This window comes from Phyllobates terribilis, unplaced genomic scaffold, assembly GCF_046119375.1.
Source record: "Phyllobates terribilis strain yellow unplaced genomic scaffold, ASM4611937v1 Scaffold_8__6_contigs__length_399053987, whole genome shotgun sequence".
In the NCBI taxonomy this organism is placed as follows: Eukaryota; Metazoa; Chordata; class Amphibia; order Anura; family Dendrobatidae; genus Phyllobates; species Phyllobates terribilis.
Window position 1 is genome coordinate 12,930,839 of NW_027362768.1, and position 72,089 is coordinate 13,002,927.

Below are 72,089 nucleotides of genomic sequence, written 5' to 3' on the forward strand. Positions count from 1 at the left end.
GAGGTGGCACGGGCAGGAGCGGACTGGCCGTCTCGGCTTCTCACTTTTTGGATTTTAGAAGGGCATGACATGCCTATATCTGTGTCTCCCCCTCCTTTTACTCCTCCACCTCTTTTCTTTTCGCATGACTATATGTACTTGTCACTTTTCCATGTGTTAGTTGTGTCTTCTGAGCAGTTTGTCAGCTTTTGGACACCTTTGAAGGTGTTTTCTATGTGTTTCTATGTGTTTTTGTTTGCCTGCCATTGGTTTTAACGGTGTTCGAAGGTGTTCGACGAACAGTTCGACGAACCGAACCGAACTCGAACACTACGGGGGTGGCTCAACACTAGCCGTGAGTCTCGACCGCATACTCCTCCTCACCCTGATGCTCCTTCCTCCCACCATGCCGAGTGTCGTCAGACAGCAAGTGATCCCACACTTGGACACTCTGAAGAGCTGTTCACTGGTCCATTTCCATATTTGGGCCCCTTGCCTGATACGCTTGAAGTGGTGGAAGAGGAGATCCCATGTTGTGATGCCCAAATATTTGAGCAGCCACGGCCACAGGAAGTCGACTTTGGCAATCTGTCACAAGAGGTGGACGATGACGAGACACAATTGCCAGGAAGTGAGGAGGAGGATCGTGGTGAGCAAGTGGAAGAGGAGGAGGTGGTGGATGATCTAGTAACTGACCCAACGTGGAAGGAGGACATGCAGAGTGAGGCCAGCAGCACACAGGGGGAGGGAGGCAGAGTACCCCAACAGGCAGGAAGAAGCAGTGTGGTGGCCGCAGACAGAAGGCAGGCAACCGTTCCCCGTAACACCAACACGAGGGACGTTGCCAGTACAAGCGGTAGGTCTTCCAGAGTCTTGAATTTTTTAAAGACTCTGCTGATAACCCCAAAAAGGCCATATGTTCCACCTGCCATGCCAGCATCAGCAGGGGTGACAAAACTACCAGCCTGACCACCACCAGCATGATCAGGCACATGGCAGCAAAGCACCCGACTTTGTGGGGCGAAACCCAGGGTCCACGACCAGTGTCAGCGGGTGTCACCACTGCTTCTTCCACTGTTGTGCATGCAATAGAACCCCCTGTTGTTTGTGCAAGGCAATCCCCTGTCCATATTGCATGTAAAGATGCCCCCTCCTCTCAGTCTTCACTTGTTATGGCAGTTTCTAAAGAAACAGCATCAACGTCCACGTCCACGTCCCACCGCAGCGTTCAATTGTCCATATCCCTGACCTTTGAATGAAAGCTGAAATTCGCAGCTAACGCCCCACAGGCCACAGTCCTAAATTCGCACATTTTACGACTGCTTGCATTGGAAATGCTGCCTTTTAGGCTGGTGGAGACGGAATCCTTCCGCAATCTTATGGCGGTGGCCGTCCCTCGGTACTCAGTCCCCAGCCGACACTATTTTGCCCGGTGTGCCATCCCCGCACTACACAAGCACGTGTCCCAAAGCATCTGCCGTACCCTCAACAACGCAGTTACTGGGAGAGTCCACCTGACTACGGACACGTGGACAAGTGCTTGTGGCCAGGGACGGTACATCTCTCTGACGGCACACTGGGTAAACATAGTGGAAGCCGGGACCCAGTCGGACCTTGGGACGGAACACATCCTCCCCACACCGAGGATTGCGGGCCCTATGTCAGTCAGAGTTGCCCCCACAGTGTACAGCTCCTGCGCATCCTCCTCCTCCTCCTCCTCATGTTCAGCCTCCATCTCAGATATCACCACATCAGTTACAAGCTTTAAGCATTGCAGTACTGCCTCCGCCAAGCGGCAACAGGCTGTGCTGAAACTCATAAGCTTAGGTGATAAACCTCACACTGCTTGTGAGTTGTGGACAGCTGTGAAAGAGCAGGCAGATCTGTGGCTGAGACCGCTGAACCTACATCCCGGCATGGTCGTGTGTGACAATGGCCGTAACCTGGTGGCGACTCTGAGGCGAGGTGAGATCACACACGTACCATGCCTGGCTCATGTGCTTAACCTCGTGGTTCAGCGGTTTCTTAAATCGTACCCCGAGTTGCCAGATCTGCTCTTGAAAGTACACCGCCTGTCAGCTCATTTTCGCAAGTCGGCTACAGCTTCCGCCGCTCTTGCTGTGTTGCAGCAGCGTTTGCAGCTTCCGGCACACCGACTGGTGTGTGATGTCCCCACACATTGGAACTCTACCCTCCGCATGTTGCAAAGGATTTGTGAGCAGGAGAGAGTACCAGCTGCAACAAGGCCGTCGATATTCAGGTCAGACTCCACACATAAGACCTCAGGAGTGGACCTGTATGTCTGACATATGTACCATCCTGACAAACTTTGAGAAGGCCACCAAGATGGTGAGTGGCGATGACGCCATCATTAGTGTCAGCATACCACTTGTCTGTCTTTTGCAATGCTCTCTGCAGAGAATTAAAGAGGAGGCATTGCAGCCAGAGTATGATGAGATGGATCAAGAAGCCATAACGGGCGATTACACACAGCCCAGCCTCATCTCATCCCAACGTGCATTGGGGGACAATGAGGGAGAGGAGGAGGAGGAGGAGGAGGAGGAGGAAGAGCAGGAGCTGCTATCATGCGTTGTAGACGGTAGTACCTGTACAAGTGTCATACCGTCGGTTCAGCGTGGGTGGCCTGAGGACAGGGGGGAGGAGGAAGAGGAGGAGGACGAGGAGAGCATGGTCAGTCGTCATCTTGGTGAGGACACGGAAATCTTGCCCGTTACCAGTCTGGCACGCATGGCTGACTTTATGTTACGCTGCCTTAACCGTGACCCTCGCGTTGTCAAAATGTTGGGTGACAGTCATTACTGGTTGGTGACACTTGTAGACCCCCGCTACAAGGAGAACATTCACTCTCTTATTCCTGAGGTGGAGAGGTCTACAGAAATGGGGCAATACCAGAAGGCCCTTGCTGCAGAACTCTTAAAAAAATTCCCATCTGAACACGCTAGCGGCAGAGGTCACAGTTCGTTGCCCAACCAAGGCGTACAGGCGAGAGAGATGCAACTCCAATCCAGCAGAAGAAGGGGAACACTGTCAACATTCTGGGACAGTTTTCTGACACCCGCCCAGCTTACAGGCCCTGAGGCGTGGGGTACTCTCACAAGGAGTGGAAAGTTTCAAAAGATGGTGAGGGAGTACCTTGCCGATCGTACCAGCGTCCTCCGTGATTCCTCTGTGCCTTTTAATTATTGGGTATCCAAGCTGGACACTTGGAATGAACTCGCTCTGTACGCCTTGGAGGTCCTGGCCTGCCCTGCCGCTAGCGTGTTATCGGAGCGTGTTTTTAGTGCCGCTGGGGGAATTATAGCTGATAAGCGCACTCGCCTGTCAACTGACAATGCTGACAAGCTGACCCTTATCAAAATGAACAAGGGCTGGATTGGGCCAGACTTCTCATCACCACCAAATGACAGCAGAGTAACAAAAAGTCAAATCCACTGTGTTATTTCGGGAGGTGTATTCACATGCACCGCTTCACACCCACACATGGGTATACGCTTCCTCGTTTCGGCTGTTTAATCTTCTTCTCCTTATTCTCAGCCTCCACCACCACTATACCACCAGGGTGCCAGCATTGCAAGTTCCTCCGTCCTAATTTTTGGCAGCTTTTGCTGGGAAAGCATAAGCAAATACCATGGGACACCCACTTCCCAATAATGGGACTTATATTTGTAATATGCTGTACTGCATGGCTCTTGTAAGGGGCATTGCAAGTTGCTCCGTCCTAATTTTTGGCAGCTTTCGCTGGGAAAGCTTAAGCAAATACTATGGGAGACCTACTCCCCAATAATGGGACTTATGTTTGTAATATGCTGTACTGCATGGCTCTTGTAAGGGGCATTGCAAGTTGCTCCGTCCTAATTTTTGGCAGCTTTTGCTGGGAATGCATAAGCAAATACTATGGGAGACCCACTCCCCAATAAGGGAACTTATGTTTGTAATATGCTGTACTGCATGGCTCTTGTAAGCGGCATTGCAAGTTGCTCCATCCTAATTTTTGGCAGCTTTTGCTGGGAAAGCATAAGCAAATACTATGGGAGACCCACTCCCCAATAATGGGACTTATGTTTGTAATATGCTGTACTGCATGGCTCTTGTAAGGGGCATTGCAAGTTGCTCCGTCCTAATTTTTGGCAGCTTTTGCTTGCAATGCATAAGCAAATACTATTGGACACCCACTCCCCAATAATGGGACTTATGTTTGTAATATGCTGTTCTGCATGCGACGCGCCTGCTGGGCCGTGTGTACACGTGTGTGGGATACCCGGTGCCGGGTCTCTGGGGTCTGTAGTCTCCGTGGCGGCGACCCTGTCCCGTGGCTCAGGCTGGTCAAACCAGTGGCAATCTTTCTTAGGTTTTGAGGTTAATTGTCCGACTGCGCCACCCGTGGATTGCGGTCAGGGAGTACCACCGCTGCGAGGCAGACCGCTGAGGCTGGTGTTGTTTGCGCAGCATAAAATGGGATAACTCCCCTCGGGAGGAGTATAGCCTCAGGGCAGTGAGTGTGGATGATGGGGGTGAAGGTGCACAAGCGCAGCAGGAATGACTCAGAGTCTTTGCAGTGCAGTTCAGGGTCTTTATTGATGATTATAAGGTAGACCCCACCCTAGCATAAGAGGCCTGGTCAGTCTGTGAGCAAACAGGAGTTCCCCTGGCCAGGTGGAGTTGTAGGCCTCCCCGTCTGTTTGCACTCTTCCTGGCTACCTTGCTGTAAGCGGGTAGAAGTAGCCCACGTCCCTGAGTGTACCGTGTAGTGCTCACCCGTATGGCTGGTGAGTTGGGGTCTTCTGTTAGCCTCCGCTACATGACGGCGGTTCTGGTCCCTTGCTTGTGACTGAGCCTCCGGGCTTCTATGGCCAGAGGACCTGAAATCCCCTGCCGGCTGGTTTCTGCTGCTGGATATATAAGTCCTCACAGCTTCGGACTCCTGAGTCCGTTTCCTATTGTCTTCTGCCAGGGCGAGCTCTGCTCAGCTTCCAGCCACTCATCTTTAGCTCCTAGCTCCTACAGAGCTCCTTGATGTTACTTTACCTTGCTCTCACTCTGACTCTGACTGTTCTCTGTTCTCTGACTCACTCAACGCCACCCCAGATCCAGTTTATAAGGGCAGAATTCTCCCCTCCCAGGACTGGGGCAGGAGGATGTTGCATGTTTAAGGGTTCCTGACCAGGAAACCTCCCACTTGCTCTCCGACGTAATCTCTATTACTGTGGTGACCAGACCCCTGGGGTGCCACACATGGCTCTTGTAAGGGGCATTGCAGTACCTCATAATTTTTGGAAAGCATTCCATTCACTGCTTAGGCCAACAGTGCACAGGAGACCCAGTTGCTATAAATGGAAAAAAAGGTTTAATTAACGCCCTCTGACCTCCATGTCATTTCCAAGGGGGGAGTGCCTCGAAATTTTTGGTAGGCATTGCACTCACTGTATGCCCTATAACTGTGTAGCCGAACCGCTCCTTTTGTTACAGAAACATATCCTACAAGACATATCTGGTTGACTGGCCTGATATTGATGTGAATGGTCCCTGTTCCTCCTGCTCTTTCTCCTTTGCCACTACCTCATCCATCATTTATCACCTGAAGCTTTGTTTTAACGGGAGTCATAGAACTTGGATAGTAGCAGGAAAACATCCAGCAATCCTCGGAGGAGGTAGGATATGCGCCAAAACGCTGACCTCCTCAGGCCTAGCTGCTACTACATACATGCGCTTGCATTACAACAAAACAAAGCAGATGCTAACTTCTATCATCCTCATCATGCTCCTCACCTTGGCACGCTCAACTCCCCTGATGGAGAAGCCAGGGCCCACCGGAGGAGTCTGATAGTCCGGTGGGCTCGGCCAATGCTGCCCTAAAGCAGGCCAGGCTAAGGAAAGTGTGGGAAAGGTTACCGGTACAAATAGGGGTGGCTGGGGACCAAGTATGGACACCCGGCCACCCCCTGGAGGCTGGGGAGCAAGCGAGGACACCCGGCACCAGGCGGCTGGGGACTGAGTATGGATACCAGGCCGCCGACACAGCCATGGCGTGGTGGCCAGATTCCGCCTCCACATGCCTAAAAGGCCCAATTTAAAGTGCAAGCAAGCAAGCAGTATGGTATTGCAGCCTGGGGGTGGGTGGGTGGCAGGCTGCATACTTGCGCTTGCATTGCAAGGAATGGGAGAGGTACAATTGAACACTGCCCTGGGACAAGGACTTGAATGGGGATAGTTGCAAGTCTGCAACGACAGGTGCAAGGTGGGAGGCATCTTCGCATGGACCATGAACAGGGGTTTGGCATGCACACACTACAGCGGAATAGGCTCTCCTTCCCACTAAATGCACTGGGGAGGGCACAGCTAATGTTTTGGTATACGCGCTTAATCTTATGTATAAGGCACACTAGGCAAATAGGGGCGGCTGGGGACTGAGTATGGGTACCTCGCTGCCGAAGCAGCCATGAGGTAGTGGCCAGCTTCGGCCTCCTCTAAACTAAAAGGCCCCATTTCAAGTGCAAGCTAGCAGTATGAATTGCAGTCTGGTGGTGGGTGGGTGGCAGGCTGCACACTTACACTTGCATTAAAAGAAAACATAGCAGATGCTAACTTCTGTCATCATCATCATGCTCCTCACCTTGGCACTCTCAACTCCACCGATGGAGAAGTCAGGGCCCACCGGAGGAGTCTGGTTCTCTGGTGGGCTCGTCCAATGCTGCCTAAAGCAGGGCGGGCTAAGAAAAGTGTGTGGGGGGATGTTCCAAGGAGAAATGGGGGCGGCTGGGGACCGTTTATGGACACCCGACAGCCCCCAGGTGGCTGGGGACCGTGTGGACACTCGGCCGCGGGGCGGCTGGGGACTGAGTATGGACACCCGGCCGCCGGGCTGCTGGGGACTGAGTATGGATTCCAGGCCGCCAACACAGCCATGACGTGGTGGCCAGATTCCGCCTCCTCATGCCTAAAAGGCCCAATTTCAAGTTCAAGCAAGCAAGGTATTGCAGCCTGGGGGTGGGTGGGTGGCAGGCTGCATACTTGCGCTTTTATTGCAAGGAATGGGGGAGGTACAATTGAACACTGCCCTGGGACTAGAACTTGCATGGGGATAGTTGCAAGTTTGCATCTTCTGATGCGGCAAGGATCACTTATGATGGGCACACTTTTAGACAGTGACCTGGGAGTCAGAGATGCTTCCAGGGGTCTTCCCCATGCTGTTCCCATGTCTTTTCAGCACTTTATGCATGTGTCACACAGCACATGGCCAGATAAGGTTGTAAAATGTTAAAATGACATTTCCCGGTGAATGCATTTGTCATAGTTGAAAGCAATACAAAAGTGCAAAAACGCATAAAAAATGCTACTTGTGAACATAGCCGAAGGTGTGGAGGAGTATTTTTGTTTTTGGTCATTTATTTTAACTTATACACAAGTCTTTTCCCTGGAAAGGATGTTCCTTAACATATTTCACAGGAAAAAAGTTTCACTTTCGTTTTATTGTGAGCCTGTAAAAGTGGCTTAATACCTCTGACCACGTTGTTGACAGCAGTGACCTGGGGGTCAGAAATGCTTCCTGGGGCGATCCCCATGCTGTCCCCATGTCATTTGAGCACGGTCACTATCGTTTTGGGCACTTGTTAGGCTTTTAAAAGACTGCCGGGGGTGCCACCGCAAAAATGCTTGAGTCTCCCATAGACTAACATTGGGCTCGTTGCTCGGGTCGAGCACCCGAGTATCACGGTGAGCTCGGCCCGAGCTTTGAGCACCCGAGCATTTTAGTGCTCGCTCAACACTAGTTTGTATCTATCTAATCTATGTGTGATGCTCTATTCTTTCTGTTCTAAATTTCGGGTACTGATGCTGAATTGCCGGCCGGCTTTTTTAAAGAGACGGGTGCATGAAAACACTATTATTTTTTTTTAATAAATCCTTTAACACTAAATGACAAGTACAGTAACCAACACAGTCACTGTACTTCTTATATATGTAACTGACATGTTTCTATCTATCTAATCTATGTGTGATGCTCTATTCTTTCTAAATTGTCGTGTACCGATGTATGCCGCTGCTGAATTGCCGGCTTTTCATGTTTCACTGTGAGCACTGTTCCCATCGATTTGGGCAACCACTGTAATGCCACAACCACCATGGCTGTGGCATTACAGTGAGTGGCAGACAATCCCTGCATGATGTGAAAAAATCCAGTTACGCTTTTGGTGCACAAACAGTTATCGAATATAACCTCAAACAGCCGAATTTTTTGCAAATCGTTCGCGTTCGTCGAACGACTCGAACACCGCCCAAAACAGCTCGAATTTGAGATTGGCGAACAGTTCTAGTCGAACACCGCTCATCTCTAATCAATAGTAAAAAAAAAAATGTTGAAAAAAAAACACATTATACTCACCTTCCGATGGCCCCCGGTCTCCTTCTCCGGTGCGTCCGGTGTCTTTGGCGGCTCGTGGTGCTCTAAAAAAGACCTTCCATGACGTCATTTAGTCATGTGACAGGTCACGCGACCGCTGACGTCAGCGGTCTCGTGACCTGTCACATGACTAAATGACGTCATGGAAGGTTCTTTTACCACCTCGAGCAGCTGAAGAGCTAGCAGCACCGCTAGGAGCAGACAGAGTAGCCATCAGAAGGTAAGTATATGTTTTGTTTTATTTTAATTTTTTTTTAAGTACAGGTACTAGGGTACCCGGGTCTGGAGGAGTCTCCTCTTCTCCAGACCCGGGTACCATCCGCACATTGAATCGCATAATATTCGCATGTGTACGTGTAGTCATGCAGATGTTAGGGGGTCCAATGCAAGTCAATGGAGGCAATTTCGCAAAATTAATGGTCATGCTGTGGATTTTTCCGCAATGTTAATCCGCAGTGGAAATTTCCACAGCATGTGCACAGCACATGCGGATTATCATTGGGAAACATGGCAGACAACTTAACATGCATTTTTAATGCATTTTTGCGGTGGAAATGCATCCACTGAAACGCAATTAATCCACATCGTGGGCACGCAGCCTTACAGTACAGCGGTCGGGCATCTTTCTTATGTTGTTAGCCTTCAGATTAACCCCATATCTCCAGATTGGTAAGTGTTATCTGACGCGGCAGGTTCCGTTTAAGAATAAATGATGTAGATTAAAACAAGTTCACTAGTATTCTGATAGTATATTACACTTCACTTCCTAGATAGTATTAGACATTATTTCTTTAGTAGTAGGATTTAAACTGATCTTTACTTTTCAATCTTGAGGGTTTTCCCATTTGTATCCATATCTGATAGACAGACTATATTCACATTTCTGTGCTCGAGGTTTTTCAGACATAGCTAGAGTAGAACAATGAAGTCCCAAATGATGACCATAACAATAAATCCATGCCAACTCTTTATCTACTCAGTAACAAAAACCGATGAGATCACATCCATGTCAGAAATCATGGAGTACAAAAAGCGAAGAGGTGAGAGTTCTGTATATAAGATTTATAAGGAACACTCATGGCACATGGAAAGAACTCTGCATTTTAAGTAACAACATTTTTGAATTGTTTCAAATTTGAAAGATACATTTTATATCCTTGCAATGATTAACAGACCCCTAAGATTAAAAAAATCATCTAATCTGAAACATGTAATATATTATGTTTTTTTGTGATCTCAGTTATTTGATTAATTTGCTTTAAAAACTATATAGCTGTTCTAGTAGTGATTTAGCGTTTATTGTTGGTGAATCGTTAGTCATTCACTTATGTTGAATACATTTTCTTCTATTGGACTATGTACCTTCTTAAATATCTTGTGAATTACTGATATCAAATACTAAAATGTAAAATATCTAAAGCAGTAGATATTTTTAATGGGAATGGATATAATGATGCATTTGAGCTTAGACATTTTTAAGTGCGTGACTTTTAAGGACATGATTTTATTCCTCTGATTAATTACTAGTTTAGAATACTGTTTAACACATGGCCTAATCTCACAGTAGGGTAACAGCCCACATGTTCTACAATTATTATTTTTTTTTTACCTCATCTCTTTCAGATCTTGCAAGGAAGTAAGTACTAATTGACTAAATGCATTCAGTTAATGAACTTGTTTTTAATACTCCACAGATTTTTTTTTTTCCTCTAAATCAATCATTACTTGATCCCTGAATGGACTGAGATACAATTTTCAACAAAGAGAGGGCTATATGACATGTTAATAATTTTATATTTAACTTGATGATGACGTCATATCGTATATTTATGACATCGATCTATGGGTCCACACACGATCAAGTTTGAGTCAAATTTCCTGAAATTCAGTTTCACACTATTTCAAATACTTTTAGATTCAATTTGCTGTTTGCCTAAAATAAAAAAAATACTCACACTACTGAAGCATCAGAGAGTGGGCCAACGTCTTTTTCATGGTCATATGGACTTCCTCATAATGCTCTGCAGCTATGACATCTTACGGATTATCATACCTTGTACAGTGGTGGTCAGTATCTGTGTCATCACAGATCAAAGGTTCCCATTGAAGCACAGTTTGTACAGCAGAGTCGTCTTCTATCTGCAGACTAAATTTTTCTCCTGTAGAGTGTAAGCGCTTATGGTTAGCGGGGTCCTGTCTCTCTATTCTGCAGATTGTTAGCTTTTATGGTCAATGGGGTCCTTTCTCTTTCCAGTAGAGTCAAAGCTGTAATGGTCAGCGAGGTCCTTTCTCTCTTCTGTAGATTGTAAACTATTATGGTTAGTGGAGTCCACTCTTTCTTCTGTAGTAATATGTAAGCTCTTATAGTCAGACCGTTCCTCTGTTTCTCTCTCTTTTCTGTACAGTGTAAGCTATTATGGTCAGTGAGGTCTTCACTCTCTCTCCTGTAGAGTATAAGCTCTTACAGTCAGACGGTTCCTCTCTTTCTCTCTCTTTTCTGTAGAGTGTAAGCTCTTATGGTCAGTGAGGTCTTCACTCTCTTCCTGTAGAGTATAAGCTCTTATGGTCAGCAGGGTCCTCTCTCTCTCTACTGTAATGTGTAACCTCTTATTGTTGGTGGGGTCCTCTTTCTCTCCTCTCTCCCTTCAACCCCCCTCATTGTATTTTCAGGACAACTATAAGCTTTCCAGTATTGAGATTCGCTTTAATTTTTTTGCTGCAAATCAAACTCTGGGGGAAAATTCGGCAAAGCCAGTGAATTCAAATGTCTGAAAATTTGTTCAAGTCTACACAGCAGGCATCTGCAGTAACAACAGCGGTACGAGAAAGCTACGCCTGCAGCTGTTTTTTAAAATGCCGCTATCAATCTCTAACAGCAGCACATTTGCCTTGTGCCAGTCCAGTGATACAAACACTGTTATTATTGAATCTGTGAAAAGTTGCAGCGAGAACCGGTGATGGTAATGAGTGGAGGGGTGGACAGTTGAGTGGAAAGATGAGTATAAGGATTTTTTAAACCATTTAAGGGCTTTTTGCAGTTGAGAAAAATATTGGCCAGCCGCTGCCATTTTGCTGAGTCTGTGCAGAAGCAAATTATAAAACATCCACATTTTATCAAATACAGATTTTTGTAAACTTTGAGTGGAATTAAATTCCATTCAAATATATTCACTCATCTCTACCTGCTATAGGATTCCAGGATGGAAAGGGTTAAATTCTAGCTCTGCAGGGTTTGATTAGAAGCACCTGCCTAGCTATATCCAGAGACAGTCCTTGTGTTTATTTTGTGTCAGTCTGCAGGGGGGGGTGCAGAGCTGAGTGCAGGGTGTTGGAACTGGTGAGTGACCAGCAAATGTGAACTATATCTAGGAGGAAAAAATGACTTCTGGTGTTGGCAGTATCAGCTAGAAGAGAGAGAGAGAGAGGACTGTAATCGGTTTGGGTGAGTCAACACTGATATATACAGTAGCAACCAAAAGTTTTGCTTTTTTTTTTTGAAGTGTGATTACTTCTGTCTGGCTGCTGTGATGTCATTTTCCTTATGATTTTAGTAAAATGTAAGCAAATGGTTGTCAGCTGTAAGGAAGAAAATTGTGTTTGACATTGTTTTATCCCTTTGTGTTAGTTTTCAGCATTTGCTGGGCCAAATGTTTTGCATATTGTGTAAAGGATAGTCGAATTTTGCCTAAATGTTATTTTTATTTACTTTTTGTGTGTTTTTAGGCTAAAACATGGCAAAGACAAAGCCAAATTTATCACCAGATGTCAGGAAGCTTATTATTCTGAGAGTGGAGCCAAGCAAAAGCCAAAAAGAGGTAGCTGTGGAATTCAACTGCTCTCAGAGTCAAGTGTCACGTATAGTGATGAGCGAGCATGCTCGCTACTGCTCGGTGCTCGCCCGAGCATCTCACTGCTCGACATACTCAGCGCTCGACGAGTATTTCCGGGGTTGCTCGGCGGGAGCTCGGGTCTCCTCCCTGCTTGGCGCTCTTTAAGGAGCCAATGACCATGAAGGGGTTGCCTGCGATGCACTGTAATGCCGTAGCCATGTTGGTTGTGGCATTACAGTGATTGGCTGGCCGCACAGCGTCACCATGCTCGTCACTGTCACTCCGGAATCAGACAGTGTAGGGAGAGGTGCTGCTGAGCTAGGGAGAGATTTGCTTGTTTCTAGTTAGTGTAGGTGTACCAAACTATATTAGAGACACAAATTCATCTCAACAAACAGTTCTTCTGAGGACTAATCCATCTGCAGAGATATCAGGCCGGCAGTGTATATAGGCAGGCATGCATCACATATACGTTTTCAGAAAATACTGCCATTTCTGGCATCCATTAAATTTTTTTTTCAGTGTATCAGCAAATTGTTTGACACCAGTTTGCTGTTCAAAATAGCTACCTACAGGCCAGGTATCTAAAACTGTTGTTTCTTCGTCACATAGATTACATATAACTTAACTCCAAATTCAGCCATTTGTAGTTAGCGTGGAAGATATTGTCCTCCATTTAAAATGGGCAAGGCGCGTGGCAAGGGACGGGGAACTGAACGTGATGGTGATGGTGCATGCAGAGGACTAGGCGGAGGCCATGGGGAAGCTGAAATTGTGCCACAACAAACACCCACATCTTCTCGTCCGACCTTCCTTTCCCAATTCCTAGGGGACCACAGCACACCACTATTGAACCCAGAGCAGTGTCAAAAGGTTGTTGATTGGATAGCGGATAATGCTTCCAGTCACTTTGCCACCACCACCACTACCACCCTGTCTTCCACATGGCCAAGTCTCAGCAGCCGTGAGTCTGTACTGCATATTCCTCACCCTGGTCCTCCTTCCTCCCACCATGCCGAGTGCCCGGAGACAACTGATCCCACACTTGAACACTCCGAAAAGCTGTTCACTCTGTACTTGGTGCCCAGCCGCCACTATTTCTCCCAGTATGCCGTCTCCGCATTACACAAGCATGTGTCCCAAAACATTAGCCGTGCCCTCAACATCGCAGTTACCGGGAAAGTCCACCTAACCATGGACAAGTGGACAAGTGCTTGTGGGCAGGTACGGTACATCTCGCTGACAGCACACTGGGTCAACATAGTGAAAGCCAGGACCCAGTTGGACCTTGGGATGGAATACTTCCTCCCGACGCCAAGGATTGTGGGCCTTAGGTCAATTAGGGTTGCCCCCATGGTCTATAGCTCCTGCACCTCATCCTCCTCTGCCTCCTCCTCCTCTTCAGCCTCCATCTCCAAAATGACCACATCAGTCACAAGCTGGAAGCACTGAAGCACTGCCTCAGCCAAGTGGCAACAGGCTGTGCTGAAGCTAATATGCTTAGGTGACAAACCGCACAATGCTGAAGACTTGTGGACCGCTCTGAAAGAGCAGGCAGATCTGTGGCTCACACCGCTGAACCTACAGCCAGGCATAGTCGTGTGTGACAATGGCCGGAACCTGGTGCTTAACCTCATGGTTCAGCAATTTCTCAAATCCTACCCGGATCTGCCAGATCTGCTTGTCAAAGTACGTCACCTGTGTACCCATTTTAGAAGGCCAGCTACAGCTTCCACCGCCCTTGCCATGCTTCAGCAGCGTTTGCAGCTTCTGGCTCACAGACTGGTTTGTGATGTCCCCTCGCATATACTGCAAATGTTGGGAAGGATTTGTGAGCAGAAGAGGGCAGTTGTTGACTACCAGCATCAACAAGCCATTGGTATTCAGGAGTGGACATGGATGTCAGACATATGTACCATCCCCCAAAACTTTGAGGACTCCACCAAGATGGTGAGCGGTGATGACGCCTTAATTAGCATCACCATCCCATTTCTCTGTCTTCTGAAATGCTCTCTGCTCACAATTAGTGTTGAGCCACCCCCGTAGTGTTCGAGTTCGGTTCGGTTCGTCGAACACCCGTGTGTTCGCTGAACTGTTCGTCGAACTGTTCGTCGAACACCTTCGAACACCGTTAAAACCAATGGCAGGCAAACAAAAACACATAGGAACACATAGAAAACACCTTCAAAGGTGTCCAAAAGCTGACAAACTGCTCAGAAGACACAACTAACACATGGAAAAGTGACAAGTACATATAGTCATGCGAAAAGAAAAGAGGTGGAGGAGTAAAAGGAGGGGGAGACACAGATATAGGCATGTCATGCCCTTCTAAAATCCAAAAAGCGAGAAGCCGACACGTTCAGTCCGCTCCTGCCCGTGCCACCTCCGCGTCGCCGGGTTTGTGCCAGAGCCGCGGTGAACCCTGACGGCCAGCCCCCCTCTCCCAATACTGGTGCCTGTCCGCTGGTGGGTCGAGCGAGCCCCCCTGTGGTGGAGGCAGCTCTAAGCTTTTTAATTTAAATTGTCTCTCTAATTTGAATGAATACACTTTAAATCCATTTACAAGGATCTATTGGAGGGCAAGTCTCATGCCAGCAGCCGCGTAATTCCAGCTCCAGTAGCGTCCACTAAAGCTGCTGCAGTTAAAAAGCTTTTATAAGGATCGAGCTCGGCTGTCCACCGCAAGGCATCCTACTGCCAGTCCCAGCCCCTATGCCTTGGGGTGCCTCCTGATGCTCTTCACTGAGTATCCCGTGGTCCCGAAGCATTTCCTTTGAAAAAATTAAGTGTCAAAACTACAGGTGGTGTAGCTTGCTTAACAGCCGGGATAATCCGCTGACTAGCAGACACTGCTACTAGGCACAAAGTATTTCCTGGGCTAGATGCAGTTAAAAATTTGTAATTAGATACTCTCGTTGGATGCTGAGAAAGCATTCCATAGAGTCTCCTGGCACGCCATATATGATTCTCTTAAAAAGCTTGGGGTAGGGGTCTAGGGGACTCAGAGGTGTGATATCTCACTCTCAGGTAAGGATGTAGTGTGGATCAGGACCCGACAACTGCATGCATTACACCACATTGCCGTGGGGCAGGGCGACCAATATGCCCCTGAGATGGGCACGACAGTCCCTGTCCCTGGCAGGAGTGGGGGGAGGGAACACTGAGGAAGGGGAACCCTGTAGTGCAGGAGCAGGGAGGAAGCAGTTCCTTATCAGCACGCACACGTGTGTACTGTGAATCAGCTACATACTTCTTGATTGCCAAGACACTTCATCCTGATCATCGCACAATGTTGATTGTAGTCATGCCTTGACCTAAACACTCCACAATTTGTTGCTTCTCAGCAGCCGACACATCCTTTTTCTTTCCCATTTTGGCAGAAAATGTAGGCTGCTTAATAATGTGAGAGAGCCTTCTTAAGTAGTCTTGCCTTTCATTGGACACACCTGCCAAACTAATTAGCACAGGTGTCTGCAATTGCTTACAGTGATATAAAGAGCCCTGACACACATCACCATCAATGAGTTTAACTGACAAACAAACAAATTCTTCCCTTATCACTCCTAAACACTTTTTGCATAATAATTTGGAACGCGGTGTACATGTACTTTTCCACAAAACACCAGTGGTTCACGTAGTGAATCTTACAGTTCTAACTTGCCAACCGTGGTCTGTATGGAATTGTTCAATAAAGGGCCCAAAATTAAGATAACATAGATGGGAGAGGTCTCTATGAATAGGAATTCCTAAGTATTTGATACCCTGTGAGGGCCAGGCAAAGGGAAAGTTGGACTGGATGGAATCCTATATGGATTTAGGGAGGGAGACATCGAGGGCCTCAGACTTCGCTGCATTGATTTTAAAATTTTACCATGTAACAAAGTGATCTATTTCAGCCATAACAGCAGGGATGGATATATGTGATTGAGTGATATATACTAGGACATCATCAGCAAATAGAGAGCACTTGTACTCGGTGCCTCCCACCTCAATCCACCTAATATTGGGGTTATGGCGAATTGATGAGAGCAGGTGCTCCGTCACTAGGATGTATAAGAGAGGGGACAGAGGACATCCCTGCCTTGTCCCATTGGTGATTGTGAAAGGTGATGAAAATGTTCTGACGCACCCCCTGGGCCTTGGGACACCCGGAGCCGGACCCTTTTTGGTGGATGCTGGTGGTTGTAGTCTTCGTGGCGGCGATCCGGTTCCGTGGCTCAGGGCGGTCAAACCAGTGGCGGAACTATTTATGTGGTTTTGATATTTAAATGTCCGACTACGCCACCCGTGGATTGCGGTCAGAGTGAACCGCCGCTACAGGGCAGACCGCTAAGGCTGGTGTTGTGGGTGCAGCAGAGCGTAGCATAACTCCCCACGGGAGGAGTATAGCCTCAGGGCAGTGTATGCGGAGGATGGGGGTGATGGTGCAGGGCAGCAGCAGTAACGACACGGAGTCAGTGATGCAGTTCAGGGCCTTTACTCACAGTTCTTATTATCCAGACCACGTCTGCAGGTAACGGCTGCCCACGTCGTACTGTGCTCACCAGGTGAGGGGCTCAGACAACTCCCAGATAACTTTGGAGCGCTTCACAGGACCCCCTTTGTGTGTCCTTTGTCTGGCCTTTCTTACCAACACTTCTGTCCGGCTGCCTCGGGCCTCCTCTTGGTAAACTTGGCGCCAGTTTCCCTGACCCTATGTGGTGCCTTCCTAGCGGGTGGAGCAAGGGGCTGCGCCACATAAAATGTCAGAGCCTCCGGTTTCTAGCTGAGGGTCGTTTCCTGCCTCCACTAGTTCGGGGACCGGTCTCCCCCTTTGGCCTGACCCCTCCACGCAGGTGGATTCGGGCGTGCGGTGGCGACTCGCCCGTCCGCACCCCTGGGATCCCTTCATTCCTCGTTCCTGGAGCCTTCTCCGCTCCTCTTCCTTCCTTCTCCCTCTTGCAGGCCTGGGCCTCTGTTACTAGGCCCGCCTCCGGAGCAGAGCTCATGCAGAGCCCCTGCTCCCTGCCACTTCTGCTCAGACTTCTCTGCACTGAACTAAGATGGTGCCCACCTTTTATACTCCCTTCTCAATGCACCCAGGAACTGCTTCCTCCCTGCTCCTGCACTGCAGGGTTCCCCTTCCTCAGTGTTCCCTCCCCCCACTCCAGCCAGGGACAGGGACTGTCGTGCCCATCTCAGGGGCATATTGGTCGCCCTGCCCCACAGCAATGTGGTGTAATGCATGCAGGTGTCGGGTCCTGATCCACACTCCATCCTTATCTGAGAGTGAGATATCACACCTCTGGGTGAGGTGCAATACGTCTGTAGCAACCGAGCCCTCGGTGCTACAGTTCCATTTATCTTCAGCCTAGGTGACGTATTGTGATACAGGGCCGTGATTTTGGCTATAAAAGGGTCCCCTAGACCCCTACCCCAAGCTTTTTAAGAGAATCATATATGGCGTGCCAGGAGACTCTATGGAATGCTTTCTCAGCATCCAACGAGAGTATCTACTTACAAATTTTTAACTGCATCTAGCCCAGGAAATACTTTGTGCCTAGTAGCAGTGTCTGCTAGTCAGCGGATTATCCCGGCTGTTAAGCAAGCTACACCACCTGTAGTTTGGACACTTAATTTTTTCAAAGGAAATGCTTCGGGACCACGGGATACTTAGTGAAGAGCATCAGGAGGCACCCCAAGGCATAGGGGCTGGGACTGGCACTAGGATGCCTTGCGGTGGACAGCCGAGCTCGATCCTTATAAAAGCTTTTTAACTGCAGCAGCTTTAGTGGACGCTACTGGAGCTGGAATTACGCGGCTGCTGGCATGAGACTTGCCCTCCACCTCCAATAGATCCTTGTAAATGGATTTAAAGTGTATTCATTCAAATTAGAGGGACAATTTAAATTAAAAAGCTTAGAGCTGCCTCCACCACAGGGGGGCTCTCTCGACCCACCAGCGGACAGGCACCAGTATTGGGAGAGGGGGGCTGGCCGTCAGGGTTCACCGCGGCTCTGGCACAAACCCGGCGACACGGAGGTGGCACGGGCAGGAGCGGACTGGCCGTCTCGGCTTCTCACTTTTTGGATTTTAGAAGGGCATGACATGCCTATATCTGTGTCTCCCCCTCCTTTTACTCCTCCACCTCTTTTCTTTTCGCATGACTATATGTACTTGTCACTTTTCCATGTGTTAGTTGTGTCTTCTGAGCAGTTTGTCAGCTTTTGGACACCTTTGAAGGTGTTTTCTATGTGTTTCTATGTGTTTTTGTTTGCCTGCCATTGGTTTTAACGGTGTTCGAAGGTGTTCGACGAACAGTTCGACGAACAGTTCGGCGAACACACGGGTGTTCGACGAACCGAACCGAACTCGAACACTACGGGGGTGGCTCAACACTATTCGTATGTTCAGATATTAGATTTTCATCTTGTTCTAAAATATTTTAGGCATTGCTATGACATTCAGTTCTAATATTGTTGTCATAATAAATGTAGCACTTTACCTAGAGTTAAAGCCTACATCATACCAGAACTTGTGTTATGCATTTCCATTATCATCATGTTTGAATTACTGTAGAAATATAGATCATCTTAGCCAGGTGTATAATAATCCAGCTTGTCCTAAAGAAATAGAGACCTTGAAGATTAAAAATAGAAGTTTGGCAATTACTGAGCTTAGCTCCACAGAACCCCTGGGTGAGTGCCATCCGAGCCAAGCATCTCATTGAAGTTGGAATTATTAATGTTCTAAATCTGGATTGTTTTCCTGGTAATGTTACTCAGCGAGCTTAAAGTGTGATCTACATTTGGCCCCTGGGGCAGAATGTCATCATATGAAGCAGTATCTCAGAAATCCCTGGCTCTGAAGTAGGTGACTCTGGTTTATATCCCAAATGCCAACTCCTAGTGACCTTGGGCAACTCACTTATCTGCCAGAGGCAAGAAAATGAAGTTATTAATGCTTCAGGGTTAGAACATATTATGCTGTCAATTTCCATCTGCTACATTTTAAAATGGTCAGAGCAGAAAAAAGTGCAAATGACATATATTAAGCAAACATTGTAAATTATTAAGCCCTCCCACAAAGAACCTTAGCTAATGAATTTTATCATGAATTTATATATTTTCTGTTTGCGCAGTGTGTTTCATATTACTTTTAAACTCAGTGTTTTCCAGTTTCATTTATGACCAATAGTCTTGGTTCGACTTTGTTATTTACCTTTTAATAAAGACTTTTAATTTACCTAGATTCTTGCAATAAAAAAAAACATTATATTCTTGTGTGAAACATAGGCTGCACAGTGGCTCAGTGGTTAGCACCAAAGTCTTACAGCACTGGGGTCCTGGGATCAAATCCCATCAAGTACATCTGCAAAGACTTTGTATGTTCTCTTGTTTACATGTGTTTCCTCCGTGTACTCCTGTTTCTTCCAAAAGACATACTGATAGGGAATTTAAATTGTGAATACAAATGGGGACAGTGATTATGATGTCTGTAAAGCACTGGGAAAATATTTGGGTTATATAGGCGAGTAATAAATAGATAACTGCATCTTGATGACACTCAGAAAATATAAACTCCACAGCACATCCTTGGTTCGATAGCATATCATGGTTCAAAGCCTGCTGCCATAGCCAACCCAAAAATTGCCCAAAATAGCAAGTAATTGCAAACACTGCTTCCCAGAATTCAAATGCTATCACTTTACGTTTTCTAAAAAAGAATAAAAGCATATGCGAAAAAAATAACAGCTCCTACTCCTTCCAATTCCTACACTTGAATTATTTGGTAGATACAGGTGCGTCTCACAAAATTAGAATATCATCAAAAAGTTAATTTATTTCAGTTCTTCAATACAAAAGTGAAACGCATATATTATATAGAGTCAATACAAACAGAGTGATCTATTTCAAGCGTTTATTTCTGTTAATGTTGATGATTATGGCTTACAGCCAATGAAAACACAAAAGTCATTATCTCATTAAATTAGAATACTTTATAACAAGAGCTTAAAAAATATTTTTAAAATCCGAAATGTTGGCCTACTGAAATGTATGTTCAGTAAATGCACTCAATACTTGGTCAGGTCTCCTTTTGCATCAATTACTGCATCAATGCGGCGTGGCATGGAGGCGATCAGCCTGTGGCACTGCTGAGGTGTTATGGAAGCCCAGGTTGCTTTGATAGCAGCCTTCAGCTCATCTGCATTGTTGGGTCTGGTGTCATCCATCTTCCTCTTGACAATACCCCATAGATTCTCCATGGAGTTAAGGTCAGGTGAGTTTGCTGGCCAATCAAGCACAGTGATACTGTTGATTTTAAACCAGGTATTGGTACTTTTGGCAGTGTGGACAGGTGTCAAGTCCTGCTGGAGAATGAAATTTCCATTTCCAAAGAGCTTGTCGGCAGAGGGAAGCATGAAGTGCTCTCAAATTTCCTGGTAGACGGCTGCGCTGACTTTGGCCTTGATAAAACACAGTGGACCTACACCAGCAGATGACATGGCTCCCCAAACCATCACTGATTGTGGAAACTTCACACTAGACCTCAAGCAGCTTGGATTATGGCCTCTCCACTCTTCATCCAGACTCTGGGACCTTGATTTCCAAATGAAATGCAAAAATTACTTTGCATTTACTTAATGTGTCAATGACTGGCTTATGGACATCTGTCAAGTCAGCAGTCTTCCCCATGATTGTGGAGCCTATTGAAACAGACTATGGAACCTTTTTAAAGACTTAGAAAGCCTTTGCAGGTGTTTTTTGTTAATTATTCAAATTTACTGAGATAATGACGTTTGTGTTTTCATTGGCTGTAAGCCATAATCATCAACATTAACAGAAATAAACACTTGAAAGAGATCACTCTGTTTGTAATGACTCTATATAATATACAGTGGTGGCCAAAAGTATTGGCACCCCTGCAATTCTGTCAGATAATACTCAGTTTCTTCCTGAAAATGATTGCAATCACAAATTCTTTGGTCTTATTATCTTCATTTAATTTGCTTGCAAGGAAAAAACACAAAAGAGAATGAAGCAAAAATCAAATCATTGATCATTTCACACAAAACTCCAAAAATGGGCCAGACAAAAGTATTGGCACCCTCAGCCTAATACTTGGTTGCACAACCTTTAGCCAAAATAACTGCGAACAACCGCTTCCGGTAACCATCAATGAGTTTCTTACAATGCTCTGCTGGAATTGTAGACCATTCTTCTTTGGCAAACTGCTCCAGGTCCCTGATATTTGAAGGGTGCCTTCTCCAAACTGCCATTTTGAGATCTCTCCACAGGTGTTCTATGGGATTCAGATCTGGACTCATTACTGGCCACCTTAGAAGTTTCCAGTGCTTTCTCTCAAACCATTTTATAGCGATTTTGGAAGTGTGATTTGGGTCATTGTCCTGCTGGAAGACCCATGACCTCTGAGGGATACCCAGCTTTCTCACACTGGGCCCTACATTATGCTGCAAAATTTGTTGGTAGTCTTCAGACTTCATAATGCCATGCACACGGTCAAGCAGTCCAGTGCCACAGGCAGCAAAGCAACCCCAAAACATCAGGAACCTCCGCCATGTTTGACTGTAGGGACCGTGTTCTATTCTTTGATTGCCTCTTTTTTTCCTGTACACTCTATGTTGATGCTTTTTCCCAAAAAGCTCTACTTTTGTTTCATCTGACCAGAGAACATTCTTCCAAAATGTTTTAGGCTTTCTCAGGTAAGTTTTGGCAAACTCCAGCCTGGCTTTTTTATGTCTCGGGGTAAGAAGTGGGGTCTTCCTGGGTATCCTACCATAAAGTCCCTTTTCATTCAGACGCCGACGGATAGTACGGGTTGACACTGTTGTACCCTCGGACTGCAGGGCAGCTTGAACTTGTTTGGATGTTAGTCGAGGTTCTTTATCCACCATCTGCACAATCTTGCTTTGAAATCTCTCGTCAATTTTTCTTTTCCGTCCACATCTAGGGAGGTTAGCCACAGTGCCATGGGCTTTAAACTTCTTGATGACACTGCGCACGGAAGACACAGGAACATTCAGGTCTTTGGAGATGGACTTGTAGCCTTGAGATTACTCATGCTTCCTCACAATTTGGTTTCTCAAGTCTTCAGACAGTTCTTTGGTCTTCTTTCTTTTCTCCATGCTCAATGTTGTACACACAAGGACACAGGACAGAGGTTGAGTCAACTTTAATCCATGTTAACTGGCTGCAAGTGTGATTTAGTTATTGCCAACACCTGTTAGGTGCCACAGGAAAGTTACAGGTGCTGTTAATTACACGAATTAGAGAAGCATCACATGATTTTTCAAACAGTGCCAATACTTTTGTCCACCCCCTTTTTTAGGCTTGGTGTGGAATTATATCCAATTTGGCTTTAGGACAATTCTTTTTGTGTTTTTTCATTGAAGACAAATTAAATGAAGATAATAATACCAAATAATTTGTGATTGCAATCATTTTCAGGAAGAAACTGAGTGTTATCTGACAGAATTGCTGGGGTGCCAATACTTTTGGCCACCATGTATGAGTTTCACTTTTTGTATTAAAGAACTGAAATAAATTAACTTTTTTATAATATTCAAATTTTGCGTGATGCACCTGTACATTTCAATTAGGTGTTGTAGGAAAAGTATGTATTGGGATGCCTAGGAAATATAAGCTAAATTGACCTAAATATTCTTTTGTTACATGACAACAGTGCATTTATTTGACAAGGGCCAGTCATGCCTGATGACTAGCGTTGAGCGAGCATGCTCGACACTGCTCGGTACTCACCCGAGCATCTCACTACTCGGGATGTTTAGCGAGCACCGAGCATTTCCGGGTTACTCGGGCGGGAGCTCAGGTCTCCGCCCTGCCTGTTTGGGCTCTTTACAGAGCCAATGAACATGCAGGGATTGCCGGACAGTCACTGTAATGCCGCATCCATGTTGTTTGTGGGAATTACAGTGATTGGCTGGCCGCACAGCGTCACCTCGAGTATTTAAAACCGGGCGCCGCCATCATGGACACAGTCGCTCCGTATCAGCCAGTGTAGGGTCAGTGCTGCTGAGCTAGGGAGAGATTTATACTCCGAAATAGTTAGTGTAGGGTCTCTAAAGCCTGCCAAATCAAACAAACAGTCCTTCTCAGGATTAATATCCATCCCAGATATCAGGCAGGCAGGCAGGCAGGCAGGCTGTATAGGAGACGCAGTGGTTATACCAGCAAACGCTGCATTACAGTCCTGTGTGCTCCTGTTGGTGAAATTGCTAGACTTATCAGGTGGTCTCAGGGGCCAGGAAAAATTTTTTTTTTTTCATCTAAATCCTGTATTTTTTTTTTTCCTCAGTCAGACTGTCCAAATACTTGTCTCATTAACCTTTTGGTACCCCCCCCCCAAAAAAAATTGAGTGTATCTGTGACTGTTCAGACACCAATATATCTGTTTAAAAGAGTCTGGTGTAGGCAAGAAAAATATAACTATGGTTTTGCAGTTCCACGGTTCAAATCTCTGTATTATCCAGCTTTTGGAATTTTTTCCGTAAAGAAAAACAGTAATAGCGTCTCCCTGATTGTTCAGACACAAATAAATCTGTTTGAAAGATTCTGGTGTACGCCACATAACTATAACTGTGGTTTTGCAGTTCCACGTTTCAAATCTCTGTATTATACAGCTTTTGGCCTCATTTACGTAAAAAAAAAAGAAAAATAGTGTCTCCCTGTCTATTCAGTCACAAATATATCTGTTTAAAAGATTCTGGAGTAGGCCAGAGTAATAGAACTGTGGTTTTCCTCTTCCACGGTTCTAATCTCCTTTTTATTACCCTTTTTCCATTGATAGTGCGAGTGTAAGCTATTTTACTTAATTTACAATGGGCAAGGCGCGTGGCAAGGGACGTGGAACTGGACGTTCTGGTGATGGTGCGTATAGAGGACGGGGCCGTGGCAAAGGTGAAAATGTGCCACAACCAACAGCCACATCTTCTCGCTCCCACTTCTTGACCGAATTACTAGGGAAGCACACTACAACACCAGTATTGCGAACTGATCAGTGTGAACAGGTTATTAATTGGATAGCAGATAATACTTCCAGTTACCTGGGAACCACCACCTCCGGTCTGTCTTTCACACGGTCAAGTTTTAGTAGCCGTGAGTCTCGATCGCATACTCCTCCTCGCCCTGATGCTCCTTCCTCCCACCATGCCGAGCTTCGTCGGACAGCAACTGATCCCACAGTTGGACACTCTGAAGAGCTGTTCACTGGTCCATTTCCATATTTGTGCCCCTCGCCTGCTCCGCTTGAAGTGGTGGAAGAGGAGATCCCATGTAGCGATGCCCAAATATTTGAACAGCCATGGCCACAGGAAGTCGACGCTGGCAATTTGTCGCAAGAGGTGGACGATGACGTGAGGAGGAGGATCGTGGTGCGCAAGTGGAAGAGGAGGAGGTGGTGGATGATCTAGTAACTGACCCAACGTGGCAGGAGGACACGCAGAGCGAGGCCAGCAGCACACAGGGGGAGGGAGGCAGAGTACCCCAACAAGCAGGAAGAAGCAGTGTGGTGGCGGCACACAGAAGGTGGGCAACAGTTCTCCGTAACACCAACACGAGGGACATTTCCAGTACAACCTGTAAGTCTTCCAGAGTCTGGAATTTTTTTAAAGACTCTGCTGATAACCCCAAAAAGGTCATTTGTACCAACTGCCATGCCAGCATCAGCAGGGTGACAAAACTACCAGCCTGACCACCACCAGCATGATCTGGCACATGGCAGCAAAGCACCCATTTTTGTGGGGCAAACCCCAGGGTCCACGACCAGTGTCAACGGGTGTCACCACTGCTTCCGCTGTTGTGCGTGTAATAGAACCCCCTGTTGTGCGTGCAAGGCAATCCCCTGTCCATACAGCATGCAAAGATGCCACCTCGTCTCAGTCTTCACTTTTTATGGAAGTTTCTCAAGAAACAGCATCAACATCCACGTCCACGTCCCACCGCAGCGTTCAATTGTCCATATCCCAGAGGTTTGAAAGAAAGCGCAAATTCACAGCCAACGCCCCACAGGCCACAGTCCTAAATTCACACATTTCACGACTGCTTGCGTTGGAAATGCTGCCTTTTAGGCAGGTGGAGACGGAATCCTTCCGCAACCTTATGGCGGTGGCCGTCCCTCGGTACTCGGTCCCCAGCCGACACTATTTTGCCCGGTGTGCCATCCCCGCACTACACAAGCATGTGTCCCAAAACATCTGCTGTGCCCTCAACAACGCAGTTACTGGGAGAGTCCACCTCACAACGGACACGTGGACAAGTGCTTGTGGCCAGGGACGGTACAACTCCCTGCCGGCACACTGGGTAAACATAGTGGAAGCCGGGACCCAGTCGGACATTGGGATGGAACACATCCTCCCCACACCGAGGATTGCGGGCCCTATGTCAGTCAGAGTTGCCCCCACAGTGTACAGCTCCTGCACATCATCCTCCTCCTCCTCCTCATGTTCAGCCTCCATCTCAGATATCACCACATCAGTTACAAGCTGGAAGCACTGCAGTACTGCCTCAGCCAAGCGGCAACAGGCTGTGCTGAAACTCATAAGCTTAGGTGAGAAACCTCACACTACTTGCGAGTTGTGGACAGCTGTGAAAGAGCAGGCAGATCTGTGGCTGAGACCGCTGAACCTACATCCAGGCATGGTCGTGTGTGACAATGGCCGTAACCTGGTGGCGGCTCTGAGGCGAGGCGAGATCACACACGTACCATGCCTGGCTCATGTGCTTAACCTCGTGGTTCAGCGGTTTCTTAAATCGTACCCCGAGTTGCCAGATCTGCTCGCCAAAGTACCCCACCTGTCAGCTCAATTTCGCAAGTCGGCTACAGCTTCTGCCGCCCTTGCTGTGTTGCAGCAGCGTTTGCAGCTTCCGGCACACCGACTGGTGTGTGATGTCCCCACACGTTGGAACTGTACCCTCCACATGTTGCAAAGGATTTGCGAGCAGAAGAGAGCAGTTGTGGAGTACCAGCTGCAACAAGGCCGTCGATATTCAGGTCAGACTCACACATAAGACCTCAGGAGTGGACCTGGATGTCTGACATATGTACCATCCTGACAAACTTTGAGGAGTCCACCAAGATGGTGGGTGACGATGACGCCATCATTAGCGTCAGCATCCCACTTGTCTGTCTTTTGCAACGTTCTCTGCAGAGAATTAAAGAGGAGGCATTGCAGCCAGAGTATGATGAGATGGATCAAGAAGCCGTAGCGGGCGATTACACACAGCCCAACCTCATCTCATCCCAACATGCATTGGGGGACAATAAGGGAGAGGAGGAGGAGGAGGAGGAGGAGGAGGAGGAAGAACAGGAGCTGTTATCATGTGCTGCAGACGGTAGTACCTGTACCACTGTCATACCGACGGTTCAGCTTGGGTGACCTGAGGACAGGGGGGAGGAGGAGGAGGAAGAGAGCATGGTCAGTTGTCATCTTGGTGAGGACACGGAAGTCTTGCCCATTACCAGTCTGGCACACATGGCTGACTTTATGTTACGCTGCCTTAACCGTGACCCTCGCATTGTAAAAATGTTGGGTGACAGTCATTACTGGTTGGTGACACATTTAGACCCCCGCTACAAGGAGAACTTTCACTCTCTTATTCCTGAGGTGGAGAGGTCTACAAAAATGGGCCAGTACCAGAAGGCCCTTGCTGCAGAACTGTTAAAAAAATTCCCATCTGAATACGCTAGCGGCAGAGGTCACAGTTCGTTGCCCAACCAAGGCATACAGGCGAGAGAGACGCAACTCCAATCCAGCAGAGGCAGGGAAACACTGTCAACGTTCTGGGACAGTTTTCTGAGACCCGCCCAGCTTACAAGCCCTGAGGCGCGGGGTACTCTCACAAGTAGTGGAAAGTTTCAAAAGTTGGTGAGGGAGTACCTTGCCGACCGTACCAGCGTCCTCCGTGATTCCTCTGTGCCCTTTAATTATCGGGTATCCAAGGTGGACACTTTGAATGAACTCGCTCTGTACGCCTTGGAGGTCCTGGCCTGCCCTGCCGCTAGCGTGTTATCGGAGCGTGTTTTTAGGGGAATTATAACAGATAAGCGCACTTGCCTGTCAACTGACAATGCTGACAAGCTGACCCTTATCAAAATGAACAAGGGCTGGATTAGGCCAGACTTCTCATCACCACCAAATAACAGCAGAGTAACACATAAAGTCAAATCCACTGTGTTATTTCGGGAGGTGTATTCCCATGCACCGCTTCACACCAACACATGGGTATACGCTTCCTCATTTCGGCTGTATTGTGCTCTTCTCCTTATGTTCAGTCTCCACCACCACTATACCACCTGGGTGACCTTGGTCCATGTTGCCAGCATTGCAAGTTCCTCCGTCCTAATTTTAGGCAGCTTTTGCTTGGAAGGCATAGGCCAAGACTATGGGAGTCCCACTCCCCAATAATGGGAATAATGTTCTAAGGATGCTGTACTGCATGGCTCTTCCACGGGGCATTTAAATCATCTTTTTAAGCTACTGTGACCTCCACCACTTTTCCAAGGGGCTTAAAACGGTTTTGTTAAACTACTGCGACCTCCACCATTCTTCCAAGGGGCATTAAAACCATCTTGTTAAGCTACTGCGACATCCACCACTTTTCCCAGGGGCATTAAAACCGTCTTGTTTAGCTACTGCGACCCCCACCACATTTTCAAGGGGCATTGATATTGCCTTTTTATTCCACTGCGACCTCCACGTCTCTTCCAAGGGGCATTAAAACCGTCTTGTTAAGCTACTGCGACCTCCACCATTTCTCCAAGGGGCATTAAAACCTTCTTGTTAAGCTACTGCGACCTCCACCACTCTTCCAAGGGGCATTAAAACCGTCTTGTTAAGCTACTGCGACCTCCACGTCTCTTCCAAGGCGCATTAAAACCGTATTGTTAAGCTACTGCGACCTCCATCACTTTTCCCAGGGGCATTAAAACCGTCTTTTTAAGCTACTGCGACCTCCACCACATTTTCAAGGGGCATTGATATTGTCTTTTTATTCCACTGCGACCTCCACAACTCTTCCAAGGGGCATTAAAACTGTCTTGTTAAGCTACTGCGACGTCCACCACTTCTCCAAGGGGCATTAAAACCTTCTTGTTAAGCTACTGCGACCTCCACCACATTTTCAAGGGGCATTGATATTGTCTTTTTATTCCTCTGCGACCTCCACGTCTCTTCCAAGGGGCATTAAAACTGTCTTGTTAAGCTACTGCGACCTCCACCGCTTCTCCAAGGGGCATTGATATTGTCTTTTTCTTCCACTGTGACCTCCACGTCTCTTCCAAGGGGCATTTAAATCGTCTTTTTGAGCTACTGTGACCTCCACCACTCTTCCAAGGGGCATTAAAACCGTCTTGCTAAACTACTGTGACCTCCACCACTTTTCCCAGGGGCATTAAAACTGTCTTGTTAAGCTACTGTGACCTCCACCACATTTTCAAGGGGCATTGATATTGTATTTTTAATCCACTGCGACATCCACGTCTCTTCCAAGGGGCATTAAAACCATCTTGTTAAGCTACTGCGACCTCCACAACTTCTCCAAGGGGCATTAAAACCATCTTGTTAAGCTACTGCGACCTCCACCACTTCTCCAAGGGACATTAAAACCGTCTTGTTAAGCTACTGCGACCTCCACCACTATTCTAAGGGGCATTAAAACTGTCTTGTTAAGCTACTGCGACCTCCACCATTCTTCCAACGGGCATTGCATTTCCTCCTAATTTTAGTCAGCTTTTGCTTTTCAATGCATAGGCGAACACTCCCCAATAATGGGTAGAAGGTTTTTAGTATGCTGTAATCCACGTCTGTTTCAAGGGGCATTGCAGATCCTCATAATTTTTGGAAAGCTTTCCATTCACTGCTTAGGCCAACAGTGCACAGGAGACCCAGTTGCTATAAATGGAAAAAACGGTTTAGTTAAGGCCCTCTGACCTCCATGTCACTTCCAAGCGGCATTGGAGTGCCTCAAAATTTTTGGTAGGCATTGCACTCACTGCATGCCCTTTAACTGTGTAGCCGAACCGCTCCTTTTGGTAAAGAAACATATCCTACAAGACATGTGTGGTTGACTGGCCTGATACTGATGTGAATGGTCCCTGTTCCTCCTGCTCTTTCTCCTTTGCCACCACCTCATCCATCATTCATAACCTGAAGCTTTGTTTTAACGGGAGTCATAAAACTGGGATAGTAGCAGGAAAACATCCAGCAATCCTCGGAGGAGGTAGGATATGCGCCAAAACGCTGACCATCTCAGGCCTAGCCGCTACTACATACATGCACTTGCATTCCAAGAAAACAAAGCAGACGCTAACTTCTATCATCATCATCATGCTCCTCACCTTGGCACTCTCAACTCCCCTGATGGAGAAGCCAGGGCCCACCGGAGGAGTCTGGTTCTCTGGTGGACTCATCCAATGCTGCCCTAAAGCAGGTCGGGCTAAGAAAAGAGTGTGTGGGGATGTTCCATGCAGAAATGGGGGCGGCTGGGGACCGTTTATGGACACCCGGCAGCCCCCAGGCGGCTGGGGACCGAGCGTGGACAACCGGCCGCCGGGCGGCTTGGGACTGAATATGGATTCCTAGCTGCCGAAGCAGCCATGAGGTAGTGGCCAGCTTCAGCCTCCTCCAAACTAAAAGGCCCCACTTCAAGTGCAAGCTAGCAGTATGGTATTGCAGCCTGGGAGTGGGTGAGTGTTTGGTTGCACATTTACGCTTGCATTCCAAGAAAACAAAGCAGATGCTAACTTCTTTCATCATCATCATGCTCCTCACCTTGGCTCTCTCAACTCCCCTGATGGAGAAGCCAGGGCCCACCGGAGGAGTCTTATTTTCTGGTGGGCTCGTCCAATGCTGCCCTAAAGCAGGCCGGGCTAAGAAAAGTGTGTGGGGGGATGTTTCAAGGAGAAATGTGGGCGGCTGGTGACCGTTTATGGACACCGGGCCACCCCCAGGTGGCTGGAGAGCGTGTGTGGACACCCAGCCGCTGGGCAGCTGGGGACCGAGTATGGACACCCGGCCGCCCCCTGGCAGCTGGGGACCGAGCATGGATACTCGACTGCCGGGCAGCTGGGACTGAGTATGGATACCTCGCTGCCGAAGCAGCCATGAGGTAGTGGCCTGCTTCGGCCTCCTCCAAACTAAAAGGCCACATTTCAAGTGCAAGCAAGATAGCAGTATGGCATTGCAGCCTGGGGGTGGGTGGCAGGCTGCATACTTGCGCTTGCATTGCAAGGAATGGGGGAGGTACAATTGAACACTGCCCTGGGACAAGGACTTGCACGGGGATAGTTGCAAGTCTGCATCTTCTGATGCAGAAAGGATCACTTCTGATGGGCACACTTTTAGGCAGTGACCTGGGAGTCAGAGATGCTTCCAGGGGTTTTCCCCATGCTGTCCCCATGTCTTTTCAGCACAGTATGCATGTGTCACACAGCACATGGCCAGATAAGGTTGTAAAATGTTAAAATGACATTTCCCGGTGAATGCATTTGTCACAGTTGAAAGCAATACAAAAGTGCAAAAGCGCATAAAAAATGCCACTTGTGAACATAGCCCAAGGTGTGGAGGAGTATTTTTGTTTTTGGTTATTTATTTTACCTTATACACAAGTCTTTACCCTGGAAAGGAAGTTCCTTAACATATTTCACAGGAAAACCATTTCAGTTTAGTTTTTGAACGTTTTATTGTGAGCCCGTTAAAGTGGCTTAATACCTCTGACCACAGTGTTGACAGCAGTGACCTGGGGGTCAGAAATGCTTCCTGGGGCGATGCCCATGCTGTCCCCATGTCTTTTGAGCACTCACTATCGTTTTTGGCACTTTTTAGGCTTTCTACAGACTGCCGGGGGTGCCGCCGCAAAAATGCTCGGGTCTCCCATAGACTAACATTGGGCTCATTGCTCGGGTCGAGCACCCGAGTATCACGGCGAGCTCGGCCCGAGCTTCAAGCACCCAAGTATTTTAGTGCTCGCTCAACACTACTGATGACACTTCATAATTGTCATGCTTGATATACAGGATGAAAACGTGCCCATGGTGGTAGCCATAGGCAAATGTCATGTGTCTGACACCCTGGCACATTACAGAGAAATGAGTGTTGTGAGTGTGCATGCGTGGCATTAATCCTTCATCTTTTCCTGCAACCGTCCATTCTGATGTACTTGGTGCAGAATCACTTTGACACTTTCAATCATGAGGCCAAACCAGTTTTTGCAAACAATGTCCATTTTACACACGGCCGAACTGGTAAACAAGAGAAAACAGATTATGCCTTCTCCTTTACCATCTTCCATACAATACACCGGCTCCTCTCCCAAAGTTACAGTTTGCATTTTGTTACTGACAACAGGTACAGTAGGAGAATGGGGATACGTTGGAAATGCCTGCATTTTCCTAGGGGTAGGATCATACTGGTCCAGGTGTGTTGTCATTATCCTGATACCCTGTGTCCTTGCTTATATCAGTCCCAAGGGCTGCTCCTAGAGACGTTGCTCCCTGTTTCAGTACCCACAGCAGGGCGCTACCTTGTCCCAAGGTCCCCTTCTAGCTGGACAGTACATTTCTAGGACTTATATGTTTTCCTCTTGCAGGGGTCTCAACTTGCCTGTGATATCCTGCAGCCTCTGTAAGTAGTTCCTTTCCATGCTGAGCCTTGTAGTAGCACTACTGATAAACTGTCTTTTCCCTTTCACCTACTCTCCAACACTGAATACTTACTTCCTATATCCCTAAAATCTTCCCACTGATTCCCCTATAGGGCCTCCTTTTCCCCCTCCACTCCAGGGGCTGGCCTCACAGTTAACACGGCTGGAACCTGACACAAACAGCGGCCATAGGGATAAATACATTTTTATATTATGCACAAATATAACCACACAAAAATAACTTTAAGCACACTTGCCATGACATCTTCATGAGGGAGACAGGACTCCTTGTCCACCCTATTACAAGGACACAAAAAGGGATGTATTGAAGGCCTTTGCACCAAGTTTCTCACATTAAACATGCTCAATTTTAGTCATACATTATAGTTGAGCAAAACACGTGCCATTTTTTCATCATTCCCTCTTCGGCAAAGAATTCACACAATTTATCACAAGCAGTATTTTGTGACTTTTATTATTGAGGCAACACTTTTTCAAAAAGTATGTGAAGCTTAATGTAAGAGGTTCTGGCCTACCACTACATGGAAAATGTGTTAGAAAGTTATCCAGAAAACTGGCGTACATTGTAATTGGCATGGTTAGTATGGAAATCATTGTCTGGAACCCAAAAAGCCTAAATATGTGGCAAATTTCTAAAAAGGCGCATGTATAGTATTGATAAGTTTTCTTAATAGTATTTACTCCTATTTTGACATTCATTTTTAAATCTGGGTAAGAAAGTGAAAGTGGTTAGCCATTAGATTAGAGCAAATCTCCAAAAATTTGATTTGTGCAGATTTGCCCAATTCTAGGGTGAGGGGACAGGATTCCATTTGCATTGAACAATATTTGATTTGCACCATATTATCTGGAAAGGGTTAAAAAAATAACATCCTGTACTCACCTCTCCTAGTTTACTCATGCCTGCCCCACTACCCTAATATGTATTCTCATTTGTACATTTTCATTTCTATGTTCCTATCATCTGCTTTCGGGCCTCCTCTCTTCTGGTTCTGCCATTGCACGACACATGTCATTGAAGTCCAGCATGTGTGCTCCACGTAAATTCAACAAAATTGACTCAATGATTTTGCTTAATGGTATAGGTCCAGCAAAAGGTTATGAAGAAAAAAACATACTCACCCTTTCAGCCGTTCCTGGTACTTCCTGCCCACTTTTCGATCCTCCCTTCCTGTGTTACATCACATCTCCAGTCTTGTGCTCACTCTAGGCCTCAGCTTCTGGCTGCAAGCATGCCACAGAGTTCACTGCAAATGTTCTGGGCCAACTCGCTGTGCTTGTCATGAGTAATGATCTCTAAAGCCATTCATGGATGGTATCTCAGGCCCAAAGTGAACAAAGGGTCGGAGATTCGGCGTGACGGAGGCTGGGAGGATTAGTTAGCATTATGTGTAGACGTTTTAATGTGGCACGTTATGACTATTTTTTGTAGGAGGATCCTAGTCTATGTAATAAAGTATTTTCTGGTGTATTAAGAGAGTCAAAGTGAGTGACAGCGCTAGAAGGGTATCATAGACTGTAACTGCCAGGCTAATATGTCATTGTTGTAGCCACCCACATTTGGTTCTTCTTTTGGAGTACAGTTTCTCACCCTGCAAAAAATGATCTCCTCTCATTTAATGTTTACTCTGATCCTCTTCTTTTTTTTACACTGCTTTCATCTACAGCAGGAATGTCAAACATAAACACACAGAGGGCCAAAATGAAAAACTTGGTCAAAGTCGCTGGCCAACCAGTATACAGTATAATGGACCCCACATAGTCCTTCATACAGAATAATGGGCCTTATATAATCCTCCATACAGAATAATGGGCCTCACATAGTCCTCCATATAGAATAATAGACCCCACATAGTTCTCTATACAGAATAATGGGCACTACATAGTACTCTATAAAGAATAATGACCCCACATAGGGGTGACAGTTCTGGTGTTGGGGGCAAAATATAACAACCCTGCAGGCCAGATTTGGCCCATGGGCCAGAGTGTATGACCTACAGTAACTAAGGCTGGGGAAGGATTTTAAATCACCTGAAATGTTGCATTAGTTGTTAAGTGCATTTAATTTCCTATGAGTGCTGTGCTGTCTATTGCCTTAATTTATGTATCAGTCCCAGCTCTGGATTTATGTATGCTCTGGGTTGCAGTCTGACTTCATTTTGGTCTGGATTCATTTTGGAGTTTAGTAAGTGGCTAGATTTATTTTGGGTTCTGGTCTGAGATAATTTTAGAATGTTGTCTGCATTTATTTTTGCAGTCTAGGGTTTTACTTGGTATTGCCATAGAAAATGAAGTCGGCATACAGAAAAAAGGGGCCAAAGGTTTTGTGGCAGCAAACTCTACAGTCATTGGGAGAAGTCATTAAAGTGGATTGGAAGGAGAAAAAAAAGAAAAATGTCAGATCAGAGATCACCTGTGTCATTGGGTTTATTCATTAAAAATTCTGTTTGTGACTGCATCTTATCTATGATGTAATCTTTTATGTAGTCTTCTGTGAGATAAGGTTCAAACTACCTGTTTCTACCTTGTATCTGACTAGTATATGGTAATTTTATAGTGATATTACTAATTTTGGTATGCACCAACAACTGGTAACAGGACTAGTCAAGTCCTGGGCACCTGGTTTCCCCGGTACCTGTGCCACTGGCCAATGCATAGTTTGATATGATTATGTGCTTTATGTGATGTGATCAGCACTAGGGTTGATCGAGCACTGAAATGCTCGGTACCCAAATCGAGCAGGTCGGACATTTGGACGTTCTCAGCTCGAGTAGCGAGCATAATGGAAGTGAATGGCAAACTCAAGCATTTTGCCGGATGTCTCTTTCTCTGTGTGGCGCCCAGCTCAGATAATTCAAGTGAACTTATTAAGGGGACCCGAGCACTCGAGCACCACATGATACTTGGCACTGCTCGATACTTGATCGAGCACCTTGATGTTCGATCGAGAATCGAGCAGTGCCAAGCACACTCGCTCCCATCACTAATCAGCACTGATTGTTGCTTAGTTGGACCCTGGTCTTTTTGGTCCATTGCATTCTGTGATCTGCATTTATCATGGCAATAAACAGTGGAGATGAAATATTTCTTTGATTTCCACCACTAAAGTACTGTCTGGGCAATACCGCCATTTCCCTGTTCTTGATCTGGCATAGAATCATAGGTATATTTGTCTTGATGTAGCTACTGCTTGATACTCATGATGAGACTTTGTCTTCAACCGGCTAAAAGGGTAATAATTTAAAAGCTATGAGGTGCTTACATTATCTTTAAGTACACTCCTCAACATTGAAATTGAAATACCAAGAGGGAAAAGTTGTTGAATTAAAAAGATTATGTTAATGATATACAAATGATGAAAAATGAAAACAAAAATTTCAAAACATCTCAATTTATTCAGTATCAAGTATGATCACACACCACAGGTTAGTTTATGCAGCATCAAAAAGAAGCACAGTGGGCATGAGATTTCTATGAATCTCATCTAATTTGCTGGATCTGTAAGATGCTGAATTTTTGATGCAGCAAAAATATGCAGCATCAAAAATGCACCAAAAGCTCATTGTGGTAACGAAGCCTAATACATAGTAAAATGGTTAGGCCTCCCAAGTTGCTCACAGTAGCATGAGCAATAAGGTTGTTGTATTGAAATAAAGCTTCTGGGACACTGTGAGATGTGTGTCGGTTCACCAGAGTGATATGATTGTGTAAATCTGTATCCACACCAATATAACACTGTACTTGTTGACTGTATATATATTTTGATGTAAGGTTTTAACTCTGTGATTGTATTACACGATTATATAAGGAGAATAAGCATTTAATGTATTGATAAAAAGTTCAGCGAACATTAAGGGGTAGTGACTGCAGTAGAGTGAAGGAGGAAGTTTGCCCAGCAACCAAAGGACATAGTTGGTGATTGGTCTAGCTCCAGTGTGGGATTAGTTACTGTGCTCAGGGGAATTCCCAGTGGACAGTTGAAAAGTACGTGACAGGAATAAGTGGAGCGGCCATCTTGGTGGTAGTCTGGAATATGTCCTGAACAGAAGAGGATGTGACGCGCCCCCTAGGACCGTGGGGTACTCGCCACCAGGTTGGTCGGTTCCTTGGGACAGTCACGGGGGAATGACCCGGTCCAGGGCCCTGGGCGGTCAATAAAAAGGACAGTTTATTTAGGGGAAAATTTTGTGACGCCACCAGTGGTTAGTGGCTATAGGTAGCCTCCGCTGCGGAAACAGACCACTGGGGCCATTGGTGACACAGCTGGGATGGATTTGCTCCCCACGGGTAGAGCGGGACCCCAGGGCTACCGGTACGGTTTATGTAGGAGATTGTGGATGTTGGGGTGCAGGACTGAGGATGCAGATAATGACCAGACGACACAGAAATTGTGGTTTCCTCTACCTTTACTTGATATTTTATGGTGCAGACTGGTGCACTAGTAACAGATGGTAATGGAGATCCGGGCAGCCTAGAAGCAATTTGGGATCCACCTCACCAGGTGGGGATGTAGGCCTTCCTTCTGTGCTATACTCTTTGGCCCTGCTGCCTAAAGCTATGCTGCGCCCCTCTTTCCTGAGTGATTGTTAAATCCTAGCCCATATGGCAGGCAGCTCGAGCCTTTTACAACTGTCACTCCTTCGTGGCAGCTCCCAGCTCTAGTATGCTGCTGAGCCGCCGGGTGTTTGGTGGGGCCAGGAGACCTGCAGTCTTCTGCCCTCCAGATTTAGCTGCTGGGACTTCAGTACCCGAGCAACCACGGACACCAGTGTCTGGTTTATGACGCTTTTCTCTGGGGCGAGCTTGGTCACAGCTCCCCTCCCCAAGTTCTCCCTCGTCCCCAACTCGCTATCCTCCTTCCCCAACTGACTCTCCTCCGTCTCCAACTGACTCCCCTAACCCCCGCCTTCGGGCCCCGAATTTAAAGGGGAAGCTCCCCTGAAACCGGGTTAGAGCTCCCCCTTCTGGTCTGGATCCAGGAAAAGTGTTAGATGCTGGTGTTACCTGATAAGGGGACCCCTCTTTGCTTCCAGGCATGGCATCACCCCCCATGAGGGAGGGAATGCCAATGTGGCAACCGGACTCCTGGGGTGCCACAGATGCACTGGAAGGGAATTCAGCAGCATCTGCTTGTGAGAACAACCCATTGACACCAGAGAAAAAGCATATTGGAGCTGAGCTTTCTCACGACTGGAACCTGTCCAAATTTGAGGAAATTCCTGTCAGAAACGCTGTCCAGAGACGATAAAGGCGGGGACCTACAGTGGAGAGGTGTGGGACACCACTGAGAAATTAAGCTATAACCATCAATGGTACTGCTCATCTGTTGAAGGGGCCCCACAGTGAGTAACTGTTCATGCATAATATAACATTTTGGACCCAAAATATTCACTGCTTCACACAACGTTTGTTGCTAATACCAGCATCCAGGACTTTGGGATTCGCTGCCACGGTTTATGCTAATTTAATGACTAAGAAAATCACAATCCACTTTGAGGTGCCGACACGGCACACAAAGGACTTCGGACCATACTTGAACTCCATTTTGTTACAGGCGAAAGTTTCTACACAGCATTTTAGTACTGGACTGTTATTTAACTGTGTACGACTATATTTACGGCTAAACTGCCATCACCGTAGTTTGTTTTGGGGTTTTTCAATTCAATTGAAGATGGCCTGTTCATCTGTAAACACTACGGGAAGGTAAAGGGAAATTTTGTTGGGGAAATAGAGGAAATATTTTAAGATTGTAAAACCTCAGTGTTGTACCGCAGGCTAGCCTGGACATTACATGCATATAATTAATCCAATTCTTAAGGTGTAAAACGATAATAGTCGGCCAGTTTAGACAGGTATGCCAGCAGGCAAATCTATAAAAAAATAGTAAATACAGATTACTTAGGTGTCATGCTTTATAGAACAGAGGTTCCAGCTGTTAACTAATGTTTGTGTAATATTTAAATGTTTTTGTATTGTCTGGGTGAAAATATACACTTAAATAAGTAAAATAGTTATTTTGGGATCAAACTGTGTAAGAGTTGTTTTTTTCGCCTGTGGCTCTGCCGTGTCCTGAAGAACACTCCCGGTTCACAACTTACAACCCTTTTGTGTTTTATGACTGACACATACTGTACTGCAAGGGAAATTCAGTTCACTTTAGTGGAGAGATCACGGTACCTGAGCTGCACTTGCGGAAATGAAGAATCCTCAATGGTATAAAATAAAAGTTTTTATTAACTAACGTGTTTCGTTGACTGGCACCATTTTCAAGGTACAAAACCAAATGTGCAAGATGCTGAAACACATTAGTTAATAAAAACCTTTATTTTATACCATTGAGGATTCTTCATTTTTGCAAGATCAGCTTAGGTACCGTGATCCTACCACTAAATTGAACTGCTATCTGAAAGTATTTTTCCTACAGCCACATAGCTGCAGCCACGGATTCAAGGCTCTTATTGGTGTTGTGCCCATACAACCACCCGATGTGAGCACTACCATCACTCTCACCCTTTCTCATTTCTCTTGCAGTACTGCCCTATTGTGCTTCTGTCCTAACCAGACCTCATCAAGTGAAATTCAATGTCACATACCAAGCTCCAAGGCATTAAATAGTGTCTACAAAAACCATCAGAAGGAATTTATAGAACATTAGGTTGTCCTTTTAAGTACTGAGTCCTGATTTTGGCTTGGATGCAGCGGTAGCCAGATATTGCTCTGAAGACCACATGGGCAATGACATGAAGAGACCTGAGTGAATGTTACAGTGGCTCTACTATCGAGTATATGGTTTGGGATAGCATAATTTATGGTAGCTGGACCCCTCCAGTCTTCATTCCTGGCAAACTAACAGCTCGGCGTTATATTGGTGTAGTCATAGTACCAGTGGCTTGGACATTTCTCCAAAATTTTCCGGGAGCCATTTTTCAACATGAAAAGGCCAAGGCACCTTTTGCTCATGCCACTGTTAGTAGCCTGCATAGGTTAAACAGACTGTCATAGCCTGCAGCATCTCCGGACTTGTCTCACACCAAACACACCTGTTACATCATTGGTTGGAATTTTCAAAGGGAGCTGCCAGCAGCGGATCTTGATGATTTGCATGCCAAGTGCATTTAGTGTGGCAGAACATTCAAAAAGACAACTATTAATAACCTTATTTATAGCATGAGAAAATGTAAGTGTGTGCATTTCTGCATAGACTGCTCCTACTCTATACTGAATAAATTGTAATATTTTGTAAATTTTGTTTCTATTTTTTTTTATTTTTTTCATTCTTTGCATAACATTAACATATGTGTTGATCCTGTGATTTCCAGAATTTTCAAGACTTTTCCCTCCTGATGTTGCCATGTTGAAAAGTGTATTAGGAATATGTTAATTACTTAAACATGCAGCAAAATATCCATAATGTGCCATAAACGTTTTCAAGTTTTTAATTGTACTTTTGGAATTACCTAAGGTACTGGAAAATATTTAGCTGCTTTCATAGTGATGATGTTTATGAAGCATTTTCTTTTGTTTAGGGACTATTGTTAAGGAAAATATAATATAGCATTGAAAGTGTTCCATGGTTGCTGCTGACAGTGCAGCCGTGCACTGTCAGCAGCCTAATGACTAAGGATTTATTTTTATGTTAAATAATATTCATTTTTTTCCTGGCTCTCATTTCTCTGAGAAGACATTTAATGCTTGCTTTGTTTCTTCTAGGCTTCCATTACTGCGTTCCAACTAGGACAAAAGCAATCAACCTAGTTTCAATGAAAAGAAAAATGTTCCTTTCTCTCCCTTTTCCCCATTTGTCCCATAAACAAGACAGCTGAGGGTCCGGGTAAGAGAGACGAAAGGCGGAAGCTGGCAGTTTATGCCCAGCACGCTGCTCGATTTAATTTTATGTCTCTCATCAGCAGGTAGCAATTATTTTCTGCAGAGAAATTCCTCTTTGAATTAGTTGCCGAATGTTTAACATCTGCTTATACTTACACAGCCGTGGTTCTGTGATGTGAGATTTACCGCTTTTTACACACAAATCAGGTACCAAGTAAATTTAAATGACATCGAATTGACTTCTTACTTTTGTTTTTTTCCATTTTTTGTCATTTTAAACATTTTAATAATAATGTAGAAAACTGTTACTGAACTTATGGACGATTGAATTGAAAAGTGAATTTTGGTTTAAACCTTACTATAGTAAAATTACTTATGAAATATTAACTAAAAGCAACTAAAATGTTTTGTTCTTTTCCTCATCCCATTTTGTTTTATCTATCAAAGTTGCGTTATACAAATGTGTATTTTCTAACAATGGTAAAAGTGAAATGTTTTAAGGCATTTTGTTCTAGTAAATATGATGAAAAACATTTAAAAAATTTAGCAGAAAAAAGGCAGCCATATCTCACCCTTACAGGATCAACAGCCCCCCTTGATAAAGGCAGAGGCAACACAAGTGCAAAATACTGATGAAACAACCAGGCATACCTATCAATTCATGGAAGTGGTAGTCGCCCAGAATTAGAATTGCACACAAATATGGCTTGGACAGTGCTCTAGTCAGAAATATGTTGCATAACAGGACTCGAAAAGCTAGAGAAAGTAAATCCATTTTATCGTGATCATAAAAACCTGTTAATTGTATACCAATTGTACACTGTGGCACTGAAGCACGGTGGTCCTTCACTTATATCCAGCCGAGTTCCACATCTGCACTGGCTTTTGTTTCCTTAACACAATCCAAAAACATACTGAATATCATAAATATCCCTTCTTGACTTCTGGGTTCTTTAGCTTTAGTGTCCATAAGACAATTTCACAATTTGGAATATCAAACTTAAAAAATAAAAAACATTAATAATGAAACATTTTTCTTAACAATTTCTTTCTTTACACATATTCTTTATGTTCTTACAAGCCATATTTGGCTTTTCATTTTCCAAATTAAAGCTACTGTGATTTTATTTTGTTTGAAAATAAATGGCAAAACTGTTTTATCCTTTTTTTTTTATCATGTTGCATGACAAAATAAAATTCAATAACTCCCTCATACATAACGATGCCAACATATTGTGAGAAAAGACAAAGGCTCCCTTTTTAATTTTAGATATGTGCTTAAATTAAGAGTCTTAAAGACATGGACCTGATAGTTCAGTCCTAGTCTAAATGAGTTGATGGCAACATTCACATGAGTGAGCCATAACATCATCATTACACAGAATATATAAAATGATGTTGTCATTAAGCCATTATTTTTGTAGGGTGGTTAAAAAGCAGCTAATAGTTGATTAATTTCCGCAAAATGTATGCCTGTACTGAATGGCACTTTCTCTCTATTCTACTGATATGATTTTGATAGTTACAGCTCTCTTATACTGTCTCCTATCTGAAATGAGTGAATAAATTAAAGCAAAATTGAATTCTACTCAAATTTCACAAAAACACACATTCGCCAAAATGCTTATTTTTTTGTAATTCATTGCCTAGAAGATTCAGCAAAATGGCAGCTGCTGGCCTAAATTTTTAGAAGCCATAATGAGCCAGCAAATGGTTAAAAAAAATGTGCTTGACTTTCAGGTGTCATGGTGTTTAGAAGGTTATGTTGCAAGTCATGACATCATGATGTCATTGATCTTCCGCACAGGTCTATGACACCCGGAAGTCCAACAAAGTGCGAAAGAAGATGCAGTGGTGACCGGACAGGTGGCAATGAGTAGCACAAAGACCCTCAAGGTGAGCAGAGGATGAGTATAATGTTTTCTGGTTTTTTTTACATCTTACGTTCATTAAGTTCTAGGATCTCCAGACTTCAAAGCATAATTACCATAATATGTAAAAAAAAAAAACTTCTCCACAAATCAAATTTCCCTGGGAAACCTTGTGAAAAGGCAAATTCGAATTTCGCATGATTTACATTTGTAGACAGGACATACTAAATACAGCAAATAAGTAAAAAAATGTACATTTTAAAAACAATTTTAATGAATATTTTACATAGATGATTTTAATATGACTATTATGATTAATCATTCTGGCTTTATACAGCTAGATGCAATGCCATGTCTTATGTGAATAGCAGGAAAATATCTAGTAAGATGCCATATTTCTTTTACTTATTTTTTTCATAACTATTTTGGTTTAAACAAAAATAAATGTAAAGCTAGCATTGTTTAGCTACAATTTGAGGTGCAAAAATGTTTGTATTAAGTAATAACATGTTGGTAACAGTTACAGGATCATAGGACTAATAAACTGCAATAATCACCACACATTTGCATAATGTGTGAATTCATTACATTTTGGTTCACATTAGTTCAATGAGAAATCATTTGATTCCAAATGCTCTCCAATCTTAAGCAAGCTTTTCCGGGATTGAACATTTGCTTTCGACATGGTTAAATGATTTCTGTGTATAAATTGCTTGGTGTCCCGCTTTACTCCAATTATGTGATTAAAAGAGTACTCAATAGAGATAAATCCTCCTATCTACTCCACAGGTAATAGATTCAGAAAATAGTTATATTTATTTGTAAATCTAAATAAGTTTTAACCTCTTTCTGACGTGGGGTGTAATAATACGTATCTGTGCCCCAGGCCTATTGGACCAGATACGTATTATTACGCCATGGCGATTGCACATGCACAGAGGTTGTGCTAGGGTAAGGGTTGTGCTAGGGTTAGGGTTGTGGTTGTATTAGGGTTGGGGTTAGGGTTGTGTTGTGGCTGGGAGTTATTCAAAAGTAAAAAAAAAAAAAAATGACAACAATATGGCGACTAGTGTTGAGCGCAAGTGCTCGCTACTTGAGTTTGCATCGGGTGCTCGGGTATGCACCGAGTATCACGGGTGCTCAAGTGACATGCTCGAGTCTCCGCCCCATATGTTTTTTGGCTGTTATACAGGCAAAAAAAAACAAGTGGGGATTGCCTGCCATGAATGGGCAATCCCCACAAGTCTTTTTTTTTGGTGTCCAACAGCCATGAAACATGCGGGGCGGGGACTCGAGCATGTCAATCGAGCACCCGCGATACTTGGTGGATACCCAAGTACTCGATGCAAACTCAAGTAGCGAGCACTTGCGCGCAAGACTAATGACAACTTATTCAATATGATGACCTAATGTTATCAAATTCTGTGTCGTACCTCTGGGTTCAAAATGTTCACTATACACCTTGATAAAATCATTGAGGGGTCTATTTTCCAAAATGGGGTCACTTGTGGGAGGTTTCCACTGTTTAGGCGCATCAGGGGCTCTCCAAACAAAACATGGCGTCCGCTCTCAATTCCAGGCAATTTTGATTCAAAAAGTCACAGAGTGCTCCTTCCCTTCTGAACCCTGCCGTGCGCCCAAACAGCGTCTTTTCCCAACATATGGGATATCTGCGTACTTGAGAAATTGGACAGCAAATTGAATGGTGCAATTTCTCCTGTTTCCCTTATGAAAATGAAAAATTGAGGGCTGAAAAACATTTTTGTGGGAAAAATGTGAAAATTTTATTTTTACAGCTGAATGTTATAAACTTCTGTGAAGCACCTGGGGGATCAAGATGCTCACCACACATCTAGATAAGTTCCCTGAGGTGTCTAGTTTCCAAAATGGTGTCACTTGTGGGGGGTTTCCACTTTTTAGGCACATCAGGGGCTCTCCAAACGCCACATGGCTTCCGCTAATTATTCAAGTAAATTTTACATTCAAAAAGTCAAATGGCGCTCCTTCCCTTCCGAACCCTGCCGTGCGCCCAAACAGTGGTTTTCCCGACATATGGGGTATCAGCTTATTTAGGAGTAGTGATGAGCGAATTTGCTCGATGAATGTTCTAATGTTTCAAATTTGTCACGAATATGGCACATTCAGATTTGTAATCGGAAAGGCGAAATTGTTCGAATAAGCGCGGGAACATGAATACGGGGTAACCACAGCGTTTTGAACAGTTTTGGTAGGATAGTGCAATTGTATGTTGACCGGGGAGACGTGGTAGCTGACTGTGGAGGCTGTGAAGAGCTCAGCATAGGTCAGATCAGTGGCACCCTTTTTTTTTTTCCGGTAGGCGGTAACTTTCAGTCAGGAAAGCGCGGCCAGCCAATCTGAGCGCAGGAAGCATCCACACTTTCCAGACAAAAGGGCCTGTGCAATTGACTGCTGAAATCGCATGTCCTCCCTATGTAAAAAATGGCCATATTTCCTCAGCGCCATTTTATGCATGTCAGGGAAGGAGATAGACGCTGCTGAGTGTGCTCAGTCCTGTGTAATGAGAGATATTAGCTAGCTAGATGGGTGTTTGTGTGGAAGTCAGATAGTGTAGATAATTCCTGGCCTGTGTACCTGTACAATCAATGGTGCAGCACATTTTTTGTTTTATTGTGCAAATACTGAGATTCATACAGAAAGAGCAGGGCCCATGCCATACAACAGTGTTGTGCACCGCTTGAATTGAGCTCCATGCATGAGTATACCTTCAATCTATTTTTGCACTTGCTAATGTAATCAAGCAAGAAAGCGCAGCCCACCTTTTCATTTTGTGGGGTTCAAATTCTGCTCTATGCAGAGTCTGCAGAGCTTCTGCTTGCAGAGCACAAAAAACTTTTTTTTTCTGTTGCTAATGTGATATTGCAATCTGTGTTAGCCCAGTTTTTCCTTTTTTGGCTGGGTGAAATGCAGCTGCACGCACAGTAAAACAAATCTATTTTTTTGGTTGGCAGGCAGAGTCCACAAAATTTTTTTTTAGTGTCGCAAACGTGATCCAGTTTGCTAAAAGCCAGATACTATTTTAGTGGCGTTGAACTTCAGCTAGTTTCAGAGTAAAAAAGGCACAGTCCAAAAAATATTTTTTCGTGTGATACACTGTGCTATAAGCCAGCTAATACGTCAGTGGTGGTCAAATTCAGCTGTACGCAGAGCTTATGCAGAGTAACAAAAAAAATATTTTTTGCTCTGAGTAACGTGATACAGCAGGCTAGATCTGAGTTTGAAATATTTTGGAGCATATATTCTATGTCATACTGGGCTCATCCACAGTAAAAAGAAAAAAATCTTCTGTTCCTAATGTGATACAGCAGGGGACATCTCAGTTTGAAATAGTTTGGATAATATTTCCTATTTTATACAGGCCTCATCCACACAAAAAAAAACTTTCTTCTGTTCCTAACGTCATACAACAGGTGACATCTCAGTTTGAAGTTGTTCGTAGCATATCTTTTACGATATACAGGTTTCATCCACAGTAAAAAATATACTTTGTTCTGTACTGACGTGATAAAACATACAAGATATTCTCCAAACAATTTCAAACTGAGATGTCCCCTGTTCTATCGGCATCATCCACACTAAAAAAAATATTTTGTCTGTTAGTAACGTTATACGGCAGGCCTTATCTTAATTGTCATTTAATGTTGCTGAAATTCAAGAGTGTGCAGAGCTGTTGCAGAGGAAAAAAACTAATTTTTGTTTAGTTAATAGCGTGCTCCTACCACAGTATCTGAGCAACATGAGTGGGAAAAAGAGAGGTCGTGGTGGAAGGGGGAATAGGCTTGGTGTTCAAGGTATACGTTGGGTATGTGGTAATGTTAGTGAATGAACTAGTGAACCAACACAAACAGGTCCTATCCAAAGACAACTGACAACTTTTGTTACTGTACGGCCTACTCCACTCCCTTTCTTTGACCGCTCCACAGCGATATGCCTTGTTGATAAGGGTCAGAAAGAGCAGGTGCTCCAGTGGATGGCAAGCTCTGCTTCAAGTGTCCTCTCCTCTTCTTCCTCCACCTCAACATCACATGCAGTACAGTCGACAGAGGTAGCACCCCAATTACCCATACTTCCCCTCGCGTCACAACAGTCCAACTGCCCAACTGACTGTAGCAAACCACGGATGGGTGAGTCTGTAGAACTCTTCACCCATTCGACACCATGGGCATCAGAAGTGTACTCCAAAAATTCAGAGTCAAGCAGAGGAAAGCATCTGCACCGATGCCCAACATTTTTTTAGCAGGACGAAGTAGGGTGCGAGCAGGTTCCTGAACCTCGTCACCAGATGTTAACCGCAGGGGAGGGAGGTGATCCTGACGAGACTCAGATACCTGAGGCGGACAGTACTGTGCTGTCAGGGCAACAAGAGGAGAAGGGTCACTGTGAGGGCGAGGAATAAGATAACACATCGGAAGATGATGAGGTTGAAGATCCTATTTGGTGTGAACCCAGAGTCACGCAGCCAAGTAGCTCATCTGAGGAGATGGAGGAGGTTACATTTCGCCGTACGGCGCAGATACGGAGTGATGCAAGCACGCGGAGCACTGCATCCTTAGCCACAGCAGCGGTCACGGGTCTGCAGCTGGCAGGGGCGGCAAGGGGTGTCTAGCATGGGCCTTTTTTGTCACTGCAAAGGATGAGCCAACTCATGTTATCTACAAACTTTGCAATTAAAAACTCAGTAGAGGCAAAAACTGCAATAATTTGACTACTACATGCATGAACGTTCACATGCTCAAACAATATGTGTTACACTGGGAATCTCACCATGCTGAAATGCGGACCAGCGGACCTCAGCAACCATCAGCTGCCCCATCAAACGCATCCACTGCTTCTTCCTCCTCCTCTGTTACCGTTCCAAGTATTGTCACGCAGGTCTCCTCCCATCACAGAAACTCCAGTTCTTTACCCGTTCCAATCAGGCTGAGTGACAGCCTGTCATCTGTAACTGAAGTGGACACGCCTGCTGTGTTTGTTTCACCGAGCACACCGCATGTTTCTCAGTCCACATTAACATCTGCGCCTGCACCTCACTCACGGTCCAGCAGTTTGTCCGGTTCACCATACTCTGCCCTATCTCAGCACCGCAGCCAGCCCTCGGTCCTGTAGTTGTGGTCACGTAAAAGATTGCTTCATCCTACTCATGACAAAGCTAAGAGGTTGAACTCCACCATCTTCAGTCTGTTGGCCACGGAAATGTTGCCTTCCCGCCTGGTAGATACAGACGGTTTCCAAAAGCTGATGGCTGTCGCAGTCCCCCAGTACCAGTTGCCCAGTCACCATTACTTCTCTAAGAAAGCTGTGCCTGCACTACACCAGCATGTCACAGACAACATCACCCGTTCCTTATCTAAATCTACGTCTGCCAGGTTGCATTTCACCACAGACACCTGGACGAGTAAGCATGGCCAAAGGCTTTTCATCTCGCTGACTGGGCACTGGGTGACTAAGGTGGCTGTGGGGGCATGCGGTGAAGGGGCTGCTCTACAAATCTTGGAGTCCCCAAGGCTTGCAGAAGAAACCTCTGTATTTCCCACTTCCTCCGCTGCTTCTGCATCTTCCACCTACTCTAGGTCCTCCACCTGGGCACTCAACCTCTGTCTTAATGAGACACGTGTTCCAAGGGTGCAGAGCGAATCCACACAACCTCCGTACTGCACAGTCAGCGCTCACCGCAATCAGGCAGTCTTAAAATAAATATGCCTTGATGATCGCAGTCATACAGGTGAAGAGTTGTGGGCAGCTCTCCAGGCTCAGTTTGAGCAATGGCTGTCTCCACTGAACCTAGAACCAGGGAAGGCCGTGTGCGATAATGGTCCCTTGCATGTCTCACGTCCTCAACCTGGTACAGCGATTTCTCCCGCACTATCCAGGCCTGGATGAGTGGCTTCAGAAAATAAGGAAGCTGTGTGCTCACTAACACCGTTCGCACCCCTCATGTCATCAACTAGATGACTTTGTCCGTGCCAGTTAACAGGTTGATCTGCGATGTGCCGACGTGATGGAATTCCACTCTGCACATGATACAGTGAGTGTGGCAGCAGCAACAAGCTCTGATGCAGTAAGTCATGTCGTATAGCCTGGGCCAACGCTTTACGGACGTGGGACATATCACGTTTATGGAGTGGGAACAGATTAAGGACCTCTGCACCCTTCTGCAGTTTTGAAATGGCTACTAAACTGGTTAGCGCTGACGATGCCGTCATCAGCATCACGATTCCCATCATCTACATGCTGGAGCAGACTTTGAATAACCTGCGGCAGGAGGTGGTGGTCCCAGAAGAAGAGGAAGATGCGGAAGGGATACCAATGTCTCAAATTTCAGACTGCGGTCACACAGGCAGATGCCAAGTGACGGTGGATTCCTGAGATCGACGGGGTTTGGTGATACCAGACAAACTGTTAGTGAAGGTGCAAGAGCCGAGGAAGTAATGGAGGAGGAAGAGGTGATGAGCGAGAAGCTGTCAGAGGATGAAGAGGATAATCATCCCCTCTCTGTTAAACGTGGTTGTCAGGAGGGGACGGAGGAAACAAGCATCAGTGTTACGCAGCCCACAATATAGCCTGGCTTTGGACCTCCTGGAAGAGCCCGACATATGAGTGCCTTCTTGATGCACTATCTGCAACATGATCCCCGTATAGTTAGGATTCAAAATAATGCTGACTATTGGATTGCCACTCTGTTAGATCCTCGTTATAAGAGTCAATTTTGCCAGATACTTCCCACCCTGGAAAGGGACCAGCTTATGTTGCAGTATCGAAACAAGCTTTTAAGCAACCTTAATAGAGCTTTTCCCCAAGATAGTAGTGAGGCACACAGAGTGTGTAGTCTTTCAACCTCCGGCACGTCAGTTCGTCAATGCCAAAGCAGCAGCAGCAGAGTAAGTGGCAGAAGCAATTTCTGTAAGTTTTTTCGCACATTTTTTAGACCACCTCGTGCACCAGCACAACAGAGTAGAAGTCTGACACGTGGTGAACGACTGGAGAGGATGGTGGAGGAGTATCTAGAGCTTTATTTGAATACCATCAGGGAGGATTTGGACCCTTTTACTTTTTGGTCTTCAAAAATGGATGAATGGTTTGAGCTCACCTGTCAGGCCTTGGAGGTTTTATCATGCCTGGCAGCCAGCGTTCTTTCAGAATGTGTCTTCAGCGCTGCTAGTAGTGTCATGACGGATAAGCGCAGCCGGCTGTCCCCTGAAAGTGTAGACTGCCTAACTTTCATCAAGAAAGTCATGGATCTCTAAGGACTTTTGCACCCCAATTGCAGACTGTACAGAGTAGGTGATGTTGCAGTTTTTAGTGTGCTGTATTGATCTCGCGGTATTGCAGTCTGTCATATGACTTCTGTGCCTGCTCTTGCTGCTGTTGCAGGTTTTAGGCCCTAATTTTGGGAAATGTGGAGAATCCTGATTGGGTCTCCATGGATTGAGTTGGCTGTAGTGGAAGAGGTTTTGGTCTCCTTTGCAATAGTTATACTCTAGTGAAATTGATGCCACTTCGGTGGTGTTCGACCCTCATTTAGGGAAAATGTGAACACTCCTGGTTAGGTCTCCATCTCCTGGGTTGGCTGTACTGGAAGAGGTGTGAGTCTTATTTACACTATTTCTACTGTAGTGAAATTGATTACACTTTGGTGGCGTCTGCCACTAAGTTTTAGAAATGTGGGGAATCCAGATTGGGTCGTCATCTATTGGGTTGGGGTTAGCGGAAGAGGTTTTGGTCTCCTTTGCAATAGTTATACTGTAGTGAAATTGATGCCACTTCGGTGATGTTAGGCCCTAATTTAGGGAAATGTAAACACTCCTGGTTAGTGGTTAGGTCTCCATCTCCTGGGTTGGTCGTAGTGGAAGAAGTTTTGGTCTCCATCCATTTGTATAGTTATACTGTAGTGAAATTAATTAATTGGTGGAGATATTGTTCTCCACAATGGGTTACACAAAGATGATAAACTCAAAATTTGTTTTCAATAAACAACTTAGGAGAAATTGCATAACAAATTTTAGGGTCCATTTTTTCCTGTCACCGTTGCGAAAATAAAAAAAATTGGGTCTAAAGTAACATTTAAAAAAGAAAAATAAATAAATGTTTGTTTTTTTTCTTCCACATACCAAAAATTCCTGTGAAGCACCTGAAGGGTTAATAAACTTTTTGAATGTGGTTTTGAGTACTTTGAGGGGTGCAATTTTTAGAATGATGTCACTTTTGGGTATTTTCTGCCATAAAGGCCCCTCAAAGTCACTTCAAATGTGATGTGGTCCCTAAAAAAATTGTTTTGTACATGTTGTTGGAAAAATGAGAAATCGCTGGTCAACTTTTAATCCTTATAACTTCCTAACCAAAAAACATTTTGGTTCCAAAATTGTGCTGATGTAGAGTAGGCATGTGGAAAATGTTATTTATTAACTATTTTTTGCGACATATCTCTGTGATTTAATGGCATGAAAATTAAAATTTTGAAAATTGCGAAATTTTTGCCAAATTTCCGATTTTTTTCACAAATAAACGCAAGTCATATTGAAGAAATTTTACAACTATCATGAAGTATAATATGTGACGAAAAAACAATCTTAGAATCAGTGGGATCCGTTGAAGCGTTCCAGAGCTATTACCTCATAAATTGACAGTGGTCAAAATTGTAAAAATTGGCCAGGTCATTAACGTGCAAGCCACCATTGGGCGTAAAGGGGTTAACCATTTCAGGATTATTTTACACTACTCAACATGGAAATTGCAACATCAAGAGGGAAAATTCATGGATTTATGAAAATCACAGGATAGATAGACATGTTAATTATAGGTAATTGATAAAAAAAAATGGAAACAGCATTTTCAAAACATCTTTTCGATTTATTCATTGCAGAGTATGAGCGCCATACACAGAAATACATACACATTCATGCATTGGCATACTACAGATGAGGTTATTAATATGACTCTTCTGACATGCTGAATGTACTTGGGCACGCAAATCATCAAAATCTGCTGCGGGCAGCTCCCTTTCCAATTGCCGACCAGTGACATCCCAGATGTGCTCAGTCAAGACAGTAGACTCTGCAGACCATGGTAACTTGCTTGCTTAGACCACAAAGGCTGCAGACAGTAGCATGAGAAACACATAGCCTGATAATGTCATGTTGAAAAAACATCTCCTCTGACACTTTGCATAAATGGCTGTATCACTGATTAGTGTCATTATCGCGAATGGTCAGTCAGTGCCAGGGTGTGCTTACAGCTGCCACCCACTAGGTACTGAGCAATGACTGAATCCTATCTGGCCCACACCTATGACTAATAGCCCAAGCCTACTGGAGGGACTAAAGTTAATTTCCTCCTGGCAGTGGGGCTCTCAGTTCGGGCACCAGGCAGATTCAGAATGCTATTAACTTGCATATTAACCCTATATCTGCAAATTAATAGTGTTTTATTGCATGACAGATTCCCTTTTGACACAATTTAATCTTATTCAAACAGGAGATATGCTGCTACAATGACAGCCTATGTGCACAGAATAATATATTACTGCTCATTCTGTACGTATCTTACCCCCTTTAAAGCCCAAGATGTATTAATACGTCTCTGCGCCCTGAGCTTTAAGAGCCTGACGCGTATTAATACGTATTTGCGATCGTGCCCGCACACAGGCTGTGCGGGCGAGATCGCCGCCGGGTGTCAGCTGATTGTCACAGCTGACACCCGGTGCTATGTGCTGGGAGCGGTCCTGCATTAACCCCCGCAATGCTGCGATCGAAGTCGATCGCAGCATTGCGGTGGCAAGTGGAGGTGATCGGGATACTCATCTCTCCTGCCGGCCTCCAGCGCTGTCTGCCGCAGCTTCCCGGATGTTGCCATGACGACCCGATGTCGTCATGACAACATCCGGGTCAACAGACAGCAGGAAGATATTTTGGTCATGGGCAGTGCATCTGCAGCACTGACAGCCTGTATAGCACAGGGATGGTGCTGCATTCCTGTGCTATACAGGCGATCAGAATAAAAAAAGTGAAAGTCCCATAGTGGGAAAAACAACAAAAGTGAAAAAAGTGTCAGAGTGAAAAAAAATAGTAAACATATTTAAAAAAAAATAATCCACCAAAAATAAAAATATAATGTAGCCATCAATAAATATTATTATGAGAAAAACAAACAAAAAAAACAATAAAAGTACACATATTTGGTATTGCCACGTCTGGAACGACCTGACCTATAAAACTGTCCCACTAGTTAACCCCTTTAGTGAACACGGTAAGAAAAAATAAAAAAAAAATGAAGCAAAAAACAATGCTTTATCATCATACCGCCAAACAAAAAATAGGATAACACGTGATCAAAAAGACAAATATAAATAAAAATGGTACTGCTGAAAACGTCATCTTGTCCCACAAAAACAAGCACTATACAGCTCCATCAGCTGAAAAATAAAAAAATTATAACTCTCAGAATAAAGCGATGCAAAAAAATAATTTTTTCTATAAAATAGCTTTTATTGTGTAAAAGCGCCAAAACATAGAAAAATGATATAAATGTGGTATCGCTGTAAACGTACTGACCCGAAGAATAAAGCTACCTTATAAATTTTACCACTCGCGGAACAGGATGAAAAAAAAACAAAACAATTCCTGAATTGTTTGTTTTTATTTATTCTGCCTCCCAAAAATTGGAATAGAAAGCGATCAAAAAATGTCACGTGCCTGAAAGTGGCACCAATAAAAACATCAGCTCATCCCGCAAAAAACAAGCCATCACATGACTCTGTCGGCCAAAATATGGAAAAATTATAGCTCTCAAAATATGGCGATGCAAAAACTTGATTTTACAAAAAAATGCGTCCGCTAATTATTCAAGCAAATTTTACATTCAAAAAGTCAAATGGTGCTCCTTCCCTTCCGAACCCTGCCGTGCATCCAAACAGTGTTTTTTCCCCACATATGGGGTATCTGCATGCTCAGGGGAAATTGCACAACAAATTTTGGGTTCTATTTTTTCCTGTTACCCCTGCAAAAATAAAAAAAATTGGGTCTAAAGTAACATTTTTGTGAAAAAAGTTAAATGTTAATTTTATTCTTCCACATTCCAAAAATTTCTGTGAAGCACCTGAAGGGTTAATAAAGTTCTTGAATGTGGTTTTGAGCACCATGAGGGGTGCAGTTTTTAGAATGGTGTCACTTTTGGGTATTTTCTGTCATAAAGACCCCTCAAAGTGACTTCAAATGTGATGTGGGCCCTAAAAAGTTTTGTAAATTTTGTTGGAAAAATGAGAAATCGCTGGTCAACTTTTAACCCTTATAGCTCCCTAATAAAAAAAAAATTGTGCTGTTATAAAGTAGACATGTGGGAAATATTATTTATTAACTTTTTTGTGTGACATATCTCTCTAATTTGAGGGCATAAAAATTAAAATTTTGAAAATTGCAAAATTTTCAAAATTTTCGCCAAATTTCCGTTTTTTTCACAAATAAAAGCAAGTGATATCAAAGAAATTTTACCACAATCATGAAGTACAATATGTCATGAAAAAACATTCTTTGAATCAGGGGGATCCATTGAAGCGTTGCAGAGTAATTACCTCATAAAGTGACAGTGGTCAGAATTGTAAAAATTGGCCTGGTCATTAACGTGCAAACCACCTTGAGTTGTAAAGGGATTAAGCGAACATGTAGCTGATCGGCGGTCATTTAATGCCACCAGTTGTCTAATGTAAACAAGCTCTTAGATTATTAGGCTACAGATTACAGTAGAGTTCCATCTAATTTATAGTTATATTAGTGGTTAAAAAAATGGCTTTCCAAAATAATTACTAATTGTGTCATGGGGATACCGCGACAGAGAGTGACAAGAAGACTGCTGCATCTGGTTACACGTACTCCTGCACTTATTAGAAGTGCTTCACCATCCTATTAAACATTGCAGGTTTTCCTTGCTCTGTCATTGCAAGGGTTAATCAGTTCAGTTGATCTCCTGGAGCTCTCCATCCTGAATTGTCTCAGCTGTTCTGTGTTGGCCACTCCCCTCTGGAATATATGCTCACCACTGGCACTTGGCAGTTGCCAGTGATAATTTTTACACTTCCTGTTTTGAAGTTGAAGAAGTTCAGTGTTTGAAGTAGGTGGTTGGAGAGTTTTTCAGGAGATTTCTGTGGGGAGTTGATTTGCATGTTTACCCTAATCCTCTCCCATTTGGTTTGTGCTTCCTATTCATTCCATGTTTCCCACTATGTTGTTTTGTGAGTGTATTTGTATGATTGTAGGAAAAGGTGGAATCCGTTAAACTAACTAGGAGCACACCGTGGGATTCTGAGCCCCAGAAGGAAGAGATGAAGGTCCGAAGATATTCTCTCTGAGAGATTCATTTCCTGGGCTGAGTTTAATGGGCAGCGTATCCGCTGCTTGATGGACACAGATTTCCAGGTGACCTCTATATTTGAAGAATACTTTTATATTCACTTTCCCAAAGTCGCCCACTCCAAGAAAGAACTCACCATCTGACTAGTGGGGGCCAACCAACTGTCCATTTCTGTGACTGGATGTCTTTACGGGTGTACAGAAAAGAGCTGGCATGAAAAGGGATTGTGTTGGTAAAGGGCTTGGGGGGAGGAGGACTCATCATGACCTTGAGGATGAATGTGTTGAAGGAGGTAGGGTTGCTCCTGGTCGACGGCCCAGAGAGAAACAGTTAGACCCAAGTCACTCATGACCAAACCAACAAGAGAGTATACCAGAAGCTTGTGCGGGTTAGCCAAATTCAGAAGTTACCTGCTGCCTCCCATCGCCTCGGTAAAGTGCCTCATACTCTCGGAAGCCACAATGATGTTACCAGGGGCAGACTGTACATGTATTTCCGACCCCTGCACACCTGCGCCTGCAACTCCAGCTAAAATGAACTGTAGTTGTCCAGATTATTTTCAATCTCTTTCAGTGACCAGCTGGCTTAGGCAATCACCCTTTCTCTTTCTTCCTGCACTTCATTTAGCACCACCCCTAGTCCATACAGGCTTCTGTTGGCATACAGCAGAAAGGGCTGAGAGAAATAAGCGTAAGCTAAGATGCGAGCACTCGTCAGTGCCATCTTCAATGCCTGACAACATTCTGTCTGCAAGGCTGCAGAAGAAGAAATCGGACTCAAACTCATAGAGGCAGAGTGAGATGGGATCCAGAAATACTGCCAGAGGTGAAGACGAATCCTTAGAGCTAGGTAAGTTAGCAGAAAGGATGCTCTACCTAGAATGGGAACCAGGTCTGACGCTGTATCCGATACCTGTGAGAAAGATGACAATCTGTTGGGCCTTATCCTTTATACCTGCCTGTAAATACTGAAAATACTGCCAGACACCAAGTAAAGGTTTAGTTGTTTTTATGAACCTTGTGTCCCTTGGATAGATTGCTGCCCTGGTTCCAGAAGAGGAATTCCTGGAGTCAGAAGTGGCCTGTGGGTCAGAAGTAAGTGGGAAATACCACATACACAGCAGCACACCAGGACGAGTGCACACTTTGTCTGTGGGGTGCCCATGACTACCTCGCTTGGGCACCTTACACGGTCGCCTGCTTACACCTCTACCACCCCATCAGTGGTCTCCCCAGGCTCAGTTCTCCTCTATAGCCTGCCTCAATCACCTCCTTCTGTCATCACTATTCCCAGGCTCATTTCTCATCTGCAGACTTCCTTCATCACCTCTTCCTGTCAGTTTAGCACGTAGGTGGCTCAGTTTTCCTCTGCAGCCTGTCTTCATCACCTCGTCCTGTCAATGCTGCTCATATGCTTAGTTCTCCACAGCCTAGTTCCATCTACTTTATCTCCTCCTAAGTGCTGCTCACAAGCTCAGTTCTTCTCCAAAGACTTACACTCACTCCCTGTGCACAACATGATTCCGACTATATTAAACCCTTTAACAACATCTGACGTACTAATACGCGTCTGTGCCCTGGGACTTAAGAGTAGTGTTGAGCCACCCCGTAGTGTTCGGGTTCGGTTCGGTTCGTCGAACACCGGGATGTTCGAGGAACTGTTCGTCGAACTGTTCGTCGAACACCTTAGAACACCGTCGAACACCGTTAAAACCAATGGCAGGCAAACAAAAACACATAGAAACACATAGAAAACACCTGCAAAGGTGTCCAAAAGCTGACAAACTGCTCAGAAGACACTCTCTTTAAAAAAGCCGGCCGGCAAATTCAGCAGCGGCATACACCGGTACCCGACAATTTATACAAGAAGGAATAGAGCATCACACATAGATTAGATAGAAACATGTCAGTCACACATATAAGAAGCACAGTGACAGTGTTGGTTACTGCACTTGTCATTTAGTGTAAAGGATTTATTAAAAAAAATATTAGTGTTTTCATGCACCGTCTCTTTAAAAAAGCCGGCCGGCAATTCAGCATCTGTACCCGACAATTTAGAACAGAAAGAATAGAGCTTCACACATAGATTAGATAGATAGAAACATGTCAGTCACATATATATGAAGTACAGTGATAGTGTTGGTTACTGTACTTGTCATTTAGTATTAAAATAATGGATTTATTATTAAAAAAATTGGCGTGGGGTTCCCCTTAATTTTAGGCTCTAGCGGAGGTTAAGCAGACGGCTGGGGCAGATGTTTGAAGCCTGGGAAGGGGGTAATACCCACGGAGCTTCCCAGGCTACTAATATCAGCCCCCAGCTGAATACATAGCCTTTACTAGCTATTAAAATGGGGGACCCCCCAAAAAAAATGACGTGGGGTCCCCCCTAATTTAATAGCTAGCAAAGGCTAGGCAGACAGCTGGGGGCTGATATTAATAGCCCAGGAAGGGAGCCATGAATATTGGCCCCCTCCCAGGCTAGAAACACCAGCCGTCAGCCGCCCCAGAAATGGCGCATTCATAGGATGCGCCAATTCTGACACTTAGCTTCGCTCTTCCACGCTGCCCTGGTGCGGTGGCAGGGGGTAATAGGATTGGGGTTGATGTCAGCTTATAATGCCAGCTGACATCAAGCCCAGTTAGTAATGGAGAGGCGTCTATAAGACACCCCCATTACTAACCCCATAGTCAAAGTTAAAAAAAACACAAACACCCAGAATAAAGTCCTTTAATTGAAATAAAGACACAATCCTTTATTGTTCTAAATTAAACCATACTTACCATCACGCCCATTCCAGCTGAAGCCAACGATCTCCTGCAATAAAAGAAAAATAATAAAGCAACCTCATCCTTACCTTTCCATGGTTCCCACGACAGCTTCAGCTCTGCTACATCGAGATGACAGGCTGCACCGCAGCAGAACGCTGCCATCCAGCCTGTCATCCCGCAGACACTGAGAAGCGCAGGCTTGCTTGCGCTGCTCAGCGTCTCTCTGTGACGACATCCAGATGAGCCGAGTTCATGTCCAATGAACTCGGCTCACCTCATGCACGTCACTGACAGCGTGGGAAAATTCTCACGCTGAAGCGCTGATTGCAGGAGAATTTTCCCACGCTGTCAGTGACGTGCAGGAGGTCAGCTGAGTTCATTGGACATGAGCTCACCTCATGCACATCACTGACAGCGTGGGAGAATTCTCCTGCACTCAGCACTTCAGCGTGAGAATTTTCCCACGCTGTCAGTGACGTGCATGAGGTGAGCCGAGTTCATTGGACATGACCTCGGCTCATCTGGATGCCGTCACAGCGAGACAGTGAGGAGCGCAAGCATGCCTGCGCTTCTCAGTGTCTGCGGGATGACAGACTGGATGGCAGCGTTCTGCTGCGGTCCAGCCTGTCATCTCGATGTAGCAGAGCTGAAGCTGTCGTGGGAACCATGGAAAGGTAAGGATGAGGTTGGTTTATTATTTTTCTTTTATTGCAGGAGATCGTTGGCTTCAGCTGGAATGGGTGTGATGGTAAGTATGGTTTAATTTAGAACAATAAAGAATTGTGTCTTTATTTCAATTAAAGGACTTTATTCTGGGTGTTGTGTTTTTTTTAAATACTTTACTAGAAATTCATGGCGGTCATGTCTAATACTGGCGTGACCCCATGAATTTTGGGCTTGGGGCCAGCTGATAATACCAAGCTGGCCCTAACCCCTTCATTACCCAGTGAGCCACCGCACCAGGGCCCTGGATGAGTTGGGTACAGCGCCAGAAGATGGCGCTTCTATGAACGCGCCATTTTCTGGGGTGGCTGCGGACTGCAATTTGTAGCGGGGGGGGGCCCAGTAAGCTTGGGCCTCCCTGCGCTGCAGATTCCAGCCCCCAGCTGCCTAGTTGTACCTGGCTGGACACAAAAATAGGGCGAAGCCCCACGTACTTTTTTTTTAATTATTTCATGAAATTCATGAAATAATTAAGAAAAAAAGGCCTTCCCTATATTGTTGTGTCCGGCCAGGTACAAATAGGCAGCTGGTGGTTGGGGGCAGCCCGTTCCTGCCTGCTGTACCTGGCTGGACACAAATATAGTGCGAAGCCCCACTTCAATTTTTTTTAATTATTTCATGAAATTCATGAAATAATTAAGAAAAAAAGGGCTTCCCTATATTGTTGTGTCCGGCCAGGTACAAATAGGCAGCTGGTGGATGGGGGCAGCCCGTTCCTGCCTGCTGTACCTGGCTGGACACAAATATAGTGCGAAGCCCCACTTCAATTTTTTTTAATTATTTCATGAAATTCATGAAATAATTAAGAAAAAAAGGGCTTCCCTATATTGTTGTGTCCGGTCAGGTACAAATAGGCAGCTGGTGGATGGGGGCAGCCCGTTCCTGCCTGCTGTACCTGGCTGGACACAAATATAGTGCGAAGCCCCACTTCAATTTTTTTTAATTATTTCATGAAATTCATGAAATAATTAAGAAAAAAAGGGCTTCCCTATATTGTTGTGTCCGGCCAGGTACAAATAGGCAGCTGGTGGATGGGGGCAGCCCGTTCCTGCCTGCTGTACCTGGCTGGACACAAATATAGTGCGAAGCCCCACTTCAATTTTTTTTAATTATTTCATGAAATTCATGAAATAATTAAGAAAAAAAGGGCTTCCCTATATTGTTGTGTCCGGCCAGGTACAAATAGGCAGCTGGTGGATGGGGGCAGCCCGTTCCTGCCTGCTGTACCTGGCTGGACACAAATATAGTGCGAAGCCCCACTTCAATTTTTTTAAATTATTTCAGGAAATTCATGAAATAATTTAAAAAAAATTGACGTGGGGCTTCGCACTATATTTGTGTCCAGCCAGGTACAGCAGGCAGGAACGGGCTGCCCCCAACCACCAGCTGCCTATTTGTACCTGGCCGGACACAACAATATAGGGAAGCCCTTTTTTTCTTAATTATTTCATGAAATAATTTAAAGAAAATTGACGTGGGGCTTCGCCCTGTTTTTGTGTCCAGCCAGGTACAACTAGGCAGCTGGGGGCTGGAATCCGCAGCGCAGGGAGGCCCAAGCTTTCTGGGCCACCCCCGCTGCAAATTGCAGTCCGCAGCCACCCCGGAAAATGGCGCGTTCATAGAAGCGCCATCTTCTGGCGCTGTACCCAACTCATCCAGGGCCCTGATGCGGTGGCTCACTGAGTAATAAAGGGGTTAGGGCCAGCTTGGCATTATCAGCTGGCCCTAAGCCCGAAATTCATGGGGTCACGCCAATATTAGACATGACCACCATGAATTTCTAGTAAAGTATTTAAAAAAAACACAACACCCAGAAAAAAGTCCTTTAATTGAAATAAACACACAATTCTTTATTGTTCTAAATTAAACCATACTTACCATCACGCCCATTCCAGCTGAAGCCAACGATCTCCTGAAATAAAAGAAAAATAATAAAGCAACATCATCCTTACCTTTCCATGGTTCCCATGACAGCTTCAGCTCTGCTACATCGAGATGACAGGCTGGACCGCAGCAGAACGCTGCCATCCAGCCTGTCATTCCGCAGACACTGAGAAGCGCAAGCTTGCTTGCGCTCCACAGTGTCTCTCTGTGAGGGCATCCAGATGAGCCGAGTTAATGTCCAATGAACTCGGCTCACCTCATGCACGTCACTGACAGCGTGGGAAAATTCTCCTGCACTCAGCGCTTCAGCGTGGGAGAATTCTCACACTGAAGCGCTGAGTGCAGGAGAATTCTCCCACGCTGTCAGTGATGTGCAGGAGGTGAGCTGAGTTCATTGGACATGAGCTCACCTTATGCACGTCACTGACAGCGTGGGAGAATTATCCTGCACTCACCGCTTCAGCGTGAGAATTTTCCCACGCTGTCAGTGACGTGCATGAGGTGAGCCGAGTTCGTTGGACATGAACTCGGCTCATCTGGATGTCGTCACAGAGAGACGCTGAGCAGCGCAAGCAAGCCTGCACTTCTCAGTGTCTGCGGGATGAGAGGCTGGATGGCAGCGTTCTGCTGCGGTCCAGCCTGTCATCTCGATGTAGCAGAGCTGAAGCTGTCGTGGGAACCATGGAAAGGTAAGGATGAGGTTGCTTTATTATTTTTCTTTTATTGCAGGAGATCGTTGGCTTCAGCTGGAATGGGCGTGACGGTAAGTATGGTTTAATTTAGAACAATAAAGGATTGTGTCTTTATTTCAATTAAAGGACTTTATTCTGGGTGTTTGTGTTTTTTTTTAACTTTGACTATGGGGTTAGTAATGGGGGTGTCTTATAGACGCCTCTCCATTACTAACCTGGGCTTGATGTCAGCTGGCATTATAAGCTGACATCAACCCCAACCCTATTACCCCCTGCCACCGCACCAGGGCAGCGTGGAAGAGCGAGGCTAAGTGCCAGAATTGGCGCATCCTATGAATGGGCCATTTCTGGGGCGGCTGACGGCTGGTGTTTCTAGCCTGGGAGGGGGCCAATATTCATGGCTCCCTTCCTGGGCTATTAATATCAGCCCCCAGCTGTCTGCCTAGCCTTTGCTAGCTATTAAATTAGGGGGGACCCCACGTCATTTTTTTGGGGGGGTCCCCCATTTTAATAGCTAGTAAAGGCTATGTATTCAGCTGGGGGCTGATATTAGTAGCCTGGGAAGCTCCGTGGGTATTACCCCCTTCCCAGGCTTCAAACATCTGCCCCAGCCGTCTGCTTAACCTCCGCTAGAGCCTAAAATTAAGGGGAACCCCACGCCAATTTTTTTAATAATAAATCCTTTATTTTAATACTAAATGACAAGTACAGTAACCAACACTATCACTGTACTTCATATATATGTGACTGACATGTTTCTATCTATCTAACCTATGTGTGAAGCTCTATTCTGTCTGTTCTAAATTGTCGGGTACCGCTGCTGAATTGCCGGCCGGCTTTTTTAAAGAGACGGTGCATGAAAGCACTATTATTTTTTTTGATAAATCCTTTACGCTAAATGACAAGTACAGTAAGCAACACTGTCACCGTACTTCTTATATATGTGGCTGACATGTTTATATCTATCTAATCTATGTGTGAAGCTCTATTCTTTCGGTTCTAAATTGTCGGGTACAGGTGTATGCCGCTGATGAATTGCCGGCTTTTCATGTTTCACTGTTGGCACTGTTCCCATCGATTTGGGCAATCACTGTATTGCCACAACCACCATGGCTGTGGCATTACAGTGAGTGGCAGACAATCCCTGCATGATTGGTGCTCTAAATAGCGCCAGACATGCAGGACACGCTTTTGGTGCACGAACAGTTATCGAACATAACCTCGAACAGCCGAATTTTTTGCAAATCGTTCGGGTTCGTCGAACAACTCGAACACCGCCCAAAACAGCTCGAATTTGAGATTGGCGAACAGTTCTAGTCGAACACCGCTCATCTCTACTTAAGAGCCAGACCCGTATTAGTACGTCATGGCGACCGTGACTGATTGTCACAGCTGACACCCGATACTATGTGCAGGGAGTGGTCCTGCACCGCTCCCAGCACATTAACCCCCGCGATGCTGCGATCGAAGTCGATCGCAGCATTGCGGGGGCAAGGGGAGGTGATCGCAGATACTCACCTCCTCTTCCGGCTTCCAGCGCTGTCTGCAAAGGCTTCCCGGGTGTTGCCATGACGACCTGATGTCGTCATGACAACATCCGGGTCAACAGACAGCAGGAAGATTGTTTGGACATGCGCAGTGCATCTCCAAACAATCTTCTCCCTTTCCAGCGCTGACAGCTTGCATGGCACAGGGATGGTGCTGCATTCCTGTGCCATGCAGGCGATCAGAATAAAAAAAGTGAAAGTCTCACAGTGGGACAAAGTAAAAAAGTATATAAACTTTCAGAAAGTGGAAAAAAAAAAAAATTGCAAAAATATTTAAAAAAAAATAAAAAAAATAATCCACCAAAAATAAAAATATAATGTACCCATTAATAAATATTATTCCAAAAAAAAACAAAACAAAACAATAAAAGTACACATATTTGGTATCACCACATCCGGAACAACCTGACCTATAAAACTGTCCCACTAGTTAACCCCTTCAGTGAACACGGTAAAAAAAAAAAAAAAAAAAACGAAGCAAAAAACAATGCTTTATCACCATACCGCCAAACAAAAAATGGAATAACACGCGATCAAAAAGACAAATATAAATAAAAATGGTACCGCTGAAAACGTCATCTTGTCCCGCAAAAAACAAGCCACCATACAGCTCAATCAGCCGAAAAATAAAAAAGTTATAGCTCTCAGAATAAAGCGATGCTAAAAAATAAAATAATTTTTTCTATAAAATTGCTTTTATTATGTAAAAGTGCAAAACATAGAAAAACGATATAAATGTGGTACCACTGTAAACGTACTGACCCGAAGAATAAAGCTGCCTTATCAATTTTACCACACGCGGAACAGAATAAAAAAAAACAATAAAAACAATTCCTGAATTGTTGGTTTTTGTTTATTCTGCCTCCCAAAAATCGGAATAGAAAGCGATCAAAAAATGTCACGTGCCTGAAAATGGCACCAATAACAACGTCAACTCATCCCGCAAAAAACGAGCCATCACATGACTGTCTGCCAAAATCTGGAAAAATTATAGCTCTCAAAATATGGCGATGCAAAAACTAGATTTACAAAAAATGCGTCTTTTAGTGTGTGACAGCTGTCAGTCATAAAAACCCCATATGATTCTGGTATTGCTGTAATCACACCAACCCGAAGAATAAAGTCGTCTAATCACTTATACCGCCCTAGGAACGGCGTCAAAAATAAACTCTTGGGTTAGGATTGGGCTAGGGTTAGGGCTGGGTTTGGGGTTGGGGTTGTGCTAGGGTTAGGGTTGTGCTAGGGTTAGGGTTGTGCTACCGATAGGGTTGTGCTACCGTTAGGGCTGGGGTTGGGGTTAGGGTTGGGGTTAGGGTTGTGATGGGGTTGGGATTTTTTTCAAAAGTAAGAAAAAAAGATGACGATATGGCGACTAGTGTTGAGCGCAAGTGCTCTCTACTTGAGTTTGCATCGGGTGCTCTGGTATGCATTGAGTATCGTGGGTATTTGAGTGACATGCTCGAGTCTCTGCCCCATATGCTTCGCGGCCAAAAAAACTTTACGGGGATTGCCTGCCATGCACGAGCGATCCCCGCATGTTTTTTTTTGGGTGTCTAATAACCGTGAAACATGCGGAGCAGGGACTTGAGCATGTCACTCGAGCACACGCTGTACATGGTGCATACCTGAGTACCCGATGCAAACTCAAGTAGCGAGCACTTGCGCTCAAGACTAATGACAACTTATTCAATATGATGACCTAATGTAAACAAATTCTGTGTCGTACCTCTGGGTTCAAAATGTTCACTATACACCTTAATAAAATCCTTGAGGGGTATAGTTTCCAAAATGGGGTCATTTGTGGGGGAGCTCCACTGTTTAGGCGCATCAGGGGATCTCCAAACGCGACATGGTGTCCGCTAACAATTTGAATGGAAAATCGGCTCAAATTGTTAGCGGACGCCATGTTGCGTTTGGAAAGCCCCTGCGTGCCCAAACATTGGAGCTCCCCCACAAGTGACCCATTTTGAAAACTAGACCCCCCAAGGCACCTATCTAGATGCATAGTGAGCACTTGGAACCCCCAGGTGCTTCACAAATTGATTCATAAAATGAAAAAGTGTTTTTTTTTCACTTTTTAATTTTTATGAATCAATTTGTGAAGCACCTGGAGTTTCCAAGTGCTCACTATGCATCTAGATAGGTGCCTTGGGGAGTCTAGTTTCCAAAATGGGGTCACTTGTGGGGGAGCTCCAATGTTTGGGCACACAGGGGCTCTCCAAACACAACATGGCGTCCGCTAATTATTCAAGCAAATTTTACAATCAAAAAGTCAAATGGCGCTCCTTCCCTTCCGAGCCCTGCCGTGCGCCCAAACAGTGTTCTTTCCCCACATATTGGGTATCTGCGTGCCCAGGGTAAATTGCACAACAAATTTTGGCGTCCATTTTTTCTTGTTACCCCTGTGAAAATAAAAAAAATTGGGTCTAAAGTAACATTTTTGTGAAAAAAGTTAAATGTTCATTTTTTTCTTCCACATTCAAAAAATTCCTGTGAAGCACCTGAAGGGTTAATAAAGTTCTTGAATGTGGTTTTGAGCACCTTGAGGGGTGCAGTTTTTAGAATGGTGTCACTTTTGGGTATTTTCTGTCATAAAGACCTCTCAAAGTGACTTCAAATGTGATGTGGTTCCTAAAAAAATGGTTTTGTAAATTTTGTTGGAGAAATAAGAAATCGCTGGTCAACTTTTAACCCTTATAGCTCCCTAACAAAAAAAAATTTTGGTTCCAAAATTGTGCTGATGTAAAGTATACATGTGGGAAATGTTATTTATTAACTCTTTTGTGTGACATATCTCTCTGATTTAAGGGCATAAAAATTCAAATTTTGAAAATTGCTAACTTTTCAAAATTGTTGCCAAATTTCCGTTTTTTTCACAAATAAACGCAAGTGATATCGAAGAAATTTTACCACAATCATGAAGTACAATATGTCACGAAAAAACATTCTCAGAATCAGGGGGATCCGTTAAAGCGTTCCAGAGTAATTACCTTATAAAGTGACAGTGGTCAGAATTGTAAAAATTGGCCTGGTCATTAACGTGCAAACCACCCTCGGGGCTTAAGGGGTTAACAGCAAATATATTATGTTGTTTTTCTATTTCTTTGAGGATTTACAATGGAATAATAATAAATATAACAAGTATTAGCTCCAAAAATATGGTCATGCTTTTCATCCTCAATTATTTCAATACTTTTCTCTTTAAAAAATGCCTCCTCTACCTGGTCGACCCTAGTTCTCTATTTTCATCAATTTCCTTTTCACTTTTTGAATCTCTTCTATAAATATGGCAGTTTAATTTTTTACTTCCATATTTATGCACATTCAAGGTCACACGATAGCTTTATTTTATCTCCACCAAAATATCCTGCAGCAAATTATGTGCACAAACCTTTAATTGAACAAGTAATTAATTAGATAATCTCTTCCCAATCCACGTTTCTGCCAATGCAGAAGACCCACATCCTTTTCTTTATGCTTTTGTTTTTTATCAGGCAGCGAGCTTGACTATTTCTTTGCCCCCAACTTTATAAATCACAGACAATTTTATAAACCCATATTTACATGATGACAAAAAATTTTCTGTTGGAGGAGTACACTAGATTTATTCAAGTTAGTTTTATCCACTGCAGTTTTACTACTAGTTTTTACTGGTCTTCATGTCATCTTATCCATATAACAAAGGTATAAGGGTTACACTTCCAATCAACAGCTGGTATATATCCTCAAATCTTATAGCATATATCATAAAATCCCTCATGGGATAAGCAAGAGTGATTTCCAGATTGCAAATAATTTTAAATACTTTCTGCTAACAGGGTCCCTGCAGCAGAACAATGTTCTTCTCATTCTTGCACTAGCCCTATACAAGAGTTACATCACATTAAGAATTTCCCACCAGGCAAACTTGTGCAAAGAAAATTATTGAAAATGATGCAGTTTACGAGTATATGAATTGAAAGTCACATAAAAATGTCTCTCCGATCTTCTCTCATACTTCAAAAGTGTAATGTATGTTGCCTTATAACTCTCAGACAAGCAATTTCATCAAACTGTACCATTCAAAAAAATGTACAGATGTGGCCATTCTTAAACTAAGACACAGGAAAGTTATCATTGGCTTAAAACAACAAAGGCATTGAATTTGTATTGCTTAGTGTTGAATTACACTTTTATGTGCTGGGATATCTTTCTGCATCGTGGTATCGTTGTCATTTTAAGAATGACAACACCCGTATATGAAGGGTCAGTTAATTACAGTACCTGTCCTGGTTCCAGCATCTGTCTTTTTGTACTATTATTGCTGTGGCTTACTCCCTCTGCTACTGGGTACATCAGGTTACAATGGTAACCTGGCATATAATCCTGATGTCACTGCCTTACATGCCAGCTTTGACAGCGGTATGCTGCCTGAGTTTTCAGGTAGTTAGCATTCACACCGCTGGTACCCCACTGGCTCCATTGCTCTGCTACCACATGCTTCCTGACGTATCCAGCTTTTCTACAATCACTGGGCTAGGCTACATCACATCACTAAGCTGCTTAGTGCCTCCTAACATACCTAGCTGTGTTACAACCACTAGACTCTGGAGACTAATCACACCAATCAGCTACCACATGCCCCCAAATATGCTTAGCTTTGCTACAGCTTCCGCGATCTGCTACATTGCACCTTTATGCTAAGAGGAACCTCTTGGAATACCCAGCTCTGATACATCTAATGGACTTTGCTTCATCGCACCACTCTGACACCACATGCCTCTTGACAGACTCAGTTCTGTAAAAAAACCTTTTGGCTGTGCTACAATGTACCACTCTTTGACCAGGTGCCTGCAGACATAACCATTTCTGCTATAAATGCTGAGCTCTGCTACATGTCATCACTCTGCTACCTTACAAACCTGACTTTGTTGCACTGTTCCACTCTACCACATTAAAAATCCTTCTGACTTATCAGGCTCTGCTGCACAACTCCACTCTGCTCAATTACCACTCTGAAAATACCTTGTCTTGGTCCAGTCTTTACAACCTCCTTGGTATGTCACACTGTACCAAGATCCTCCATCTTTACTGTGCTACAACTGCTTTTCAGGACCGAGTGTTTCAAGAGTCCACCTCTCTAAATGAGGCATTACAGTTTCTTCTTCCAGATTGGCTTCAAACTAGACTTGGATTGCAGACATTTACAGAATAGAAAAATTCTTAGTAATTCTATATATATACCAATGTGCCCAATGAGTGCTTATTTATCATTCTATACAAGCTGCTGTACTTCATTTACACTGCCACTGGCTTCAATTCACAAAACTTGACCTGTCATTAAAGTATTATGAGCCTCAATCAGAAAGTTGACTCTATGTCTTCTTTCAGACGTCTGAGAAAAATGGACCAATTATGTTGATCAAACTTTAATTAGTGTTTGATTAAAGTATGGTCCGAGTGTCATCCGTTTTTCTCGTTTGTGGAGAAAAATAAAAATAAAGTCTCTCCACCTTCTCCCATGTGACAGTCCATGAAAATTGAACTGCACTACGATCACATCCTAATGCGATTTGATTTTTTCTATGGACCCATGGACTTGAATTGCCGATTTTGATTTTGCCCTCGGATAAAAATCGGACATGTCTTCAAGATTTTCCAAGGACCAAGCATCATGTGAATGGCCCAATAGACTATCACAGGTATGAGTGCTATCCGTGAAAATTGGATCTCTGAATGAGGCCTTAATCTTTTTCTACTGATCAATGTGCATGTTTTTACCCAGTTAACAGCTCACAATTTTTCAAGCCTCTCTGTTTCTGCACCCAGCTTATTCAAAAAACTAATTTTTTATCTCTATTGTAAGTCTGGATACCTGCATTTTTACATAAGTGTTTGTTACAAAAGGGGAGAAATGATAATCACTAGTGATAAGCGAGCACTAAAATGCTCGGGTACTCATTGTTCAAGTTGAGCAAATTGAAATGCTCAAATGCTCAGTCTAAGTAACGAGCCGAATGTAAGTCTATGGGAAACTTGAGCATTTTTCTGGTGGCCCCCCCCCGGCTGTCTGCAGAGGGCCTGAAAATTGCCCAAATCGATGGGAACAGTGCTCAAATGGCATGGGAACAGCATGGGGAAGACCCCTGGAAGCATTTCTGACTCCCAGGTCACTGCTGTCAACAATGTTGTCAAAGGTATTACGCCACTTTTACGGACTCACAATAAAACATACAAAAATGAAATCAAAATGGATTTTCCATGGAAATATGTTAAGGAACATCCTTTCCAGGGTAATGACTTGTATATAAGGCAAAATAAATATACAAAAACAAAAATACTCCTCCACACCTTGGGCTATGTTCACGTGTAGTGTTTTTGATGCGTTTTTGCACTTTAGCATTGCTTTCAACCATGACAAATGCATTCACCAGGAAATGTCATTTTAACATTTTACAACCTTATCTGGCTATGTGGTGTGTGACATGGGAACAGTATGGGGAAGACCCCTGGGGCTGGAAGCATCTCTAACTCCCAGGGCACTGCCTAAAACTGTGGTCATCTCATCAGACGTGATCCTATATTAATGTGGTAATAATAGACATTTTTGGCAATGTGACAAATCTTAAACTCCATTTAAAATGGGCAAGATGTGTGTCAAGCATAGGCGGATTGTAATGAAGGCAATCTGGGCTACCGCCCGGGGCCCGGGGCTCCGTGGGGGGTCCATAGTCCGAGAATTTATTGCCCTCATTATAATGCGTATGTATTGTAACCGCCGCGGCTGCATGTTCTTTATGCTGGGTCCGCCCTGCCGCATGACATCTGGCAGGACGTACCCAGCATACAGAGCGCGGGCGCTGCGGCTGAAGCCACGCTTACAAAAGAGCTTCTGCTTGAGTTGATGGTGGCTCTGCCGACTCCCGTGCCTGAAGACTGGAGACAAGCTGCCACTCCTGCTCCTCCTGGTCTCCTTCCTCCTTCGCTCCTCCAGCTCCTCCTGTAGCTGCTGCTCATCTGCCACTATTTAAAGTATGTATAATGTGGGCCATGTGGCAGGCAGGCAGTGGTAGCAAGCAGCAGCGTTCTGTGTAAAAGTGCAGGGGGGCCATTAGTTTCATTTTTAAAAACTGGAGGAAGGGAGTATACTAAGACTACATGGGGTAATGTGCCCCTTCACTTTGTAAATTTTGCTTGCATTATGCATTTAGATGTATGATACAAGCAAAATTTCCAATCACATAGTGTGCAGTGGCATTTGCCCCATGTAATTTCAGTATACTCCCATCCCCCACATTTTATACACAACAATAAGAGTACGTGCCCATGATCAGGCTATAGTAGCGCTTTGGACACAGCATATTTTCGCTCTGTCCAATCACGCAGGTAAATCCGCATGTGTTCATTGAACACATGTGTAATTACCGCACCCTATACATTCTATTTGAGAAACTTCTGTTGCGTCTCCGCTGCAGATAATTGACAAGCTGTCGTTCATAAAACCAAGCCGCCGGTGGGTTTAAGCAGAGGTCAATAAAAATACAGAGGGAATGGGATTTCTTTAAATCCCATCCTCTGTGCTTGTAATGTAGAACGCAGCATTTTGGATGCAGCGCAGGTGAGCTGCATCCAAAACGCTGCTATCACGGATTGTGGGCACGTACCATAAAAGGCCGTTTGCCCTTAGATACAGAGCGCCACTGCAAATTCTCCTTCTACACAAATATACTACTGTCGCTGTTTCATGGTCTGCATAGTGCGACTGTGGACTAATGTTAGGCAACGAGAAGTCATTTAAAGGGAAACTGCCTAGTAAAATATATGCTATTAACCTGCAGATATAGGGTTAATCTGCAGGCTAATAGCGTTCTGAAAACGTGCGGCCACCACTTAGGCTACAGACACATTAGCGTATGGCATCCAATGCGATATGCTAATGACACTCGGCTCCTGCTCTGCTGCGAGACTGAGCCGAGTGTCAATGCTCCATGCTCCGATCCTCTCGTATGAGAAAAACACTGCAGAGAAGAGTAATTTCTCCATCTCCTCTGTTGCTGGCATCTGGGGGAATCGCACTGCACTCGTGTGATATCCGAGTGCAGTGCGATCTTTCACACGTACCCATAGACTTTTATGGGTGCGTGAGATCCAAATTTCACATTCAATCGCAGCATACTGTGGGGTTTTTTTTTCAGTCTGATCTTGATCTGATCAGAGCTGAAAAAAAAGCACATATGAGCACAGAATCATTGATTAATATTGGATCGAATGCAATCCGATTTTTTTATCGGATTGCATTCATCAGATTTAATCACAAGTGGGAGCAGCTCTGAGTCCCGAAGCCTGGAGGAAATCAACTTTCATCCTTCCGGCAGCTTCAGGCTTTCAGTCATAGAGGTGCTGCTGGGCGGCTTCAGTAACTGCTCAGCGCATAGTGATCGGCAGCTGTAACTGCACCCCTGCACTGACTGACAGACGGCTCCAATGCTGAGCGGGCTGTCAGTACCAGGGCGCAGTTACAGCCAGTATCTGTCTTTCACAGCCAAGGGGTTTTCCACTACTCAGACAACCCCATCTCAATCTGTGTCTTTCTCCCTTCTAAAATAACAGCACTTATACTCACCGACGATGCTGCTGGCAAGGCACCGGCAGTAAGTATACATGTTGCTGTTTTACAAGGGGGGAAACACACAGATTGAGATGGGGTTGTCTGAGTAGTGGAAACCCCTTTAAAGGGAATCTCTCATGTTGGATGTTGTGCAAAAAAGTTTGTCGAAGCGTAAGAGGCAGACTTCAAAGCTGTGCAAATTGTAATGGAAAACAGTTTGAGCACCTGCGTCGATAAAATTTAAGGGCTTTTGTATTATTGTTCAGAATAAAATTTTATTGTCAATGTTATGCTTGTGTTAGTAAATATAATTTTATATAAATAAATCAAAATAAATGTTATTATTTTCTGGCCACCTACTTTTGGACCACCCTGTATATACTGTATATAACGTGACTATGAGGTAAATGGATGTTTTGTGGTTTAATTGCACTGACACTTGACCGGCCATTTGTTCTTTGTGTGACAAGGACATCATCTATGTTTCTTCTTGGACTTTGTTAGGGTTTTTTTCTGGATCATATTGTTGAATAATATTTCTGATATATACCCCTCAGCCCACTAGTACCTATATTGTATATATTTATATATATATTCATTACACATTATCTGATCCCCTATTGAGGAGGCCTGGTCAGTTAGAGGAGTGGTCGGGCTACATAGGGCAGTTGACAAGGAGCGGAGGCACCAGACTGTTTTAGGTTAGGGTGCCGACCTCCACTCTCAGGAAGGATATTATGAAGGGTGAAACTAGTCCCCATCTCCCCTCATTTCTGTTCTTTTTTTAAATCACTATTTTTCTGTGCAGTTGTGTGTGTATTTATGTCTTTATGTGTGGGGTTTTTAAACTAAAGAGAATTTAAGGGGTTTTTTTGTTATGGTTTTCAAGTATAAGGGCCCCATAAGTTGATAGCCCCCACAATCAACAACCAAAGCAATCTGATGGCTCATATTGGGGGGCTATGTGGGGACTCATACTGTATATAGGGGGATGTCAGCATACTTAATTCTGCTTAATATTAAGTCATACAATTAATAAAAAAAAGAATTATAATTAATATGTTAATATTGATCAGAATTAATTTCAGCCTATTGTTTAGGCTTCCACGACAGTTACAGTCTCTATGTGGCCTCTGGAAAAATTAATCTCCCACCCTGCTCAGTTATGTACAGCACTATGTTATGTATGGTGCTGTACACAAGGGAAACATTTGCATGCACCGCTATCTCTGTCGTTTTTCATCTACAGATATGCATCAGATCACCTGAGTTTAACTCGCATGACCTATCACATGATCTATCAAATGGAATCAAGTGATATGTCACGTGATACATTGGGTATCTGGGGGGGGCCCATTCCTTGTAAACTGCCCAGGGCCCTGGCTACTCTTAATCCACCCACGGGGAAGTAGACATTATGGTGATGGTGATAGTGCACGCAGAGGCCATGGGCAAGATGGAACTGTGCCTGCTGAGGGAGCACAACAAACACCCATGTCATGGCGAACTACCTTCCTGTCCCAATTTCTATGGGGCCGCGGAACACCACTATTGAAGCCAGAGCAGTGTGAAAAGGTTGGTGGTTGGATAGCAGATAATGCTTCTAGTCAGTTTGCCACCACCACCACCTTGTGTTCCACATGGTATAGTCTCAGTAGAAGTGGGTCTGGATCACATTTTTATTATTACTTTATCGCCATTTATTCCATGGCACTTTACATGTGAAAAAGGGGTATACATCGCAAAAAAATGTCAATAATCTTGAACAAAAAATGTGACAGCGACTGGTACAGGAAAGGAGAGGACCATGCCTGTGAGGGCTCAGTCTACAAGGCATGGGTGAGGATACAGTAGGTGAGGATAGAGCTGGTCTTGCAGCAGTATGGTGCAGCTAGGGTTATTGCA